This window comes from Pseudonaja textilis, chromosome 15 (genome assembly GCF_049901715.1).
Source record: "Pseudonaja textilis isolate UNSWEBS1 chromosome 15, rPseTex1.2, whole genome shotgun sequence".
Classification (NCBI taxonomy): Eukaryota; Metazoa; Chordata; class Lepidosauria; order Squamata; family Elapidae; genus Pseudonaja; species Pseudonaja textilis.
The window spans coordinates 11,234,592-11,286,511 of record NC_142004.1 but is presented as its reverse complement, the minus strand read 5'-3'; the positions used below and the strand labels follow the sequence as shown (position 1 = coordinate 11,286,511).

General features: G+C 48.5%; 1 protein-coding gene across 4 annotated transcripts; it reads left to right on the top strand.

Moving 5' to 3' along the window:
• Window positions 1-24,862: 24,862 nt before the first annotated feature.
• On the top strand, window positions 24,863-49,354 carry SMPD4 (sphingomyelin phosphodiesterase 4). 4 transcript variants are annotated; one of them, XM_026717041.2, is made up of 19 exons: window positions 24,867-24,999; window positions 28,657-28,743; window positions 31,265-31,407; window positions 31,580-31,655; window positions 32,694-32,802; window positions 33,631-33,683; window positions 34,343-34,494; window positions 35,176-35,311; window positions 35,748-35,819; window positions 37,395-37,475; window positions 39,213-39,358; window positions 42,728-42,818; window positions 44,367-44,467; window positions 44,810-44,973; window positions 45,208-45,410; window positions 46,335-46,568; window positions 47,191-47,322; window positions 48,407-48,535; window positions 48,875-49,354. In XM_026717041.2, the coding sequence occupies exons 1-19, from the start codon at window positions 24,925-24,927 to the stop codon at window positions 49,193-49,195; spliced, it is 2,505 nt and encodes an 834-aa protein (XP_026572826.2). In that variant the 5' UTR covers window positions 24,867-24,924; the 3' UTR covers window positions 49,196-49,354. The 4 variants fall into 4 exon arrangements, with proteins under 4 accessions (XP_026572827.2, XP_026572826.2, XP_026572825.2 ...); XM_026717040.2 differs by having other exon boundaries at window positions 45,205-45,410; XM_026717042.2 differs by lacking the exon at window positions 37,395-37,475 and having other exon boundaries at window positions 24,863-24,999; window positions 45,205-45,410.
• The last annotated feature ends 2,566 nt before the right edge of the window (window positions 49,355-51,920 follow it).

Sequence of the window (51,920 nt, the reverse complement as noted above, 5' to 3'; positions counted from 1 at the left end):
CCAAGGATGCTTTGCTACCTAAGCCAATTTGGCTAGCAGGCCACGTCGTGGTGGGGTCACTGGAGAAACTAGCAACCCATCTTCCCGCCCTCTCTCAGGTTTTGCGTTGTCCTCTGCAGAATATTCATTTCTGTCACGATGAAGCTCTTCGCAGCAGATCACCAGCAAAAGACTTTGGATCAGGGGACTGGAGGCTAAAACATACGAAGAACCGTTGCGGGTATGTCTAGTTTAATGAAAAGAAGGACTAGGGGAGACAGGATAGCAGTCTTCTACTATCTGAGGGGCTGCCCCAAAGAAGAGGGAGTCAAGCTATTCTCCAATGCACCTGAAGGGAGGACAGGAAGCAATAAGTGGAAACCGATCAAGGAGAGACGCAACCAAGAACTAAGAAGAAATTTCCTGACAGTGAGAATAATTGGCCAGTGGAATGAATGGCTTCCCTCCTGAAGCTGAAGGGGCTTCATCCCTGGAGGTTTCTGAGCAGAGTTTGGGCGACCCTTTGTCCAGACTGGTATCGGCTCTCCTGCTTGTGTACGGGGGTTGACTAGAAGACCTCACAGGTCTCTTCCAACCCAGTTTTTCTGATGACCTTCCACCAATTTACCATCCCGGTGCACCTTCTTTTTCAATATTTCCACAAAAGGGGCTTTGAGAATTTCTCTATTCAACCTTTCCCTTACAGGGATGCCTTTGCTTGCTCCTGTTCCAAGAAGGCAGCAAATTCGGCACTGAAAAGGGTTTCTCAACCTGCAGCTGAGGAAACTCCTCAGAGACACTGTGGGAGATAAGAAGCTATAAGAAGCCCTGCTGGGAAAGATAAGCTGCTCAGCCTTGAGAGGGCCACCTGGCTGACTCAGCGGGAACCCTGCTGGCTCATCAACCCAGAGAGCAGGGGAAGGTTTCCTCACATTAGCATGTGGGGCTGCAGAGGTACATCAACCGGCTGCATCAAAAACCTTGTGAAATATCCAGCGACTTCGATGAGCTCAGAATAACCAAGAAGATGTCACCATAGCAAAGGCTTTTTAAACCCCAGGAACTCCCAGGTTTACCAAGCAAGGAAGATCCTTCCTTGTGTTAGACGTAGACGAGACATAGATGAGAGAAAATAACAACAGAACAAAGAGTTGGAAGGAATCCTGGAGATCGTCCAGTCCAACCTCCTGTGCCATGTCAGAAAAAAAATAATTATATCAGGCAAGACCATTCTGGCAGGCAGCAGAAGGACTGATGGATCAGCAGATCCTCATGATCATCTCTTCCTGATCAGAACATGAGTCACTGCTCTTTCCTCCCTTCCAGATTCCCTGGGGAGCCATCAGTTTTGGAAGGTCGCCCCACCGATTCAAGCTTGCCAATGGCCTCAGAGCTTCCCATTGAGGAGCGTTCTGTGGCTGCCAGTGACAAAAGAGCCCTTATCAATGTCTCCCAAGCAGGAGGAGAAGATCCATCCTGCATCCAAACCCCCGGTGGAAATACTATTTCAAAGTAGGAAGAGGGAGGCTAGGAGGATGGCATGCAAGCAATTGATCCCTGCAACCCACTCCAAAAAGTCCAGCACTTTTCTGGTGCATGGTTGCATCTCATTCATGGCAGAAGCACCTCAGTTCAATTCCTGCAGCAGTTTAGGAAGAACGTGACCGGGCGTTGTCAGGGATGAACAAGCCATTGTCACATTAGATTTGGATGTGGGACCCCGGAATGAGGACATCACATCAGTCAGGAAAGGCAACCTGCAATTCTGGCTTCGTTTGTTGTTGTTGTTGTTGATTGGCTGCACCACGCGTGTTCCTAAAGTTGGGGAGAAGGATAATAATATTTCACTTTATTTCTTACTTCAATTGTCTCACCTCAACAAAGGTGAGAGAAAGCTGAACCCCTAAACCATATACCTATCAGTCTTCGGTATCAGCTGTAAGTCACATGCTGGACATCAGCATGAAGGATGATTCTGAAAACCTTCTGCCAGTGTTACAATTTGGCTTTCAAGAAGGCTTTGAATCTGGCAGAAAAACCCACCTCCAACTTAATCTACCCTCCCTTTGTGTGGCATGAGTGTTGATTTCAGAACTACGTGAGAATGGCCTGTGATCAGTAGAGACAAGGAGATTTGTTAGTTTTTGTTCTCACCTGGGAGATAGGCTCTTAGAGAGGCCAAAGGTCTGGTAAACAAAGCTTTTATGCCTCTCAAGAGTGAGTTGCTTAAAATCTCCCCCCTTTTTTTCCTTCTAAATAATCTTGGATGTTGTCTGCTATTACGCCTGTGATTAAACCTTCTAGACAATAATGCTATCGGCCTATCGTTTCCTGGTATTGTCCTTCTTGTTGGGTCTTTTTGAAACAGATAAGATTTGCCAGTTATTAACCAGTTGCTATCTCTTTTATGAATACTTCATTAAGAGGTTTAGCTATTAATTGGATGTAAGCCAGTCAGATATTTGAGCCAAAAGCCATGCTGTTGATCATTTCCAGGAAATTCCAATTTTTAATTCTTTTCACTCAATTTTTAATCATTTCTGCTGTTATTTTATTAATACCCTGTTTCTCCAACAATACGGCCTCCCCCAATAGGAAGCCCCAGCATGTTTTACAGGCATGAAATGAAATGAAGCCCCTCCCCCCCAAATTAAGGCCTATATTAAAACATGGGAAATGGGGGGGGGGGCTTGCCGTTAGGAAGTACTTTTGTTGCACACCTGGATATGGTGCTGCCTGCGTCGACCCCGATACAAAGTGCCCCACCAACGCCGAGGTCAACATCCAAGCCATCGCCGCCTGCCTGCCTGAAGATACAATGGGGGGGGGGAATTAAGTCACCCCCGAAAAGACGTCCTAGCCATTTTTTCGGGGCTCAAAAAAAAAAATAAGACCCGGCCTTATTAAATGAGAAACACGGGTATTATTAAATATTATTCTATTTGGTTTTACTAAATTCATCTTCACATTCTTTTTAATCCATCCAGTTTTTTTTCTTATAGATCTGTTTCTCATAGATCCTTCCAAAAAGGATCTGGTTCCTTTTTGTTTGACAATGGGGATTCTGTCATCCGGGTCATGGTTGTCTGACGGATGGAAGGAGAACATGAAGGTTCCGCATCTATTTCGATAGGCACATGTTTGATGTGGAAGGCCCCCCATCTCTGTACTACAGTAGTTCGGGGGGTTGAGGGAGATTGAGACATGATAGCATCTTCCAGTGTTTGAGGGGCTGTCAAAGCAAAGAGGGAGTCAAGCTATTCTCCAAAGCACCTGAAGGCACGACAAGAAGTAACGGATGGGAATTTATCCAGGAAAGATCCAACATAGAACTAAGGAGAAATTTCCTGACAGTCAGAACAATTAATCAGTGTGTCAGCTTCCCGCTGGAAGTTGTGGGTGCGGGCTTTTTACAAAGAGGTTCCACAGCCATTTGTGTGATGGTATTCTGACATTTTGGTAACGCTTAAGCAGGGGGCTGGACTGGAAGGCTGCCAAGGTCCAGTTCACCTTTGTATTCTAATTCCAGGGAAGCAAATTTATTTGGATTTTAACTTCAGACCAGTGCAGATCGTTGTATCTCACTGATAATGCAATTGGCAACCTGTGGAGAAGGTAGTTGTAGCTGTGCTGTCCAGACAGTTTAGAGTTAATGGGATTTGGATAGTTAGGCAGCAGTTGTGAGCTGTCCCCTTAAGGGAATGCATCATGGTAAATGTAGTTAAGGTATCCTGGGAAATGTAGTCCATATCACGTGACCACATCTGGAATTCTGATTGGTCACTAAATTGACCCTCGATGGGTAAGAGGAGTTTTTCCTCACTCTTGGCTGAACTCACGGACTCGTAACTGTTCTACTTCTCTTGCCACGAGATGAGAGAAAAAGGATAGAAAATAATCATCTTTTTACCTATAAGACAGATATGCAAAGGATTGGTCATTAAAGAAGAACTTCATCACAAATGTGAGTTATGAGGATACCTGATGACCCAATAAATGTACTTTGTTATGGATGTCTTGTTGAGTTTATCTATCTGCATCTGTACAGAAGACAAATCCACCACAGAATACAGAATACAGAACAGTAGCTTCACTTACTCTTCTGGGCTCTTCTTCTAGGCCTAGTAGGTGAGTATTCCTTGGTCCTTGAGGCAGCATAAAAGCATGTTGACATCAGTTGCTGTCATCCCTAAAAGGTAGGCTTGAACTCAACTTTATTGAGAAAGGTTCTAGTAAGAAAATCTTGCAAGTAAGTCTGCCTGTTTTTCCTCCCTTCCCCTCTCTCAGTGAGTCATGGAGGTGCCCATTTCACCCTTTTCCCAACACTTCCTGCCCCCCCCCAACTTTTCAAGCTGCTCCTACACCCACCTGTGGATGCCTTCTCCATGGTCACCTCCTTGCCTCTGGAGATCAGTGAGGGGCAGCTTTGATATGGACCTTTTCAAGGCAACGGTAGGAAGATTCACTTCGCACTCAGTATTGGCATCCGGTGGAAAAGCAGCACCAATTGGTCACCTTAAGGTGTGGCAAGGGGGGAGGAGTCTTGGCATCCCCCAGGTGCTTTGAGAAAGTACCCTATGGCTTGGCTATTTCTCCCAAAGCAGCTGGAGCTTCATACTGATGACCTGGCTAGAAGATAATGTATTGATTGCACATAAGAACCAACTTCCTTCCTTCCTTCCTTCCTTCCTTCCTTCCTTCCTTCCTTCCTTCCTTCCTTCCTTCCTTCCGTTGGAAGAAATATCCTTCTGGATTCGGTTCTAAGGGAGGGAAGAAAGACACACAGGAAACATGGTAACTGCTTGGAAAGATGGTTTAATGTTGGAGATCCAAAAAAGGAAGGATGATCACCTGCTTCAAGATGTTGGGTGAAGGAAAAGAAGGAAGGGCTGAGATGCTGAGAGTGCCGGGGTTTTATACGCTCTGTCGGGATTTGAATTTGAGCTTGTATTCTGATTGGTTGTCAAGACTCCCATGGGGCCATGCAGGGGCAACTCTGTAGGCTGTCCTGAGTGCCAGGCTTGGTTGAGCCTTGCTGGATGATGATGTAATGAAAGGGCTTTGGGCAATTCCTATTATAACTGTACCTGGAGTAGATCTTTGTTATGTAAAATAGGCTGACCCGGGTCAGAGTAATGGCCCATTAGCAAAGGGGTGGGGCTGAGATTCTGCTTCTGAGGTGAACTTCTGAGTTTCTACTCTTTTTAGGGGAAATATTCTGCCTTTTTAATATTTCCTAGGATATTTCATTTTTCTAGGATGGGGTGGGTGATAACTTCCTACCCTCCCTCCCTCCCTCCCTCCCTCCCTTCCTTCCTTCCTTCCTTCCTTCCTTCCTTCCTTCCTAATTTAACAGCTTAGCAAATAAACTCTCACACAGCCCATCCTACCCTCTCAATTTCTTTACTCTGCTCATAACATTGTCATTGGGAAAATAAAAACATTCTAAGTGTGTTGATGTCTCAGGACAAAACCATTTCCTTATTCACAAACATGCCCTTGTTTGTTCAACCCGAGGACATTTTTAGCCAGAATGAGATGCACCCATAGCTACTTTGACACCAAACTGAAGAGCTGGCTTCCTTCCAGCCCTTTTGCACTTGGTGCTTAACTGCCCTTGCGGAAGGCCCAGAGAGGCTGCAACTTGCACCGGTCAGCTCTCCCAATTTTTGCCCCTGGCTGGCTGGGACTCAAAGCTGGTGGGCTCCTCCTCGCCTCACCCCTAGTGGTTGCCTACTCTTGCCCAGCCCGATCCTGGGCAGTGGCGTTGGCGGGAGCTTTGTTGCCAGCAGGAGCGTCCAGGCTGTTTCCTTCGCCATGTTCCCTTGGATGACTGCTGCTGGACCCTGACTGGTTTCCTGCCCTCTTGGCATGGCTGCTTCTGGAGAGAAGAGATGATCCAAGACGTGAATCAGATGTGCCAAGAAGGCAGGAAACCATCCAGCTTCCGCATGACTTTCTCTTCTGAAGTTATTTTCGCACTGGACACACTGCCAGGACCAACGATCTGGTGAGCATATGTGTGGATAAATAGTGAGAGCCATACAGATAATCAGAGTTGGAAGGGACCTTGTAGGTCATCTAGTCCAACCCCCCGCCAAGCGGGAGACCATACACCGTTTCTGACTTTCTTTTCTTGAAAGTCTCAACTGATGGCGCTCCCACAACTTCCGAGGGAAACTTCTGTTCCATTGGTTGATTGTTCTTACTGTCAGAAAGTTTCTCCTTGTTTCCAGGTTAAATCTCTCCTTGTTCAGTTTCCATCCATTATTCATTGTCTGGCCTTCAAAGGTGTTTTAGAAGATAGCTTGACCCCCTTCCTCCTCTCTGTGGCAGCCCTTCAAATATTGGAAGACCGCTATCATGTCTCCCCTGGTCCTTCTCTTCCCTAGACTAGCCAAGCCCAGTTCCTGCAACCATGTCAGTTTTGTGTTCCTGGAAAAAAACCCACCTCCCAAATGCATTCCTCCAAATGGTGTCAGAAATCCTCGACTCTTTCTCCTAAAACATCCGACTTAGAGCTGCCTGCCAGTGGCCGCCAAAGAAGTCCGATTAGAATCTGGCATCGTGGCAGCTCCGTGCCTGGAGTGGGTAGAATTCAAGCCTTCTCTTTCTTGAAGGACAGAGCAAGATCAAAGGAGCAGGGATTCCAACACAGATAGAAACACACCAAAGCAGTTTTAGCACATGCCTTCTGATTTCCCCACTGAGTTAATCCACCCTCATTTATTTCTTGCTGGTCTCTCAGCTAAGAACAAAGTAAACCCTCTTGCAGGAACAGAAAACAACGAAGGTGCTGATGCAGGGGGTGTCTGCTGTCAGAAAAGTCCCCCCCCCCGTTTATGGGATAGATAAGAAACGGGGCTGCAAACAGAAAGGCCGGCATCACAATGCCCTGGCAGGGATCTCTGGTGCGACACCTCTGGAACACTGTGTGCCGTTGGGGTTGCCGCATCTCCGAAGGGGTCCGGCAGAGCTAGAGAAGGCCAAGAGGAGCAGAACTGTTAGGTATGGGCTAGACCAGGCTTGTCCAACCCGCGGCCCAGGGGCCGCATGCGGCCCAGGTTGCCTCGTAATGCGGCCCAGTGCCCACCCCAACCTTCGTGCCAGAGCCAGTGAGGAGGAGGAGGAGAGGCAGGCGCGAGGCGGGGCAAGGTGAGCGCCAGGCCAAGCAGCAACAGAAAAGGCGGGCGCCATCAGAGCGCCACCTCCTGCTGCTGCTTCTGCCTTCCAGTCCTGCCTCATCCAGCCGGGCCATTTGCAGGAGGAGAGGTAGGCGCGAGGTGGGCGAGCTTTCTCCCCCCCGCCCCGCAAAATTTGGCCGGAAAATAAACTGTGATAAAAAAACAAATACTTTTTAATAAATAATAAATAATAAAAACATCTCACTAACTTCATTTCCAAATAAATTTAATATGTTAACTATGTTTTCTATGTTTTTCTTGGATGATCAGGTATCGTTACTGTTATTTTATTTTATGTGCGGCCCAAACCAAATTTTCATCTTCTAATGTGGCCCAGGGAAGGTGAAAGGTTGGACACCCCTGGGCTAGACTGAAGAGGCAGGACAACGGTAGAAGGAAAGGATTTCTTTATTTAGCTCTGAACAAAAGACTCCCGCCCGGTGTGCCTGCTGTTCTTTTTACAGGGTGCTGCCCATAATTTCAGCCATTTCCCCACCTGGAAAATGAACCAATGGGGGAAGTATGACATCACTGACTTTTCCCATTGAATATCTAACAAGAAGTAAGGAGGCCAAGGGCTGGAGCAAGTTTCTCTGGGAGGAAAGCCTGCGGGATTTGGGCTTTTGAGTCCCAGAAGGCGAACAAGAGGAGACATGACGGAGGGGTACGTGGTATGGATAAAGGGGAGAAGACCTGTTCCCCTCCCAGAGGTCACCCAATGACATGGAATCCTGGAAGGAGCAGGACGGACAAGAACATTTTTAACAAAGTATTAATATTATGTGGAGAAAATACTGTTCTTATATGATCACTACTAATGAACATGATGACGACTATTGCTCAAACTAATTGTAACCAGACAACACTGTTTATATAGACATGGAAACTGTTGCTCTTTATATAGTCAAAACATTTATTTAAAGAAGACTTTTTTTACACAACGTGTCATTCAATTTGGAATTCGCTACCACGAGATGCAGTGCTGAAAACCAGCTTGGCTGCCTTCAGAGAAGGGTGAAGGGAATTCTTGGAGGCCGAAAGTTTCCTAGGGTTGGGCTATAGAGGAACAAATGGCCGGACTGGGAGGGCCAGGGGTCTGATCCAGCAGTCTACGTATCAATACGTTCTTAGTAATTGCTGTGCTGGTCCGAGGTCTGACAAATCATTCAGAAGTAAATAGTTATAAATACACTATGTCCACACAACAGGCCTTTCCTCCTAAGCTGACCTGAAGGTGGATGGTCGATCTTCCAGCCAGCAAAATTAGGCTGAGAACAAGGAGCCAAGAGAGCTGCCGGTGGGGGGTGGACTGCAGAAACACACCTGTAACCTCCAAAAGGGATATAAAATGTTTCTAACAAACTCCCCCCATCCATGCCTTTGTTTCATATCTTCACACATTTGTCTGATCATTTACAAAACAAATCTTGATGAAAGAGAAGCTGAATATTTACCTACTTACTTACTTATGTATGACCTTCTCGCGGCCATTCGGCTCTTGTTTGGATGACCGCAATGCATTGGGGGCAGTTGGGCACCCATCCTGTGTGCCAGCTGGCTTCCCAGTGTGATTCCAGGTGCTGGGTGTGTGTGTCTTTCAGGAACCCTTTGGGACTCGGGGCTGGCAACCGCCTCTCTCGGCTGCTTCTGGCCACCTGGCAGGGCCTGGCATGGTTCAGGTCCCATCAGCAAAACGGGTTGTCCTGTGCGATTTGCCCTCTCGCCGACCTTGAGTGGCCCTGCCTGGCTGCTGTTTTAGGAGAGCTTTAAACTTGGGCCAGGGTGACGCGTGAACCTGCACCGATGAGGTGATATTTCAGGTCTTTTGGGCATTTTCCTGGTCTGTGTGTGAGGGAGGGAAGAAATGGGGTGTGTTATGTTTTTTGAGTTGATTGCAATTAGGTGGGTCTGACAGGGAAGGGAGGGGGCTAACAGAGGTGGCCAGCTGGGGTGTTTCCAATTGCCTCCGTCCCCCACAGGTGGTGATCTATGATGGTCCTGCTTCACTGGGCAGCCCCTCCTGCCCTCTGCACCATTTCTCTCCCCAGCCCATGTTAGGGAGAGGATGAGGGATTCCTGTAACCCTCTGCAAAACCAGCAATTGCTTTCCTCAGCAGGACCCTCGCCAAAGCTCCGTCTTGCTGGCCTCGTTACTGCGATGGATTCGAGCTTTGCTGCTGGCACAGAGCAAATAAACTCTGGGTATGACTGGGGCCACATTGCAGAAGGCAGCTGTCTGGATGGGCTCAGTGAGATCTATAGTAATCCTTTGCAGACCCCTTTTCACCTCCCCCCATCCTTGCAGACAGCAGCTGAAAAAGACCAGGCTGCATTCGGATTATTGCAAGCTGGTTTTACAATGTAAACAAATATTTCATTCTTCCTAGAATGAGGAAAGTAGGGGAAGAGATGGTTTGGGGTTTGGGGTGGGGTGGGGTGGTGGGCAAACCACAAACCATCAGGAGATGACGAGTCAATTCCTTCTCTTGGGTTTTTGTCCCATTCTTGCCAGAATACAGAATCACAGAGTTGGAAAGGCCCTCCGGTGTCTTCCCAGTTGCACAAGTAGCAAAAGGCCTCTATCATTCTGGATGAATGGCTGTCCAGTCTTTTCTTAAAAGCCTCCAGTGTTGGAGCGCCCACAACTTCAGGGCAAGTTGTTCCACTGACGAATTGTTCTCACTATCAGGAAGTTTCTCCTTAGTTTTAGGTTGGATCTCTCCTTGATCGATTTCCATCCATTACTTCTTATCCTGCCCTGAGGTATTTTGGGGAATAGGTTGACCCCTTCTTCCTTGTAGCAGCCCTTCAAATACTGGAACGCTACGATCATGTCACCCCTAATCCTTGTCTTATTTAGATTAGACATACGGTACACAGTTACTGCAACTGTTCAATCATATTTTAGCCTCCAGCCTCTTAACTGACTTTGTTGCTCTTTTCTTCTTTGTAGAGTTTCAGTGTCTGTTTTGTACTTTGGTGACCAGAACTGGATGCGGTATTGCAAGTTTGAACTACTCAGTTCACCATGATACAAAAAAGATGTTGAGACTCTGGAAAGAGTGCAGAGATGAGCAACAAAGATGATTAACGGCCTGGAGGCTAACACATATGAAGAACAGTTGAGGGGATTAGCTATGTCCAGTCTAGTGAAAAGAGGGACTAGGGGTGACGGGATAGCAGTCTTCCAAAGATGCCAATCATCTATGCCTCACAAAACCTGCCAGTTGGCATCAAGGACAATTGTCTTTGGTCAGCTTGGTCAGCAAGGACATGAGTGCTCTCCAGAAAGGGGTGGACCTTCACCCTCTGGTCATCTTGATGGTCAAGAACTGTTGTTTCAAGGACAAGAATGGAGATCTCACAATCACGTCATTCATCTACCCCTGTGGGGACTTTTTCCTGGACAAAATCAATGCTAGTCAGACTTAATTGCAACTAAAATCCATCCTAGTATGATGGATTTGCTGGCATGAAACACCCAGATTATTTCACCATCAAATCTATGGTGAAATCCCCACTAATCCCTAGCCAGGTGCCCCTTTCCCAATCTATTTCCACAAAACAGCTAGGCTCAGACAGGTGCTCCTTCGCCAAACCCCATCTGTTCCTGGATGCTCAAGAACCACCTGAGCCAGTTGCAAGTCCTGAGAGATCCACCCAACGCAGGCAACGGGCACACCATGGCAGCTGCTGGGCGTTGCATGGGCATGAAGTGCAGCAGCCATTCCCCAGGATGATCACAAGGTGCCTTCTTTCACCAAAGAGACAACCTCTCCTTCACACTGAGGGAGAACCCAGCCCTTGGCACTTGTAAGGTCCTGCCTGGCCAGTCTTCTCCAGAAAGCAGAACTCTTGAAATGAAATCCACTTGAAAAGGAAACTTTTATTGGAAGATTGTGACATCAAGGGATCTAGGCAGGAAGTAACTTTTCCCGCTTGGCACATTAGATTAAAACAAGGGTCTTCAAACTTGGCAAGTTTAAGACTTGTGGACTTCAACTCCCAGAATTCCTGACCTAATATGACTGGAGGAGGAATTCTGGGAGTTGAAGTCCACAAGTCTTAAACTTGCCAAATTTGAAGACCCCTGGATTAAACCATTGCAGACAGAGCGGGTCCCAATGTCCAATACATCAATACATCATGGAGCCAAGCCCAGTGAGTGAAGATGTTAAGAGAAACTCAGTCCAGTAAGGTGATAGATGCTGCTGCTCTCCTCCAGAGAGGAGATAGGGCAGCTGCTCAAGGCACATTCCTTTCCCCCTCCCAAGATCCCAAAAGTGATAGCAAAGCAAGAAATAGAAACAGAAACCCCAGGCAGAGATCCCGCTAAGTCAGGGGTTGGGGGAACCTTGGCCCTTTAATGACTTGTGGACTTCAACTCCCAGAATTCTTCTTCCATGCTGGCTCAGGAATTCTGGAAGTCATAAAAGAGCCAAGGCCCCACCCATGCCCTAAGCCCCCCCCCCTCCCACCAGAATGACAGTGTCCCAATAGGAATCTATGGGGCCAGACAGCATGCTGGTGTCCTGAGTCTCATTCCCGTGACATAACACTTGCGACAAGGATGGGATACTGAGACAAAGGGGACCAGTGAGCATGTGGTGACCGACAAACACTGGCAACGCATCAAGGCGACGAGACCATCAGACCGTTCCGGAATCAACAAACAGAACTTTCAGTGCTTAAGGGGTGCGTACTATGGGGGGATTGGGGGATCATACCAGACAGATTAAGGAAACACATACTAGAATTATTACATAAGCATCATCTGGGTATTGTAAAAATGAAAGCCCTGGCAAGGAGTTATGTATGGTGGCCAGGGATGGATAAGGAAATAGGGGATTAGGTGTCAATGTGAAAAAGCTGCCAGGAATCGAGGCCAACACCCCCACAGCACCAAAACACAAATGGGAAACACCAAGGGGACCATGGTCCAGATTACACGTTGATTTTGCAGGCCCGACCAAAGGACACACATTTTTAATACTCGTAGACGCTTACTCCAAATGGCTAGAGGTAAGCATCATGCACTCCACTACAACGGAAGCCATCATTAGACAGCTCAGAAAACTTTTTGCCACACATGGATTGCCAGATTTGATTGTATCCGACAATGGGCCACAATTCACGGCAACAACATTTGAGGGATTTCTAGCACAACAGGGGCTAAGGCATGCACTAATAGTGCCGGGATACCCAGCAACGAACGGACGGGTGGAACGCATGGTACGTTACACGAAGGAAACATTACAAAAGCTGGGGCCTGGGGACACACAAGAAAAGATAGATAAGCTACTAATCATTCAACACATGACACCCAGCGCCACAACAAATAAAAGCCCAGCAGAGTTACTAATGGGGAGGAAACTAAGATCACACCTAGACAGACTACACCCAACATATAGCCCAGAAAAAGCAGCAGAGTCCTCGAGTAATTGCCTCACATTTCAAACAGGGGACCCAGTTTATGCAAAAAATCTCACAGGAGAACCACTGTGGATACCAGCAAAAGTAACCCAGATAATGGGATCCCATTTGTACAGGGTAGACACTGCGGATGGGAGAAGCTGGAGGAGGCACATTGACCAGCTCAGATCGAGATCCACGAACGGCAACCCAAGCAGAACCACAGAAGAGGGGGGAGACCCCTCAAACAGACAAAACACAAGTAGGAAGGGAGGGGGAGACCCTCCACGAACAACAGAAATAGCAAAACAAACCCTGACAACTACACAACAACCAATACTAACACTAGCCTGGTCGAGAAACGCAAACACATACCTGAGACCAGGGAAGAAGGCAGGTCGGGAAGACAGGAACAGGGCCTGAAGGATAACGGGGAAGCAGTCCCTGGGTGGGAGTGGCCGAACCAACTCAACCAGCCAGGAAATTCCTGGCGGGAGCAGTATGGCCAACTCAAACTTCCAGGACGTTCCAAGAAGGCGGACGGGAGGAACAACAGATCCACAGCTCAGGAACCAAACGGAGACTGAGTTGCACAGGTCCGGTAGAACACAAAAAAGCCCTGCCTACCTACGTGATTATGTACGGTAGGCGAGGCTCCAATTGGTTGGACTGGACAAGGTGGGGAAAGGTGTTATGTATTAGCATACTTACCTGTAATTGGTCGGTCCATGGCAGTGGAAATTCAAAGAGCCGTCACTGGTCACAGCCGCGAGCAGCCTGAGTATAAGAAGGGCTGCCGTGGTTTCTTCGTGCTGAGTCCTAGACGGAATTAAAAACAAATTGGAATCATGCTGGTGTCCTGAGTCTCATTCCTGAGACATAACAGACTCCATGAGAAGAGAGTCCAGGAGGGGGAATAAGACTGTGATGATGAAGCTGGAATGATGAATCCCAGGTCCTCCTGAGATTTGTGGAGCTCCATAGTCCAGATTAGGCAGGAGCTGTTGTACTCCTGGGGCAAAGCTCTTACAGAAGCCATTAATCTTGTGCCGCTGCACCCTTGTATTGTGACACACACACACACACACACACACACACACACCCATGAAGAAAGACTTATGAAAAGAGCTATCAGAAGGCAAACTGATGTTTCTACAGGGAGAACTGAGTTCTACCCTGGGTTAACAATTACACGGCTACACCAACATTGTGCAATGAGGGAAAGACATTGCTTGAGTTCACCTTGGAGCTGAGAAGCCCACTTTACCCTGAGCCCCTTTCTTAGTAGTGTTGGAAGTGAAAACCCACCCCTCTCCTAGAAAAATGAAATATCCTAGGAAATATTAAATATTATTAAATGTATTAAGTATTAAATATCAGGCAGAATATTTCCCCTAAAAAGAGTAGAAACTCAGAAACAGAAACTCACCTCAGAAGCAGAATCTCAGCCCCACCCCTTTGCTAATGGGCCATTACTCTGACCCGGGTCAGCCTATTTTACATAACAAAGATCTACTCCAGGTACAGTTATAATAGGAATTGCCCAAAGCCCTTTCATTACATCATCATCCAGCAAGGCTCAACCAAGCCTGGCACTCAGGACAGCCTACAGAGTTGCCCCTGCGTGGCCCCATGGGAGTCTGACAACCAATCAGAATACAATCTCAAATTCAGATCCCAACAGAGGTTATAAAACCCAGGCACTCTCAGCATCTCAGCCTTTTCTTTCTTCACCCAAGGCATGAAATATCCTAGGAAATATTAAAAAGGCAGAATATTTCCCCTAAAAAGAGTAGAAACTCAGAAGTTCACCTCAGAAGCAGAATCTCAGCCCCACCCCTTTGCTAATGGGCCATTACTCTGACCCGGGTCAGCCTATTTTACATAACAAAGATCTACTCCAGGTAAAGCTATAATAGGAATTCCCCAAAGCCCTTTCATTACATCATCATCCAGCAAGGCTCAACCAAGCCTGGCACTCAGGACAGCCTACAGAGTTGCCCCTGCGTGGCCCCATGGGAGTCTGACAACCAATCAGAATACAATCTCAAATTCAGATCCCAACAGAGGTTATAAAACCCAGGCACTCTCAGCATCTCAGCCTTTTCTTTCTTCACCCAAGGCATGTGGCCCTGTTCACCATTAAACCATCTTTCCAAACAAGCCTCCATGTTCCCAGTGTCTTTTCCCCCCACTTGGAACTGAACCCAGAAGGGTAATTCTTCCAACAGGACATCAAAGATATCAGCCAGATGAGCCAATGTTTTCATTCCCCCTCCCGGCCCTTCATCCCATTCCCCGACTCTTGATTAAAGAAAACAGTTGTGTCAAGCTGTCCAAGAATTTCTAGGATCTTTGCCAAGCAAAAACCTTGAACATCATCAGCATCCTATTCGGACATCAATGCCAGGAAGCCTAGCAGATACTTTGCTCCGGCTCTAAAGACGGGACAAGATATGGCCCTTTAGAAGGGCGCAAAGGGGAGGAACAAACCGGCCGTCCGGCCAGCCTTCGCTCTGCCCCTGAAGGAGCTGCTGACATCATAGTGGGGCACGAAGTTGAGATCTGGGGTGGATTCTAAGGTTGGGGTCGGCAGGCCCTTGCAGTGGGAAGCCAGTCAAGAGCCGGAAGAGAAGCTCTGGGGGTGGTGGAGGGCAGGATCCAAAGAGATTGGAAAGAAGGAGCAGAGCCAACTGTCTTGGTCTCCACAGGAGGCCACAGGATGTGCCCGGCCCTTGGCTGCTGAAGGGCCCAGGAGGCGATGCTGTTGCTGGCCATCCTCTCCCACCGCATTGCTAGGATGCTCTGGACTGCCCCGCGACCCCGTTCTCTTCCTTGGGCCCAGGCAGTCTCCTTCCTCAGCAGATCTTTGGCCTGCAGCCACCCCCCATTTTTATTTTTAACCAACCAGGATTTCTTGTTCAAAGGGAATGCTGGAGGCTAGATTTGGGGTTGACTTTGCTATTCCCATTGGGACAGTATTAGATTTTTCTTGTTTTTAATGAGCTTAGATCCATAATGTGCAAAACAACATGTTGTGCTAAAAAGTTGGCCCCAAGAGGTTTAACTTCCAAAAGTTCCCAGAATCAGCAGTGGAGACTCTAAAACCCTAAAAATTGGTTTGAAATTTAATTTAAAAACACACATTAGTTAAAGCAAAGGGTTCTCATGCCTTTAATGATTTTCCCCTCTTGTTGACATAAGAAGTGACTCCAAAGGAGCTTAAGGTCTCACGAAGGCTTTTGAGCACAGCAGGAAGCTTACATCCTTCTGGTTTCAGCAGCTGACCAACTGCAAAGCCACCGTTGGCCTCTTGTTAGGAATATAAGTCACCTAACAGGTATTTGGGTTAGAAATATATAAACCAGGATAAACGTTTTAGTACTGTATCTTTAAGGGAATGCAAGAGTATGCAATTGGGTGTGGTTTCTCAAACAGCCATAAGGTGAAGCCAGAAACCTGGGTTGTTTAGTCTTAGTCTCAGAAGAGAGTGTGTCTGAGTGAGTATCTCTGTTTCCTTCTGTTGGAAAGTATTGCCGTTCCTCCATTTTTCCTAATTGACTGATATTACTGAATTTGATGTAAGTCTGATACTGAACTTTTTTTGACACTGGAATTCGATATTTCGATTATCCCTGGATTGAAATCTGACTGATTTAACCTGTGAATGATTTTGGATTGCTTATTTGGACTTTGCTTAACGTTTCTGGAAGTAAAAACCTACATTTACTGTACAGTGTATCTGTGGGCTGTATGTGTACTATTCAAACACCACTCTCAGATACGTCTCCCTGTATGCGCTAACGGGGAATTATCTCAACACCTCTCCGTTCCTTCACTGCTCTGGTAATCCCTGAATTGGGCAGCTCTTACTGTGGCAGTCCTGAACAGTGAGGACTGCTCACCTGGAGAGCCTGAAGGTGCCCAGAAGCTCAGCTCACGACATCAAAGAGGTTGGCAGACAATTGTCCAAAGGAGAAGAGGCAGGAGGGACCTGCAAACATTGAGTGGTCAGGAAGGGCCTAGTTCTTTTTTTAAAAAGCTGTCAGCCTCGGAAGCCACATTTTGTTTAGAAGCTTCGAGGCTGCCACATTTAGTGCCTGGGAATTTGGGAGGGGGGATTTCCCAGAAAGGTGGAAGGTTACTCAACAACATTCTTTTCTCAGAGAGTCAAGGACATGTCGCCCTGCACCTGGAGGGGAGGGATTGGAGGGATGTCTCCAGTTGGGACAATGGTGGATTGGGCCATGTGATGGACTGGTGGGTGCAGGGGATGGACCTTTGAATTTCTATTGGGAAGGGGAAAAATAATTTTTTACTTGGAAGAACTTTGTTTCTGAGTGCTGAATGAAATGGGGAGTTTCATTGGAACGTTGACAAAAGCTGTATCAAATAGGCAGCCACAAAGCCTATAGGTACTCAAAGGGGACATGAAGTCCCTTCTGCAGTTCCCCCAGTCACAATATTATCTACTTTGTGCTGCACATTATACAGCAGACATATTGCTAAAGTCCATCCTGAACCTCCTGAGGATTTGTTGCATTTGAGGAAATGATTATTATTATTATTATTTTGTAAATTTTATTTGGGTTTTCACAAAAAGAAAAGAAATACAAGTAAAACATCTTTTTTGAAAGCTGCAAAATCCTGGGTTACATTTCTTCGTACAGAAGCAAATTCAGGTTCATGCTCATTTTTATATTCTATTCCATATCATAAGAGACAACTGGACTTTCTTGTTTATGAACAGCTGGGACTCTGTAAGAGAGGGGGATGACCCAGAGCCCCTCCGTTTCTACTGTACCTAGGCAAACCAGTAGTGAGGAATGATGACTTCACTTTTCTCTTATAAACCCAACTTATTGTCAAAGAGCACATCCAAGTCTTCCTTGCTTCTCTCAATCCTAGTTTGGGCTGCAATCTCATTCTGTCTTATGTGTTGGCCAACCCTCCCAGGTTTTGGCTGCAAGATTAATTCCCATACAACCCTTAGAATAGCTTACTGGACTCCAACTTGATGTAAAATGATTTGCGTTGATTCTGTAAGTGTTGGGAACCCAGCTTACTGTAATGTGATCCAAAATATTCTTTAATAGTTTGTTAAGGAAAATGTCATTTGGAACTTTGTCAAAACCTTTGATGAAATCAAATACATCCTTGTCCACTAGAATCAAAGGAGCAAAAATTATCGCCGTGATTTGTTTTTGGCCGAGTGAGATTGACTATCTCAAGTCAGGACATTGTTTTCAGTATCCTTACAAATGTCCTGTTTCATTATCTGCTGGAACATCTTTCCTGGGATTGAAGTTTGCCTCAAAGGTCAAGAATTACCAGGATCCTGTTTTTTCAAAGCAAGAAATTTGCCGCTTTTATTCTTCCTCATCCTTTGGCACATCTCCAGTTCTCTAGGACTCTGTGTTTCCAGGTCTTGCAATTTTCCGGAGATTTAGATTGTAATCCTAATATGTTAGACTGGGAAAAAGTGAACGGATTTAGAGATATTTAACAATGGTCTCTTTTATAACTGGCCTTTCTTTTCTGTATTTGAAACAATTGGGAAGGAAGGAAGGAAGGAAGGAAGGAAGGAAGGAAGGAAGGAAGGAAGGAAGGAAGGAAGGAAGGAAGGAAGGAAGGAAGGAAGGAAAGGAAAGGAAAGGATTTTTGGCTCCATTTCAATTCCTGTATAAAGTCATGTTTGCAGCTGGCCTCAGTGAGCCTATTTACTGATTTATCAAATTCATATAGCCTTATACATATTTTCTTTCTAAAAGTGGGAAGCATAATTGATTACAGATACAGGTCTAAGCAAAACATAGATCGGTTTTCTGGCATCTCAGTTTAATATAAAGTAGATGGCAGCAAATTGTTCAGTGTTAAATCTTTCCTAACCATAAAGGTAGAAAAAGTTCTGGACAAGCCTGTATCTTCTACAGACTCAAATATTGATTCTATACTACAAGCTTCCCAGTCTGTTCCTGAATTAGACCTTTACTAGCAAATGGGTCAAAGTTCATTGTAGAAGCAATTCAAAACCCACGTGATTTGATACCAAATACAGAGATTTGAGAAGGCATGGGAGATAACAAATTCTTTAATTCTTTCAACTACAAAGCCTTTAAACTTATAAAGACTGCAACGACGGCATCATTAAAACCAACATCTTTAACACATTCTTTGGCTCAGTATTTGTAAACAGCAATGGATCATGCCCAGTATTTCCTAGCCGAACCACCAAAAACTACAATGATCTAATACATATCGATTTTACAGAAGACAATGTTGAAAAAGCACTACACAAGCTAAAATCATCTCTATCTATTGGACCGGACGGAATATGTGCCTACTTCTTAAAAAAGCTATCCACTGCCATAGCAGAATCTCTAAGCATAATCTTTGAAAAATCTTTCAGGACTAGCTCCTTGCCTAACCTATGATCACAAGCCACGGTCATCCCCATCTTCAAAAAGGGAGACCCCAGCCTAGTTGAAAATTACAGACCAATCTCCTTATGCTGCGTAACCTGTAAAGTTATGGAATCAATTATTAAGCAATCCACTATACTCCACTTAGAGACAAACAACCTACTCTCTAATAAACAATTTGGTTTCAGGAAAAAACTATCCTGTAATCTGTAACTCTTACACTGCAAAAACATATGGACTACAGAACTCGATCAGTGCAAAGCAATAGACGCAATCTACATAGACTTCTGTAAAGCCTTTGATTCAGTGGTACACAGCAAACTACTCCTAAAACTAAAATCTTATGGTATCTCTGGACACCTGCATAACTGGATAGAAGCATTCCTGTCAAAACAGACAACAAATGGTCAAAATTGGGATCGTCCTGTCAAATTCTGTACCTGTCAACAGTGGTGTCCCCCAAGGCAGTGTTCTAGGACCAACTCTCTTCATAATCTACATAAATGATCTCTGTGATCATAGTAAGAGCAACTGCGTCCTCTTCGCAGATGATGTAAAGCTGTTCAATACTACAGACAATACTGCTACCCTTCAAAAAGACCTCGACTATGTATCAGAATGGTCAAACAAATGGCAACTTCAGATCTCAACAAATAAATGCTCTGTCTTACATACTGGCAAAAAAAATTCAGAAAATAAAATACAAGCTGAATAGTCAAGCCCTTGTTGATGATCCAAGCTCTGTAAAGGACCTTGGAATACTCATCTCTAATGATCTAGGTGCTAGAGCCCACTGTAACTACATAGACAAAAAGGCATTAAGAGTTGTTAACCTAATCCTACATAGCTTTTTCTCTGGTAATATCACACTACTAACTAGAGTAGACTCAAAATTCTAGACCTAGAAAACCTTGAATTACGCCGCCTTTGGTCCAATCTAAGTATGGTATATAAAATCATACATTGCAATGACTTACCTGTCAATGAATACTTCAGCTTCAACCATAACAACACAAGAGCACACAATAGATACAAACTCAAGGTTAACCGCACCAAACTTGATTGCAGGAAATACGACTTCAGCAACAGAGTGGTCAGTGCCTGGAATACTCTACCTGGCTCTGTGGTTTCTTCCCCAAACCCCAAAAACTTTAACCTTAGACTATCTACTATTGACCTCACCCCTTTCCTAAGAGGTCTGTAGGGGGCCTGCATAAGTGCACCAATGTGCCTACCGTGCCTGTCCTATTGTTTCTTTTATTTTTCTTATATGTACCCATTTAATGTATTCATACCTATGTATATACTTATACCTATTATCTTGTAAGCGATAATTATCTTGTAAACAAATCAAAATAAAATAAATAAATAAATAAATAAAATAAAATAAGAGTTCTAATAAAAAAACCCTGCCTATATGCAGAAAGCTGGACAGAGCAGGATTCAAAAGATAAAAAACGAACACCTTTGCGGGGGGTTAATTGAAGCTGGACTAAAATCTCCATGAAATGATCTTGAATTGTTTGTGTTGGCTGCTGCTTGGGGAGGTTTTATGCTGTTCTGGGAGAGGACACAATACAGCCATTCTTTTTGTCAGGAAAAGTTTTTTGTTGATCTGCCAAATGTCCACTTATTATTGCACAGGAAATAACATACTTAACTGAATCATTAAAATAATAGTCCAGAGAAGAGTTTATGCCCCCCAGAGCTTTTTAAAAACTATGTGGATTGATAAGTGACCAAATTGGCCATTCCATTGTAGGAAGTTAGCACCCACCCCTCTCCTAGAAAATTGAAATATCCTAGGAAATATTAAAAAGGCAGAATATTTCCCCTAAAAAGAGTAGAAACTCAGAAGCAGAAACTCACCCCCACCTTTGTTAATGGGTGGGCCATTAAGGCCTGGGCCAGAATATTTTACATAACAAAGATCTCCTGGTAAAGCTATAGCAATTGCCCAAAGCCCTTTCATTACATCCTCATCATCCAGCAAGGCTCAACCAAGCCTGGGACTCAGGACAGCCTACAAATTGCCCTTGCATGGCCCCATGGGAGTCTGACAACCGATCAGAATACAAGCTCAAATTCAAATCCCAACAAGAGGGTATATAAGGGACTCTCAGCATCTCAGCCCTCTCTTCCTTTACCAACATCTTGAAGCAGGTGATTGTCCTTTTCACTTTGGAGCTCCAGGCCACGTGGTCCTGCTGTCCACCATTAAACCATCTTTCCAAACAGCCTCCATGTTTCCAGTGTCTTTCTTCCCCACTTGGAACTGAACCGAGAAGGATAATTCTTCCAACACCATAAATGTAATCCCAAGGAATGGAAGCTTAATAGTTGCATTGTTTAAGAAAGGGAATTGGGAGGATCTTAGAAACTACTGTTAGTCCTCGCTTTACAACTGTTTGCTTAGTGACCGTTCAAAGTTACACCACTGAGAAAGTGACTTACGATCAGTTTTCACACCTATGACCATTCCAGAATCCCCATGGTCATGTAATCAAAGTTCATACGCTTGGCAACTGACTCGTATTTATGACGGTTAGTGTCCCAGAGTGACGTGATTCCCTTTTGCGTCCTTCTGACAAGCAAAGTCCACGGGGAAGCCACATTCACTTAACAGCCGTGTTACTAAGTTAAGAAGTGCAGTGATTCACTTAACAACTGTGGCAAGAAAGGTCATAAAATGGCGCAAAACTCACTTAACACTTAGTCTCACTTAGCAACAGAAATGTTGGGCTCAATTCTGGACGTTAAGTACAGGCTAATTAATTCAACTGATGCCTCAGAAGAAAATTGCAAAATTATTTCTCCAGAAATTGGAGGATTGGACAGAATGAACAACCATCTTTGCAAGACTAGTGTTGGACCTGCAAGTTCACCCCGTCAGGTGCAGCCAAGTAAAGTCTTAAAAGCAGCATTAAGAAATGGTCCTGGGATAATGACCCAAAGCGTCTCAGTAGGAAGGAAGGAAGGAAGGAAGGAAGGAAGGAAGGAAGGAAGGAAGGAAGGAAGGAAGGAAGGAAGGAAGGAAGGAAGGAAGGGAAAGGGATTTAAGATAAGAAGAAGTTCAGGTGGGCCCTGGAGAGAGGTCATTTGGGAGGGATGCTACACATCCTGAGACCACATCAGTAGAGGGGGGTGTTTTGCCAAAATGCCCATCATTGCAAGCGGCAAGCAGGAGATTGTTCCCCAGAATTGAAACTATGAGAAGCAGAAGGCAGAGATGCCCTGGTCTGTACTGGGAGAAAGTGGTGGGTGAGAGCAAGAGTCTGGAAGCAGAGGAAGTGGGGGCAGGGGGGGGGGGAATCTAGGGAGGGAAAAGCCCTCCCTCTGGACCCCCAGCAGGTGCTGAGGGACTGAGCGGGTGTGAATTTTTTTCAGTACCACACTGTTTTCTGTTTCCATGATGAATCTGTTGAGTTGTAGGGAGCAGCTGTGGAATTTCACAGGACTTTACACATGGAAATCTATTTTCACGCTGCGGTGGACTGTCTTTTATGGAAGAAGGGGATCTGCAATCCGCTGCTAGAGATCAATCAACAAAGCCACGTGGGAGATTTAAAACGGAAGAAAACAAAGGACATCATTAGTCTGTGGAAGTCATTTTCCCACAGCTTGGATGGCCTCCAAAGTGGATTGCATAGAGGCGTAGAAAAGAGGCTGAAGAACGCTTGGTGCTACAGGCTCAAAATTAGTTCCAAGTGGAGGTCGAAGGTTCTCTGGCATCCAGGTAGAATTGCCTGAAAGTTCAGTCACGGCAACTAGATCTCTTTTCTTTTTGGGTTTGAAACATTTCGCTATGGAGAAGAGCAAACATTTCAAACCCAAGAATCAGATATTTCCTGGTTGGCAAGTCTCCAAATCCCATAATGATGGCAGGCAAGAATTCCAGGGGAGTTATAGGTCTTGGCTCCTGCTTATCAGCATTCCCAAAAGCACCCGGATGGCCGACGTGGCGAACAAAACGTCAGGCTTTGGACTGAACCGCAGGCCATTGTCTCCTTGATGGTGCCGGCTGTTTTAGAAGAGATAAACATTAGACTTGTGAGAATTTTTTTTTTTGGGGGGGGGGGAAAGGAACCAGAATATGCTTCATCTCATACAGCCGTCAATGGCTTCCTTTGTACACTTTGCCCAAAGAGAGAATCACGTTGTTCAATTCATTTCCGAACAACGTTAAGCAATTTCACAATTGCAACTTATTTTTATTAGAGAATAAAATGTACAGATTACAGATGCCAAAGAGAGAAAGCTATTTCTCCAACTCATTCCAGCTGTTCTTCGTGTAAGTCTTGATTGATTGCAATCGCTGGGAGCTCTGCCAGCTCATGTTCACAGAGCACGTTTGGCACCTTTTTTGGGGGGGATGTTCTTGCCTGATTGTTGGACCAGAGTGGCATTCAGGTAGTGCTGGCATCGTGCCAGGATTTCAAGGACAACCAGGGCGCACCGTTCTATTGGGGTCCTGCTGCATCTCATCTGGCGCTTTCTATATTTACCCCAGCCTTCTTTCCTTTGTCTGCACCCAGCCAAAGAGCCAGTTTCCTCTCAGGGGGAAAACATGGGCAGCTGGCTCCTTGGAATAAACCCAGCGCAAGCTGCTGCTTGAGTGAGGCTGGGCTGGCCATTTTGAAACTACTGTACTTTTAGATGTCCTTCCTTCAGTAGCAAAACAGCATTTTCCATTTAGGTTCAGCTTCTCTCCCCTTTCAGCACCAGGACAGCCATTTTCTGGCAATATTTCAGTAGCAAAGGAGGAATATAGGAACAAGAGAGAAGAAGAGTAAGGGATTTCACAGACTGGTATCATCTCCCTAACATGGTACTCACAAAGCTCTCAGTTCCTGTTCAGTGTCTTGTGTGTGCCCATGGCTTTTCTGTCATTCCCCTGCTCCGCTCAGAGATTTTGAATGGTATTTCCATGGAACTATCACAAATATGTCCGTTACAATGGATCTCCTCTTGCTATTGTTTCTTAGCCAGATACATATAAAGTGCAAATAAAGGCAGAGGTTTGCGAAGTGGGAAATGTTTATTGGTGCTTCAAGGTCAGTTCCTTCACCTGGCTATCTTTATGTTCCCCTTCCTTTCAAGAGAAGTGTTTCCACCACTACTGGTACCACTGACTTCCTGTATATCGGGGAAGCCGGAGCAGAGAGAAACCCCCAAGAGAGAACAATAAATTTCCAGTAATTTGTGTGGTGATGGCCTGACACAACCTTTTAACAAGGAGCTTGCCCAAAATTGCCTGTACGTTTTATGCTTCTATATCTTTGCTACAAGATGCCCTCTTTTAGTCACTCCAACCCCGGCCTCTCTCAAAGGCATGGTGGCACTGAGGCTTGGGCGGCCCAAGGTTGTGTAAGGTAGGATCGATTCCCTGAATTTGGGAGAGAAAAAGGCTTCTACTCCTGCAAAGATGTTTTTTTTTCCCCCACCAACCCAAAATTAAAAAGCAAGGTAACTCGAGCAAAGCCAAAAAGCATTTATTAACGGGGATCAAGTTATTTTACAGGCTACAGAAGCAAGCGATAGAGACACCTGGTCTCCACGGTAGGTGCAAAAAACAACTCATTAAAGAATAGGACACTGGCCGCACGAGAGAAAAGGACCCGGGCAGCCGGGCACCCTCGGAATCCCCCTCCCCTCCTCCAGGCCGCCTTCGGCCCCTCGCCCAGCCTCCTTCCTCCTCCCCGCGAGGGCTGCCGAACGAGCCCCGGGCACGCGACCTCCGCCTCGCCGAAGCCGCCGCTCTAGTCGGGCGGCCTTGCAGCCACCGCGGGAGGAGGAGGAGGAGGGGGGGTGGGAACGCCCCCAGCATCGGAAGCGGCGCGCTCGAGTGACGCCACCGGCGCGTGCGGGCAGTGACGTTTCTCCCGCGCGCCGCAGCAAGAGGGCCGGGCGCCGCTGGCGGAGGCGCCATGAGGGTCGCGCCGGGCCGCGCCAAGAACCCGGAGCCGGCCGCGCCGCCTTTTCCTCTGTCCAGCTACCTGCTGGTAAGCCGCGCTCCAAGAGCCACAGGAGGCCCCGGGGAGGCTCTCGGGCCTGTTCCTCGCGGGGACCCCGGGCCCTCTTGGGTCGCTCCCGCCCGGCTGGTCCCTCCCTCCCTCCCTCGGGAGGCCCTGAGCAGAGCCCGCCTGGGAGGGCCGGGTGGGTCGGGTGGGCGCTTATGGAATGCCGGCTGGGAGCCCGGAGAGCTCCCCGGGGAAGGAGGCTGTTGGGCTGGCCGGCCGCTCTTGCCGCCCCGAGTGGCGTGTCCGCCAACCGCTGGCTTCGGCCCTGCCCTCCTGGCCAAGAGGGGCATCCTCTCTGGCGTCTCCTCTGCGAGAAGGGAGCCGCGTCCCTCCGCTGCTCTTGCCACGGCTCGGTTTTTGCTCTTTCCCCAGCACTGCCTGGCTCTCCTGCACCCCGGGAGACCCTCGCGCAGCCCGGGACCCCCCAGAAATATACTTTAAAAAATTCAGAAAGAGTAAAAAGGAAGTAGAAATGACTTGCTTTCTCCGCCTTAAAAATGTACACTTAATAGGATGAAAACACGTGAAAGAATAAAACAGACATGCTATTCGAAATAAAAGTTACCAGTTCGTCCATTTCTTCTCTCTAGAGATTTACAGCCTCTTTCCTTTTGTTTCTGATGCACCACCATAAAATACTTTTTGTGGGAAAGGCGGGATTAGTACCATCCCTACAGCTTCTGGTAACTGCCTTGTATTTTTCTTTGGTTATTCAGGCTGCCTTTTGTTGACATTTAGTTCTCGGATCTTATAAATGAAGTTGCTAGTGGGAGGGTAGAAAAATTTCTCAAAACAAATTCTCTTGGAATCAGAACTGAGAGGAACCTTTGGGCTTTCTAGTCCAACCCGCTGCTCAAGCAGGAGACCGTAGAGCAGTGGCCCCCAACCTTTTTTGTGCCGTGGCCCGGTACCGGCATCACAAAATGATCCGCGGCCCGGTACCGGCATCAGCACGCATGACAACGCAAGGTGAGCCGAGTGACTGGCCAGCCAGCCGTCCCCCGCTTCTCCCTGCCATCTTCAACTCCTCCTTTGTACCTTTGTCGATGGACTTGGCTTTGGGACGGTCGCTCGGCTCGCCTTGCCTTGGGTGCTGAAAGAATCCTTGCACCTTAGTTTTGTTCGAAGCCGCCCCCCTCTTCAATGAAACTAAAGCGCGAGGATTCCTTCAGGACCCAAACACCTCTTTCCAACCGGAAAAGCTCACCTGGAAGCACTTTCTCGTCAAACAAGATGGCGGCACCCAGCAAACCGGTGGCCCGGTAGGAAATGTTCCACGGACCGGGACCGGTCCGTGGACCAGTGGTTGGGGACCCCTGCCGTAGAGTACCATTTGGCGGAGTTGGATTCCCAGCAGATGTTAGGAATACTGCAATCTAATAATATTTGGAGAATATTTGTAGCTCATGGTTGAAATTAGAGGTCCGTGATATCCTCTGAGCTTGGTTGTTTTCTTGTAGATGTTTAATTACCTAAGCTAGATAACACCATCAGTGCTAATTCCAGAGAGCAAAACTTACTCCCTTTTACCACTGATGACATTAACCTAATTTGGGTAATGAAACGACTGCAAGAAAACAGCCAAGCTCAGAAAGCACCAAGGACCCCTTGTACTGGAATCCCCCCGTGTCTCTTTTGAAAGGCTCTTAGAAAGGCCTGGTGTGTATCTTCTGCCAGCCCAAAGGGGGCATAATATACACCTGGAGCAATGTCACCTTTTTGCTCTCCCTTTGAAGTCTTACTTAAACACTCTCCGTAGTCCAGGTTGTTAGTTGTCTGTGAGGACAAGTGCTTTTTATGGGCATTGCAACCCTGCCTCTTCCCTCTTTCTGTTGAATCTTGTTTAAAAAAAAGAATTGTAACCTTTGACGACTGTGTTCCAGTCAGGTGTGATATCAACAAGATTCGGTTAAAGCCTGCAACATATTTGTTTCCTCTGTCAGGATTTCCAGTTCTCTCTGTTCTTCATATTGTCTGTATTGCCGAAGAAACCTTTGAAATTGTGAGTAGGGGGCCGTGTGGGTTTCAGTGCCAGTTTCTTAAGGCTCCTCACACCCTCAGACTTCTCCCTTTGTCTCCTGCGTTGTTAATCTCAGAACACAACATGTTTGGCAAATAAGTTAGCCTTGGCACCACCAGAGTTGGTTCTGGGGTCTGACCCTCCTTATTCTTTTGCTCTGGTTTACTACCTATCTAATGAAATTGGGGAAGCGCTTGCTAATCCAGAAGACCTTTCTGATCTTCCTGAAGTGAGGCCTGTGTGCTTCCAGGATCCCTTCGTGTAAGTAACACCCTCCATGGCGAGGATGCAACTGTTCTTGGCTGCACTGGGAAGTAAGGCATCTGTGCAGCCAGGTGTTCACTTTCAGGATCTGGTCCTTCCTTAAGCTCTTGTATCCACAACTTGAAAGGATTCACAAAAACCGTCCTTGCCCTCTCCGTTTCCCCCTCCTTCTTGTCCAGGGCCTTGTTGTGTCTGAAGATCTGTGTGAGTCATCGGGAACGTTTGAAGAGTTGGCGCAGCCGGTCACATCCTGGATGCAGTCTTGAAAGATAGGATTTCTCCTGTAATGTCCTGTCAGGCCTACGGGCTGTGGCTTCAGTTCTTCCCAGCGGGGAATTGCCCACTGCTGCCTGTCCTTTCTCTTTCCCTTTCTGCTAATGTCCACATTGCAGTGACATTAGACATTGAATGCAGGGTAGTTGTCATGTCTTATGTTTTATTATAAACTAGCCGATAACCCGGCATTGCCCAGGTATTGATTTATCCCAATCCTGTATTACACAGGAAAATCCTGTAGTCGCGGCTCACACTGTTGTACTGTCTGCCACGCAATTCTTCTATTCCTCCATAAGAGAGCGCCCCGTGAAGCCATTACCATGGTAGAAGCCATTTTAAGGCACGCACCCCCCCCAGGGGTGTTAGGGGTGTCCTATTCCCACAGTATTTGTTTTCAGAGGGTAAGTCATCTGTCTTCTGGCAAAACTACTTTCAGGCAAGAAAGCAGCATGCTTTTCTCTGATGTAAAGTGTTTCTTTTCTACTGTGTAAAAAGGGGAGGCAGAAAGTCTATGCATTTGCTGGGCTCACAAGGAGAGTAGACATGGGTCTCGGGCAGAGGATTATTGGCAGGAAATGTTGAGGTTTCTGGTACACTGTTGTCAAGGCCAATATAACTGTAGGTATGACTGCCTTAAACCAGCCCTGGTTCAGCTGTAAGGAGCTAGAGAGAGTTATTGTAAAGAAAACGGCATTGGAAACCTCAATTAAGACTTAGGTTGTATCCCAGCAGCATATTTAGGGTTTATTTACCAGCAGCTTAAGTGGTTTCTTATAGGAAAATGAAATTAAAACATAATTTTGTATAAAATCCTGTTTCGATTAAGAGAAACAGAATTGCTGCTACAGTTCTCATCCAATTCATATTTATTGTGGTTCTAGGTTGCTTAAATGTTGAAATCAATTAATATGGTAGTTGTATTGCTATAAAGGAAACATTTGCCAGAGATTTAAATAGTTTCATTGCTTTATCTCAGAAAAGTGAATTGATAGGGTCTCCTGCTTGGACTAGAAGACCTCCAAGGCCCCTTCCAGCTCTATTCTGATTGATTGATATATATTCTTTTCTGTTTGAAACAGGCTAATTTAAAGGCTGACTGTCTGAACAAGCCTTTTGCTCAGCGGTGCCATGACCTCACGACAATCATTGAAGATTTTCCTGCCAAGGTAGGAAGCTTGCCCCTAGCCGGGGCCTCTGATAATACATTTTTCCTTCTTTCAGGGGAACAGGCCCTACTGCTTTGGGACTAAGGCAAGGTCTGAATAGGGAGAATTAAAAGGACACTGCCTGGAAAGCAGTGGTGGGCTGTGACCGGTTCTAGCGAACCGGTAGTTCCGGTGAGCAGCTAGCCCCGTCCACTCGCGCCTACTCTTTCCTGTCCTGTATTTCCCTATTTTTTAGCTCAGCTGATTCGCGCAGCACAGCGGATGACCGCAACCTCAGCTGTTTTACTCACCAGTGCTGACATACAAGGCACGTTTTTAAGCTTAAAAGGGGTGGTTTTTGAACGCTGCGCGTGCGTGCAAACCACACATAAGATGCACACGCAAAGTGCACACTCACTGAACCAGTTGTTAAACCGGTTGCAGCCCACCACTGCTGGAAAGTCCAGAGAGGTGATTCAAGAGGATCACCTTTCATATTTTACCTTGAAATCAAGATTTTTTTTAACCAGGCTAATTAGACCGAAAAAGGAGTGGAAGGAGAACCAAAATGGGGCCCTACATAGAAAAAGTGATGATGAAGAGACAGGAGGCTCTCGTGGTGACCCGCAGTGCTTGTGCCATGTTTGTTTTCCTACCTGGAAACAACCCGGCGTCTTTTTGTAACAAGCACAAACTTTCAGCAGCCCTGGAAGGAGCAGTGAGCGGCCGTGCTTCAGCCAATAGGAAAGGACAATTGTTCATTAGGTGTAAAACTATAATTGTGTGTGGAAATGACAAGACAAGCATCTCACAAGGGCCCTTCCCAGGTTCTTGGACTATAAAGACAAGAGGAGAGTAAAGTCAACACTAGTTGTTCCGGGGGTGCTTCTTGTCTGGGCGACCTCACATGGCGGACAAGAACAGAAACTGATCCTGGAAACAGTTTTCCATAAGTTAGGTGGATTGTACCCACTGGCTTCTGACGGGTGTCGTTGCCCGCAGGGAAGCAGGATCTGGGATTTGACCGACAATTTCTAGAGCTTCCCACGGATGCATGCAGAGACAAATGATACTGCAAAGAATCAGAAATAAGCTCAAGAACCTAAGTCGTATTTTCATCCATCCTTCCAAGCCATGAAAAAGAACCAGAAAGGGATTTAAAACAAAAAACAAAAACAAAACTGTTACAAGTATAATTCTGAAAATCACGTCCACTTGAATAGCTGTGGAGGAAATCACAAGGATCAACAATCCTTCAACTGATACTAATTAATGAGGGGAAAGTTTGTGGAAGTAAAAATAGCAGGAACTTTGAAGAAAAGGTCCACCGTGGTGTTTGAGATCCTGCTTGTGAGACTAATGGGAATAATAGAAGCTAAATAAATTAATTTAAATTAATTAAATTTAAATAAATTTAAATAAATAAATTGGGCTTCAAAAGAGTGGATTTTAGCAAACTCGGAGCCTTAGGATCCCCGGGGAAAAGGATCTCAGGGTAGGTGGGGTTCTCAGAGAAGGGGAGGCCAGGGAGCACCCCTGCAAGTTGGTTCAGGAAAGAAGAGGGAGGCAGCAGAAGCAGCTTAGTGAAGCTCTGAAGACCAACAGGGACACATCCAGGGAGTCCTCAAGTTATGATGCTAATTGGGACCAGGATTTCCGTCACTGAGCAACGTAAAGCATGGCATCTTGTGACCATATCGCTTAGCAACAGCAATCCCAGCAGTCGCTGTAGCTGTTAACCGAATTCTTGCGTATCATGAAGTGAGGACCCTCGCGCATGTGTGTGATTATGATTATAAATAAAAATAAAGCCAGAGTTTGAAGGGATGGTCAAAGTTTGTCTGTCTTCTGCAGCTGGTGCTCTTCTGTCCACTAGTGTTCTGACCCAAGCCTTGTTTCAAATCAAACAAACACAAATTGTTCATAAAAACAAACCTCTTTTACTGCGGCACTGAATTCTACGCATTCATAGCCAAGAGTTATTTCCAACGAATTGTCCCAGATAAGAGCCAGCCCTTTCAAGGTTGCAAAAGGCTTCCAAGAACAAAAGACTTAATTGCAGATAAATATCCCAAGCCAGAAGTTTCCAAAAACAAACTCCTGAGCATAAAGAACTTCTTTGCTTCCTGCAAAGAGCACATCCCCGAGGGCTGGCTTTTATCCCTTATGGGAGGGGCCATCACCTTGCAGCCTTACTCCTGGGTTGCCTGTGCTGCTTCAGCTGCTCTTCCCTTCAAGCAGCCCTGCGCGTGCACCCACTGGGCACAGGCTCCTCGGGGACCTCTTCATCACTGCTGCCAGCCTCCACAATCTCCAAAGGCAGCACCCCACTCCCTGATGGTCCTGGCCCCATCCCTGCCTCACACGCAGGCCCCTCGTCCGAGTCCTCGCTCTCCGAGACCTCAGCCGCCTGCACCTGCTGCCGGCGAACCACAACAACTAGCAAGGAGGGCCTGGCTCTCCCAGGAGGAGGGGAGGCGGGTCTGGGGGAAGCCATCAAGTCTTCTCCTGGCTTTTCTGACGGCTTTTCTCTCCCGCAAAGGAACTGCACGCCATCTTTCCTTGGCTGGTAGAGAACATTTTTGGCAGTTTCGATGGCATCATTTCCGGGTGGAACCTCCGCTGCCTACAAGGCAGGACAAACTACACCGAGTACAATGTCGCGCTGGACTTCCTGTCCCCCGGGTGAGTTGGCTCAGCCCCGAATCCAGGCCCCTTGGAGCCCCTTGTGGAGAATTGGGTGCTGATGTATTGCTAATCTGTGACCGCAATCCTCCCGCGGTTTTGAGTCCGTGTGGAAGCGTCGCAGCATAAAGACGAAGCTCGGGTGGCTTTTTTCTTTCCTTTCCTTTGGCAGAGGCCCGATTATGAAGTTGGTTTACAAGCTCCAAGCTGAGGAGTACAGATACGAGTTCCCCGTCTCCCACCTTCCGGTCAGTGCCTGGGAAGGAGGGCGATGTTAGAGGGACGTCAAGCTCAGTACAGGTAGTCCTCAACTTACGGCCACAATTGAGCCCAAAGTCTCTGTTGCTAAGTGGGTTTTGCCCCATGTTACGACTTTTCCTGCCACGGATGTTAAGTGAGTCTCTGTGGTTGTTAAGTGAATCAGGCTTCCCTGTGGACTCTGCTTGTCAGAAGGTTGCAAAAGGGGGAAATCACGTGACCCCGGGGCCCCGCAGCCGTCGTAAATGCGAGTCAGTTGCCAACTATCTCAATCTGGATCCCGTGACCACGGGAAGCTGCCGTGGTTGTAAGTGTGAAAAACGTGGTCACGGGCCTCTTTTTTTCAGCGATGTAACTTTGAACGCTCGCTAAATGAACTGTTGTAAGTTGAGGACTAGCTGTGCAGAAGTTTGACCTTGTCCGTCTTGGACTCCTAATTCCTTGCATGGAAATTCTATCTGTCTGTGAACTTTGTGAGCTGCCCTTCAACTCCTCCCCACCCCCTGCCCCTTTGGCCACCCTGCCCAGGGCCGCTTGGCAGCAGTGGTGATGCCAGCAGCGCTGGGGGCTGAAGCACCAGCTGGGCTCTCAGCCGCCTCTGCCAGCTGCTGCCTCTTGGGGCGCTAGTCCAGCTGCTGCCGCCGCCGAGAGACGCTGGGCAGGGCAGCCAAAAGGGCAGAGAGAAGGCAGGTAGTGGGATTCGAGAGGGGCCGGTCCCTTCCCTCCGCAAAGGCTCGGAGGGACCACCCCAGGAACGGCAGGATCAGGGCGGGTCCTCACCTAACAGCCAGCGGGATATGGTTAACAATGGCATGGGAGGTGCTGGGATTGCCGTCCTGAAGTGATGGGGGGTCACATGACATTGTGCATAGCGACGGCTTTGCTTGGCGGTAGGCAGGCTGCTCCCAACGGCCACCGGTAACTGGGGGCTACCAGTGCAAGTAAGGGCGATCCTTAGCCTGAGTTTGATGTGTTTTCATTACGTTGCATCTTAGGAGGCATGTGGTTGTTTACCTCCCCTTTCACAGGGCCCAGTGAAGACCTCGATTCAAGAGCGGATTTTACCAGAATGTTCTTTATATCACAACAAAGTCCAGTTCCCTCCCACCGGGGGCCTGAATTTGAACCTGATTCTCAGTATCCTTTGGCCGTGTGAGTGTGGGGCACAGCAGTGAGTGAGGGGAGGGGCTGGAGGGGGCCGTGGCTGCTGCCATCATGGAAGAGAGGCCACCCCCTTGGTCCCCCGACACCTAAACTTTGCTGGCGCCATCAGGTTGCGCACCATGTGGCTCCCGCTGCTGCTGCTGTTTTGACCAGGGAGCTTAGCAGCCACTTGGCTCTGGCAAGGATGTAACTTGCTGGGGAAGACAATTGGCAGCCGCTTTTAACCGCAAAGCAAGTTCCCACAGGTTCCTTAAGGGAAAAGGGATTATCCTACAGAAAACTTGGCAACTCTTTAGCACTTAATTTATCCTAAGCTTATAATGCTTACGAGTTTATCATGGGGCGCTTCCTTGATCTCCTGCTAATGCATTGGGGAGATGGTGGCCCGCTTTCCCGAAAAAGGAAGGCTGTCCTGTGGTTGCAACAACCGGCAGACCCCTCTGCGGTCCTCGCTTTAGAGAAGGCCGTTGCAGTTGAGTTGCCCTGCTGGGAGGCCACTAGCTCTCGCTCCCCAGTAAATAGGTGGAGAGCCTTCCCTGCTTTCACGGGGAGGGAGCTCTTTGGATGGGTACAGCTCGCAAGCCGTGAGCTTCCCCCGTGGGTCAAGGTGTGGCAAGCGAGATCGGCTCTCTTGGAGGTTCCTCCTGCTGCTTAAGTTGCGTGGGAATCTTTCGCGCTACGACTGAAGCCGCCGTAGTCCGAAGGACCGCGTAAAACTGGGAGTCCGTCAAATAAAATAGCAGCCGGCCTGCTTGTCCTTCTTGCTTGCAGGACGTTGCTCCCTTGACCCTCTCCTGCCAGATCCGTACGAATATTACATGTTCTGCTTTGCCATCAGCCTCCTTACCCAGAGGGTGAGTACAGATCGGCCTTCCCTGGTCAGGCCCCTCTTCTTGTTGATGTAGTAAAGGAGCGGAGAAGAAGCCGAGGCATCGTTGATTTACCTGGGGGGGCTTTTAAGCCACTTCAATATTCACTTCCTTGTGCGAAAGCCAGGGCGTCTTTTCTGAAGCAGGCCTCCCCCACGCCCAGTCTGCGGCCAGGAACTGGGTTGCGCATGTGGCGTGCGTGCACCCAAAACCATCCTTCCCCTCCCCGCCAGTCTACGGAGCTGGAAAGATTGGGGTAGTACTGTTCTAAAGTGCTGGAAATACTGCACCCATCTTCTGCGCCCCTCAGGTCGGTTACTCTTTCATGGCTCGCCCTTGGGGGTGCCTCCAGTTTGAACAAATTCTTCTGCTCATCAAAGGAAAGTTTGCGTTTCTGTCAACCTGCAGGAGTTGACCGCTTTTAGCCCTCGCCTGTTGTTTGCCAAAGTCGCCATTCGGTGGCGCGTGCCGTTTTAGGTTACCTGGAGACAAAATCGTGGCGTGTTGCTCCAGGTGGAAAGTTACCTGCCCTGTTCTAGGTGGCAAGAAAGCTCCAAAGCGCCTTGAGTTGAGGTCTTGGCCTCCTGCAGATGGGACTGTGAAGGGTCTTCAGCCCAAGGCGACTCTTTGTGTTTGTGCTTCAGGGCCTCTCCACCACCTGCCCCATCAGCATGTCCAACAGCGCTTACTTCGTCCTGGTGGACCGGTACTTGAAGTGGTTCTTGCCCACCGAAGGCAGCGTCCCACCCATCCCTTCCTCGGAGCCCGGAGGGGTGGTCCCTTCACCTGCTCCCCGGTGGGTGTTTGCTCTCCTGCTCTGCTGTAGGAAAGCCCGTTGTGGGGGTGGGGTGTGGGTGGGGGGCAATATGTGGAAGGAACTTGCAAATTAGGACTCTGCTAAAAAAAAAAAGGCCTCCGGTGGCTTTCAGGCTGCTAGGAATTTGCAAGCGGAGATGCTGGCTTTGGCAAATGACCACAGGTGTGCCAAGTGTGTTGGGTATGTCCGCTGCCTTAAGTTACCCATAAAGTAATAAAGGTGAGAGAAAAATCTAATTAAGTGGCAGCAACAGGACATGGTGCTACTGAATGGCATTTCTGAAACGGTCCCTGTTTTCATTTTTTTGCAAATTATTCCTATTTGAAGAAAATGAAAACAGGAACCGTTTCAGAAATGGCATTCACTAAATTGACTGAAACGTATTCGTGGAACAGCGGAGGTTTTGCCGCGCGGAACCCGTTCTCCTCTTTGGCCCTTTTTTCAGTAGTGCTGACTAGAATATTTGGCGAATCATTTCCAAAAACGGGAGCAAAAGTCTGACCGTTCTACAGTGGGCAAAAGTGGAGGAGGAGGGAGGGAGGTCGGGCTGTGGGTTTGAGTCTCCACCCTGAGGAACTGCTTGCCTGCCCCGGCCTTGCGTGTCCTTCTGCTGGAGCGTCTGGATGCTCTCTTTTTGACGGGCTCTTCTCCTTTGCCAAGCTCTCCCACAATGCCTTTCACCTCCTACGGGATGCACCCCACCAGTCTCCTGAAAAGGCACGTGGCTCACCAGACGTCGGTGAACGCAGCAGACCCCGCTTCCCAGGAGATCTGGAGATCGGAGACGTTGCTTCAGGTGGGTGGCCTCGGCAGCGGCTGCGCTCTTTCCTCGGCCCAGGAGAGCGTGGAGAGCCGCCCTCTTGCAGGGGCTGCGCCTTTGTGGGGAGCTGACCGTAGTCGTACAGGACCCACCAACTGAGACACGGCTATTCTTCAGTCTATGTATTTTTGGGGGAATTTGGTTCGGCTTATTAGGGCTGATAATTAGGGCGAATAATACTTAACATTGGTTTTTTAAAAAAAGGCTAAACAACGAATAGCGGCAGGTGTTGCCTACTCGCATAAGAGCTGAAGTGTACCTTAAATGGGATGATGAATAAGGAATGGAATAAAGAATCACAGCCTTGGAAAGGTTGGGGAATGATCTGGCCGAGGGTTCCCTCCTTGTCCCTCCCCAAGGGGGCTTGTTTGGGGGTTCCCTTCGGCCCCTGACTGAGTCCCTCCCTCCTCAGGTCTTTGTGGAGATGTGGCTCCACCACTATTCCCTGGACACGTATCAGAAGATGCAGTCTCCCCACATCAAGGTAAGCGGTGGGCCGGGGCTTCTTTTGGGGACCGGGAGGGAAGGGGCTGCCAGACCTGGGCAGTGGCAGCGGGTGGAGGGAGCTCCTCTCTGCAGTGGAGGGAGAAACACCTTCATGAGGCTGAGATTTTCCTGGAATTGGGACATGGTTTGGTGAGGCTGAGGGGCGTGGATTGCTCAAAGGAAGGGCTTTGGCTGCTCTAACCCCTGGAACCACTGGAAGGGCTTCAAAGGGGGCCCTACAGAGTCGGGAGGAGGCCCTGCTGGCTGGCCGCAGCCATCAGAGGGACAGGAGGCCTCTCAGCCTGTGGCTGGGAAGCCAGACGGGTCGGCTCTGGCCATCCTGCTTTCCAGCTGCTTGATGCTGGGGAAGGGGGCCAGCCGTGGGTCCGGCAGGGCTCCAGGCCGCCCGGTTGAGATACGGGCCTCCTTTCATCTCCTTGGACTTTGCACAGCCATTAGCCGCGGAAAGCGCAGCAGGGCCACTGCGGTTCCCGCTCAGCCTGTTCATGCAATCCCTGGGCTAGACAAAGGCCGGTGAAAAGGCCCACTAGTGCCAATCCAGGATTGGGGAAACTGCAAAGAGACTTGGACATCGCAAGCTGCAGGAGTTGGACCCTGTGGGGCTCCTGTAATCTTTCGGTTTAGTTTTGAGTTCAAATAGGGTTGCTCAGCGAAAGCCTGGCGAATGGAATCGCCTGGAACACAGGAACATTGGCCTCTTTCTTGCTGGTAGGAAAGAGGATTTCCCTCGCTCTTTGGGAAGGATATCAGCTCTTGTAATAACCCAAACAGCTCCATTAGCCATAACCTGCAATGGAGGCTGGGAGAATGAGTGTCTCTCTCTCGATCCATAGAACAGCATCAAAGAGCGGCGGTTCTAAAAATTTTAGATCTCAGAACGGAATTCTTTGGCGTCTCGCCTCGTTCCTCCTCGCTCCCAGGGTTTCCCAGCCAGCAGCAGCCCTCGGAAGCGCACACTTCCTGTTCTGCGTATTGTCATGCTAAGAGGATTAAGTCATTAAGGTCATTAAGTCGAGGAAAGGGCTTGTTGGGGCCGGAAGCCAAGCAGCCTCGAAAGGCGTTCGGATGTGGTCACACAGTTAACTGAAGTGAGGCTTCACATTATTGTAGATTGCATTTTCTCTTGCGAGAAGTCCTCGGGGGGGGGATCCAGTAATTTTTCCAACCCCACCAAGAAACCCATTCTCTAGAAATCTTCCTTCCTTCTCTGTAACAGTTCTGCCTCCTATCTGTTTTGAACATTCAGAGGCAAGCAAGCAAGCAAGCTAGGATTAACTTCTAGGCCAGGGTGGTGCAAATCGAACAGGTGGCCAGAACTTGGTTAGGGCCGGTTATGGTAGAAACCTGGGGGTGTGCTAGAGGGTGCCGTTTGGCAGACACCGCTGCCGCAGGGCCGTGACGTGGTGATGGTTGACTTCCTGAGACTCGTCCCTTGTCTTCCATCCCCGTTTGCCTGGGTCTGTTCTCATTGTTTTTCTTTTTCTTTTTGTTTCTTTCCTTTTTTCATCTCTCTCTCTCCCTCCCCCCCATCCCTTCTTCTGTTGTCTCTCAGCTGGAGGTTCTCCAGTACCGGCTCTCTTTATCCAGCCTCCATCCTGTCCAATCCAGCCACCAGGCCCTCCATACATACCAAGTATTTCCACCTTTTCATTTCCTTTCCTTTCCTTTGTATTTTAAACAAAACCCCTGTTGAGTCAGAGGCAGCTAACGCCTGCGAGGCCCAAAGGAAGGAGGCGGCCCATAGCTCTCCCCTTTCCCCGCGGCAGCAGCAATAACTCCCAGGAACATGAGATAGGGGCCAGGGTCTTCAGCCCCCACTGGGCTAATAGTTGCTGCTGTGGTGTTAGGGGGCCACCCAGCAAGATTAAAGGCCAGGAGAATTAGGGTGTGGTATGGAGGTAGCAGCCCAGCCACAGCAAGAAGTTTCTGGAATCCCTGCAGCTTAGCAGAAGCTCAGGCCAAGCAGTGGGCCCTGCTGGCCTTGGCGGAAGGCTCCCCGTGCCCGCATCCCTTGATGCGCCAGGAAAGAGGAAGGCGAGCACCTCTGGGCTGGAGGGATGCATCCGCGGGAGGGATACCGGTTCCCTTCTAGCCAAAGCCAGCTGCTCACAACTAAAAATCCTACCAATCAATCGGTGTGGATTCCTTGAGGAGGAGGAAGCCCCGCGAATGAGTTCTGCACAGCCGGTCCTGCTGGGATCCGATTCTCTGCATCCTTTAGCTCTTCCTTTGTAACATCTCTGGCCAAGAGGTTGACGGTGCTCTTGAGAAAGAGCATTTGACCTGCCACTCTGTACATGAGCTCTGATATGTATGGCTTGTACTAGAACGGGCTCCGTCCCCCTCCCCTGCCATGGTTTTCAAGCCACACAGCCGTTTCACTCTAATCCAAAACCAAACCAAATTCATTTGGGCCCAGCCTGGTAGCTCAGGCCAGCCGTTTTGAGGACTGGGGGCCTTTCATTCTTTATGCCGGAGTCCCGGCAGCTCAGAGGTAGGGACAGCGGCCCTCCTTGCGATGTGTCCCAATTGAGAGGTAGCAACCGGCAGTGATGGCAATAACCCTTAGACTTATATGCCGCTTCACAGTGCTTGGCAGCCCTCCCTAAGCGTTTACAGAGTCAGCCTATGGCCCCCAACGATCTGGGCCCTCATTTTATCGACATGGGAAGGACGGAAGGACGATCCAAACGGTTTAGTAGGGTCTGTTCTGTGTGATTTGAGCCAACGGAGATGGTTAGCTAGCTCAACTCAAAAGAGCCCTATTGCAGGGTTTAATAACATTTTACATCTTGGTGGTATATTTAAAAGAAAAGGTGTATCCCAAACTACCATGTATTAGGGAGTGGCTATGTGGTAGCAGTAATTTAAGTTTACCTGACCCAGAGGTCTGTTGTTGTTCTGCTTGAACTATCGTTTAGAACCTCAGCCCTTTCAGAGTCCTGTGAATTCCTCACAGGGTAAATTTCCCCTCCTAAAAATAGTTTATAGGTCCAATATTTTGATCCAGGAGGTGGTGTCCAAATGAATTCGGCCGGTTGGCTTTTGCTAATTGGCAGAATTCCAAGGGCCCAGGAAGAGGCCAAATCCATTCTCCTTTGGACAGAAATTGCTCTCTCTTCAGTAGCAACCAGTTTTTCTTTCTGAGCTCAAGTTTTTGGGTGTATTTCACTTCCGGGCCATGGAATCAGTTAGGTTTGTGTGTGTGTGTGTGTGTTGTGTGTGTGTGTGTACACGCGCATGTTCTTGGTTCGGATGCATTTTCGGTGCCTCTTCTGGACTTCCTTGGTGGTGGGGACCTAACTTTATTCCTCTCCTTCTCCTCCTTCATCTTCTTTGTCTTTGTCTTCTGCTGTTGCTTTCAACCTAGGAGTCTTTCAAACCCACCGAGGAGCACGTCTTGGTCATCCGGTTGCTTCTGAAGCACCTCCACGCCTTCAGCAACAGCGTGAAGTCAGAGCCGATTTCTCCTTCAGGGCACTCCCACACCGCCAGCCCACTAGAGGAATTCAAAAGGTCTGTACTTAACAGAGAAAATAAAACCTGGGCTTGCTGCGGGGTGGGTTGGCTAGAACCGTGTTTCTCGCTCGGCTGGCAGGGGAATTCTGGCGGTTGAAGTCTTCAGGCTGCCAAGGCTGAGAAAGGCAGGGCCAGAAACAGAGTGGATTTTCCTGAGCTTGGAATAAAAGATGTGTGAATTCAACAAAACAACAGCAGTGTTTTTTGCACTGCCAGCACCCTCTTCTTGTTCTCCTGTAGGTGCCTCTACTTCAGGGATGTGATGGCAAATGTGCTTAATGTTTGTTTATTTATGGAATTTTTATTGCCGCCTATTCGCCCATGGCCACTCAAGGCGGCTTACAGAATATAAAACCACATTTAAAACAATAAAAACTAACAAAAAAGGATCACATAAATTAATATAGTACAATATAACAAAATCACACACACCCCAACTCCCACCAACCCCGCCCCGGCGACAGCAGATCACACAAGCCATTTGATGGGCTCCCTCCCACTCTGGGTTCCCTAGGCCCGCTGGCAGAACCAGGTCTTCAGCGCCTTTCGGAAGAGAGAGAGAGTGGGGGCCACTCTAATCCCTGGGCCAATGATGTTCCAGAGAGAGGGAGCCACCACGGAGAAGGCCCTTCTTCTGGGTCCCACCAGGTGTATCTCCCTCAGGGGTGGGACCCGCAAATGTTCCTTGACTCCCCGCTCTGATGGGTCAGGTAGATGTGACCGGCAGGAGACGTTCTCTCAGATCACCTGGGCCCAAGCCATGAAGGGCTTAATGACATGGAAGCTAGAATATTCAGCTTTTTGTACTTCAGCAAGCGTAGTTTACTCCTATGCAGCCAGACTACTTGACCGATTTTGTATGCATTATTAGTTTAGCAGATTTGGAAAATGTTTTGCCTTAATTTTAGGAAATTGAACAATATAAATTTACTGCAAGCTGAACCTGCAAATTAATAACAACAACAACAATAGCTCTTAGGACCTTGATTAGAACTTGAACAGTTAAGTTTTCGCCAGTCCTAGACTTCGAATCAAATTGAAGATTAAATCAACAACAACAACAACAACAACATGTAATAGTGATACCCATTGTTGGGGTACTTGGTACCATGCTGAAGAATTTTATAAAATACATCAAGAAATTGCAGCTTCCTGCAATAATATCAGCAGAACTGCAAAAAACTGTGCTACTTGGAACATCGTACATCTTAAGTAAGTACTTGGTTGATACCTAGGGTGTTGGCAGCAACCTGTATCAACCATTAGCACCAGTCAATGGTAGTTGACTGACTTTCATATTTAATGAATAAAGATTAATAATAATAATAATAATAATAATAATAATAATAATAATAATAATAATGATGTCATCAGTAAATTGCAGAAGGCGGCTTTGCTTGGAACAGGTTCCATCCTGTGACAAGATCTCTTAACACCATCAAACATCCAAATTTGCCTATTCCAGGTTCTTGGTAAGGACTTGATAGGTAGACACAAATGCCAAACACACTCTGAACACCTGGCTGACTTTGTGAATAATAATATAATAATAATTGATTATTACTATAAGAATATTAAATCACAAAATATTGTGCCCTGGCCATCAAAACGACATGATTATGGATGAAACATGTGACAGTGATACCCATTGTCATCAGGGCAAGAAATTGCAGCTTCCTGCAATAACACCAGTGGAACTGCAAAAAAATGCACTACCCAGAACATGGTACATCTTAAGAAGATACTTGGTTGATACCTATGGTAATGGCAGCAACCCATATCAACCATTAGCACCAGTCACTGGTATTTGTGATACGTTTTTAAATGTTCAGTTGACTGAGTTTCATGTTTAATGAATAAAAGAGATAATAATATGGGAAGTGATATCACTAAAAATAAGAGGCTGGATGTATTCCTTCTATTTGACTTTCCTGTGGTCAAACGTCTAGGATGTGGTGTCCAGTTTTGGGTGCCACAGACAGATTGGAGGAAATATTTTCAGGGATTATGAAAGCTAACCCAAAATTGGAAGTTATTGGGTGTATTTTATCTGAAGCATTTAAGATGAGGAGAAGGGTACATGGGGCTACTTTACAAGAGAGAAGATCTCTGGTCTAAACCAAACTGCCTTGGCAACCAGCTTGGTTGAGGGTTTGTTGTTTTTTTCAGTCTAAGAACAGTAAAGTTAGAATGGTCTCTTGTGAAGCTCTGGAGGAACCCTCGTCCTGGTGTCATCCTGAGCCGATAGTCCAAAGTAGCAGCTCCCTGATTCAGTATTCATCAAAACTCAACTCTGCTCTTTGAAGAGAAGAAACAGGTCACACACACACACCCCAAACGTATAAAAACTCTCTCTACCCTCTGACATTTTCAGCATAAACTAAAAGATTCAGTACTTTTTGGTTTGTAATTTTTCCAGGAACTCTGGAACTGAAGCTTTCAACAAGCCTCTTAAGTTACTTTCTTGGATGCCTTGGCAGAGGGGTGTCAGACTCGATTTCACTGAGGGCTGCGTAAGGGTTGTGTTGGATCTTGTCGGCTGGGGTGGACCTGGCCAGGGTGGGTGTGGCCAGCTCAAGGTCACTTGTATCGCAGCGCCTGTAGTGGCCCGAGCGCTCTGCCAGCAAAAGCAAGCTCCCGAGCTCCGTTTTCAGCTGCGAGGGCCTCCCGCAATCCTCTGCCAGTGAAAATGGAGTTCTGGAGGGCCAAGCTTCATCTTTGCCAGCAGAGGCACCGCGGGCCGGTCCTTCGCTGTTTCTACGGTAGCCCTGCGGGCCAGATCTAAACGCCCCGTGAGCTGAATCTGTTAGACACCCCTGCCTTGGCAGGAAGCCAGAGTTGGAAGGGGGCACCGAGGCCTCGAGTCACTGGAGTAATCCAGATTAAAGCCCCTCCAGGCAGTTGACTGTCCAGCTGGAATTCCTCGGGCAAAAGAGGGCTCTCCGCCTTTTGGGGTAGTTGGTGTCTTGCCAAACCGCCTTAACACTTAAGGAAATCGTATCGTAACATTTAATCAGAATCTTCCTCCTCCTAACTGGGATGAGTGTCAGGTGCGTGGTACTCTGCTATTACAGCAGGCCTTGCCCTTTTTTTGTACGGTGTCGGTTAGGGCCGGGATCTCCAACTGTGGCAACTTTAGGACGTGGACTTCAACTCCCAGAATTCCTCAGCCTGAGGAATTCTGGGAGTTGAAGTCCACAAGTTGCCCCGGTTGGAGACCCCTGAGTTAGGGCACTTGTAGAAAGCTGTCCTGTCAGTTGAAGGGTAGCGTTTCCCTCTGGATCACATTTCATTGGGGCAAAGGGGTTGTTGTTGTTTTTTTCCTTAAAGGGGCCGGTTGGCTAATTTTGTGGGCTGTCTTTGCAGGATTGTGATCCCTCGGTTTGTTCAGCAGAAACTCTACATATTTCTCCAGCACTGCTTTGGTCACTGGCCCCTGGATGCATCTTTCAGAGCTGTAGGTACCGTTTGGATGTTGGTTGTGCTCATATTTGTCCTTTCAGGGTGAGGATTTGAGTTTCAGAGCATTGATGGAATTAGTACTGCTGATTTCTAGGAGGTCTTGGAAGTTCTGCCATGCCTTGTGAAGCAGGATGAGGTTGCACAGCCTCAGTCAGTAAAATAATAGTGGTGCTTTAAAAAAAACCCCAAGATTATTAAAAAATATCACTCTTCGCTTCTACAGCTAAATTATCCCATATAATACTAACAATAATGAGTAGTATAGTTACTGATATTTATCACATAAGGAAAAATTGCTGAATTACAAAGAAATAATATATAACAATGGCCCTTAGATTTATATACCGCTTCACACTGCTTCACAGCCCTCGCTAAGCGGTTTTACAGAGTCAGCCTCTTGCCCCCAACCCTCTGGATCCTCATTTTACCCACCTCAAAAAGGATGGAAGGATGAGCCAACCTTGAGCCTGGTGGGATTTGAACTGCCAAATTGCAGGCAGCCGGTAGGCAGTAGAAGCAGCCTGCAGTACTGCGCTCTCACCACTGCGCCACTTGGCTCATCTATATGCCATAAATATAATCGAAAGAGCCAAAAGAGGGGAAAGGAGCGAGTTTCGTTTTTCGGAGTTAAGATGAGGGAATGAGAGAAATTATTATTAAAAATGCAGTTGTGAACAAAACAAAGAGACCCGAATAAATGCAATAAAATGGCACATAAAATTTACAACCCAGATTGGAACCGTTAATTAAATCTTGGCCTTCACATTAGTAGAGTGTCCCTTAAAAGAGAGTCGACGGTGTTCATTTTCATGCGGTGCCCCAGTGTTTCCAGAGACACCTGACAACTGTTTTAGCAATTTTGTAGGCGGCATGGTAAGTCCAAATCCATTAACAGATAGATAAATGCCAACGTTGGGAATATAATTGAACAAGGCATTGGCGTATTGAAATAATTTTCAAGAGCCTGGCTTACCACGATGAGATCATCATTTGACACAAGGCAGTTGTGATGGGCTGTGAGGAATGAGGAAGAGAAGAAAGGCAACAGGCAGATAAGAGGAATCTCCGGCCGAAGCAAGGAGTTTGAGGAAGCATCTCACTGCATCCCGCTTTGTTCTCTTCGGGGCAAAGGCAGCGGAGGAAGGGAGCAAAGGCCAAGATTCTGTTACTAGATGGGCCTGGGGCAACTCACCGCGGGACAAGAGTTACACTAATATCAAAGAAACGATGGGATAGAATCATTAAAGAAAGGAGGGGCAAAATGAAACATGAATGACAAAAATTAAAATATTTTTTAAAGTATTTTAAATTAAATTGCATTGTTGAATTGTCCCGTGGTGAGGTGGCCACAGTGAGTTGTCCCGTTCCATATTACTATAACCCTACATGTAATAAAAGTAGTTTCAGTATTCGTCCCTTTTGGGGTCCACGTCTGCTCTGCCTGGTAGCCCCACCCGCATCCTTCACCAGAACTTCGCAGTGTGCTTCGTGAAGGAAGCTTTCAGGGCAGACATAAATTTTAACACCCCATTTGTTCCTGCAGGTTCTGGAGATGTGGCTGAGCTACTTACAGCCTTGGAGATACGCACCAGAGAAACAGCTGTCAAGCGCGGAGGCTCCACCCCGGAGTGTGTCGGAGAAATGGTGCGTCCTGGGCTGGGCCCCTTGGGGCCCCTGCAGATCTGGCCAGCTGCCTTTGCTCCCAGCATAAGGCAGGGTGGGGGGGGGGGTTGGGGTGCTTTTCTGGCCACCCTTCTCTCCAGCCCTGGCCGTTGCTGCTTACATGGGGCTATTGGGGTCCCTGGGAAGGTCCCTCTTGTCAGTGGCCCTGATCAGCCTCTCCGGGGCCCAGCCTTCTCTCCAGTGCCAGGAAGGGCCGCACGTGTGGCTGGGTTTGCTGGCGCTGGTTGTCCTGGGTGCCTGTGAGCTGGGCAGGGAAGCAGCTCTCCGACTGACCATGCTCTCCGCTGGCCGTGGTCCCTCAAGGGAGCCTTTTGTCCAGGAGAACCTGCTGCTCTACACGAAGCTCTTCGTCAGCTTTCTGAACCGAGCTCTCCGCACTGACCTGGTCAGCCCCAAGAACGCCCTGATGGTCTTCAGGGTGGCCAAGGTGTTGGCTCAGCCCCGCCTGGCTGAGATGATCCAGAGAGGTAGGGAGAGGCCCCCACCCCACCTTCTCTCCGCCCGCAGCCAGTGCAGCATCGGGGGAGGGGGGAGGGTGCTTTGGGGAGCCCTTCCCGATCCCCCAGAGGCGCCTGGTCGGCCATACGAGGCTTGAGCCCCTGCCAACTTCTTGGCCTTGGAAGCAGCCCCCTTTTCCGCGGTGGCCAGGAGCTGGCCCAAGCCTGAGGCCGGCCGGCCATTCCTGTCTCTCTGTGCAGCAGAGCAGCTCTTCCTGGAGGCCGACCTGAGCCTTCCCCACCGCCAGCATCGCCTCTTCCTGACTCCCTCGCTGGGAGGCAGCTTCCTGTCCGGCCGGGCCCCCACCATCACGGACGCCTCCTTCAAAGTGAAGAGCCATGTCTACAGCCTGGAAGGGCAGGACGTCCAGTACAGGCAGATGTTTGGGACGGAAGTCAGAAACCTGGTAGGTTGGTTGGCGCTGCTGAGTGGACGGGGAGGACCCTCCCTTTGGCTAAAACAGGGGTGGGCAAACTTTTTGGCTCGGGGGCCTCATTGACTTTTAAAATTTGACAGACGGGCCGCCACCTGGTGTCGAAATGCCTGTCATTACAAGTCAAAATCAAATGAATGCAATCATTCAATCATTCACATCAAACCTTAATTCTGTACCAATCTTCGGCGGGCCGGATTAAAAAGACCAACGGGCCGGATGTGGCCCCCGGGCCGTAGTTTGCCCACCCCTGGGCTAAAAGCTGGGCCTGTTCCACCAAAGCCCCCCCGCCCCCATGGCAGAGGGCCAGATTAACTGGATGAGCCCCTCGTCCGCTGAGACAAGCCCGCCCCGCTCCTGTCGGCAGAAGAAGCCGGCCAAGGACCCCGTCAGCCCAGTCACTTGGACCGGCGGGACCCAGGAGAAGAGCCTTTCCTGGGAGATCCTGCCCTCCCCCACCCTGCTGTCCTTCCACAGGAGCCCCAAGGCCTGACCCTCCCCTCTTGGCCTGGGGAGTCCCGGACTGGAGGAGGCTGCTGGCCCCGCCTCCCGCTCTCCCTCCGCCTTTAATGCCTTAATATTAGGGCGCTTCCAGGGTTCCTTGTTCTCTTCCGTTGCTGTTGCTGTTTTTACGTTTTCCCTCCTTTTATTGTTGTAAGCGGCCCAGAATAGGCCACTGGTGAGATGGGCGGCAAATCAATGTCACCATGAATAATAATAATAATAATAATAATAATAATAATAATAACAACAACGACCTACAGAAACCAGCCCTTGCCTCAGCTGGCTAGCTGGGAAGCGGAGCTGCGCCCTGGTTTCCTAGCCGACGGGGCTGCCGCCTTGCCCCGAGGCCGTTCGTCTTCTGGGCTGCCCTGACTCCGGCGTTCTCTTGTCCAGGTGCTGCGATTGGCCCAGCTGATCGGCCAGGCCCAGCAGTCGGCCAGGTCCCTCTCGGACCGCTCGGCAGAGGCCGGCCCTGGCCACTCCTTCCTCTCCTGGTTCGGGTTTGGCTCGAGCGACCTGAACGGCTCCTACCTGGGGAACGACGTGGACGAAATGGGGCAAGAGAGTATACGGAAAACAGACGAATACTTGGAGAAAGCCCTGGAATATTTGTGTCAGATATTTCGGGTAGGAATCAAGAGTCCTCTAGAGCCCCAGTCAGCGCTGCGAATGCAGCTCAGCTCCTGGCCCTGGTTAAACCAAGGTTAGCCTGCTCGGTTTGGGGGCATCCCTGGGGAGGCCTCCGACTCACGGAGCTCAGGGGACTTTCCTGTCCTGTCCTGGGAGGGGAAGGCAGCCCCTTCTCTGCGGGTGAGTGGCTGCTAAAGCCTCCCTTTGGCTGCACTTTGCTTTTCCTGCGGCTTTTTCAGTTTAATTAACAGAAGGTTTTGAGGAAGAACACCATTAAAAGTTGCCAGCCTATATTTTCTAGAGAGAGAGAGAATGGTTTGTGGTAACCTTTCAACCGAGCCAGGATCCAAATTCCCCCAAATTCTGAGACAGTCGTTGGTTTTACAGTTCGAGGAGGGCTGGTAGGAGACCCTTTAAAGCAGGGGTGTCCAACCTTGGCAACTTTAAGACTTGTGGACTTCAACTCCCAGCAAAGCTGGCTGAGGAATTCTGGGAGTTGAAGTCCACAAGTCTTAAAGTTGCCAAGGTTGGACACCCCTGCTTTAAACCTTGCCCACATTTGCTCGTGTAACAGTGTAATTACTGGGGTGTGTGTGTGTCCGTTTTTGATCCTTGCCAGGTGAACGAAGCCCAGCTGAGCCAGCTGATCCTGACCAGGGGTGGGGCTGCAGAGGAGAACGGGAAGAAGCTGCTGCCAGACTGCATTGAGGACGAGGACGGGCTAACACTCACCCCTCTTGGGAGATACCAGGTAGGCCAGTGACCCGCTCAGGACGTCGTGCCCAGGAGAACGTAAGCACAGCCCTGCTACGTGGACCCTGGCCCATTGAGAGCATCCCAGTGGCCCATCCCCTGCCCAGGGATCGACATCCTTTACCAGGCAGGAAAGACCACCAGCCTAAAAATAACACACTGTAATATTGAATGATTAAGATTGATAACTTAATAATTCTGTGTGTTAATATCAAACTTGAAAAATTGTCCAACCATATTAAGTAGGAGGAATATTGTCATATATTTGCATCAAAATGTAAGACACTATGGAACCACACTGTTCACACATTGATTTTTGTTGTAACAAAAAAATAAAAAAATATTGGGGAAAAAAAAAGAACAAACATAAGAAAGAAGAAAATGATATACATTTTGAATTGCAGCATGTCAGCCAGAAATGTGGCTACCGCCAGAACTACCAGCGGCCCAAAGTCAGATGAGAGAACGCTTGAATATACATGAGTTAAACATTCTGGTCGAAACATAAATAAATAAAAGATTGGTCTCAAATCAGTCCATAGTCCACAAACTATAAGTGTCTGTGGTTTACAATAATCATTTTGGGACTGAATATTTTCACACTTCTGCTGGTAGTAGATATCTGTGCACACAAAAAACACTGTTGAAGGTGAAGTAAACAGGGAATAGTAAAAAAAAAACACTGGGAATGGCTGCGAGTTAGACCTGGGCTGAAGAGAAGAGCAGATCAGCCCTGCAGGAGATCTAGCTGAGCTCAAAGGAAGGGTCATTATCCAGGACATTGACTGGCTGTCTTTCCCACAGTCAGGAGGCAGAGGTCAGTAACCTGTGATGCCATCTGATGTAGGGCTATTTTTAGAGGCTTGATGTTGTTTTTTGATAGGAAGTTTTGTCTGAAAGTCATTTTTTAAAAATAATTTCACTGGAAAATCCACAGGGAAACTTGTGTGAGGAGGACGGGATTAATTCACACGGTTGTCAAGCTCAGCTGGAAGGCTGGGTTGCAGACACACTCCTGCAGGTTCTCTCTGGGATGGGTGACAGACAGGTCCTGGACAGCTGGCTCTTCCTTCTTGCACTAGATCATCAACGGCCTGCGGAAGTTCCAGGTGGAGTACCAGGGAGATCCAGAGCTTCAGCCGATCCGAAGCTACGAAAGCGCCACCCTGGTCCGTCTGCTTTTCCGGCTGTCTTTGGCCATTAACGAACGCGTAAGTGAACCTCTGGCCTCCCCGGGCCATGGAGCGGCCCGGCTCCTTCCCTTGGCCTTCGCATTCCAGGCGCCCCCAGACCGGCCTCTTCCCAGCCTCCGTGCCAGAGCAGAGCTACATGAGGCTGGCATCTCATTGTGAGGACTAGAAGCCCCTGGCCCATTGGACAAGGCCACAGGGGGTGTGTGTGACTAGGACAGTGCTGTTCGTGGCAGCATATTCTGCAATTAGCCATCCCCAAAGGAGCGTTTGTCCGTCCGTTTAGCTTCCGCCCTTGAGATTAAGGGGCTCAGCCTCATTTTCCCCACCTCGACTTGATTCCATCTTGGTCTCTTTTAGTTTGGAAATCAGATGGAGAGGCTCTGTGCCAGAGAAGATTTCCTGGGCAGTTTCTGCCGCTATCACCTTACCAACCAGCCTCTGGTGGCCAGTTCCCAGCGCAGCCCACACACCAAGTGGCATTCGGGCCGGATTCAGCAGCCGAGAGTCAGGCTGAGGTTTCTGGCCAGCTACAGGACTCTCTTCTCCGTGCTGATAGTTTACTTCATGGGCTCCTGGTTCTGCCTTGGGCCAGTGGCCTGCACCTTCCTCCTCCTCGTGGGATACCTTCTCTTTGCCTGTGGGATGACCGTCTGGACTGAGAAAAGGCAGCCGCATTGAGGGCAGACGTGGCCCAAGTGAGCCCTGCCTTCAGCTGGGGGTGCAGACTCTCCTGGGTGCTGAAGAAGATTTTTAACTGCGCTTCGCAGAGGGTATAATTCTGTGCCGGTCAACTGTTGCTGTGTATACATTCTATTTTGATAAAGCTTTTTTTAAAAACACACACACACACACACCCCATGCTCCTGGGAGACTCCTGGTGGCGGGAGAAGCCAAAAGTAGCCGGAGTCCTGAGCCGCTTCGGTGTCCCGTGTCCAGTGTGACGGGGCAGCTTGGGCTGTGCCAGCTTCTGCAGCCGGGCTCCGCTCCAGTGCCCACGGCAGCCAGCTGTTGTGCCCGTCTCCTGGCAGCCTTCCAGCTCATCGGGCTTCAGTTGGCCCTTTGAGGACCCGTTCACGGGCGCAAGTGGTGCTGTCCCTTGCAATAGAAGTGAGGGGATCCTTTGCTGAGTGGTGGGGGTCCAGCTGTCAGCTGCCCCAATTTGGTCAGTTTGAAAAGAAAAACCCTTAGGCCCATCGTTAGCTACAGCTGCACTTTACTAAAGCCAAGCGGTGACGGAAGAAGCGGAGCTGGATTTGAGGTTTTCCTGCCCAACGTATATGGTTAACCTTTCCGTATCCTCCAGCCCCACCCATCAAGCTGTGATGACCCAAAGGGGCGTGGCGCAAAGGCCACACAGACAATCAGTAGGAGTCCCAACTTTGCCCCCAATGTCCTGGTTACCTTCTGGCTGGAGAAAAACTCCCAGGAACAGCCGTTGACTGCAGAGAATCAAGTCCAAAACGTGGTCAACAAAAACTGTAAGTCCAATCAAGGGAAGGTGAGGTAATTAGTCCGGCAGGGCAGAAGAAGGAATTCCAGACATGAAGGAACTATAGTAATTCAACATGGTTGGGAGGATGCCAGGAACGCAGATAACCAAAGTCAAATAAGATAAACTCATGTTTGTTCCCAGCAGTCGCTGCACTCAGCATGCCTCTTTTAAACTCCCTTCCTAGGTGTGGTTAATGAAGGGAATCAGGGCCCTTTCCTTCCCTGTAAGCCATGCAACCCATGTTGCTCTCTCCTCTGTTCCTCCCTGCGTGCCCTAGGATGAAGAGGGGGTGGGCCTGGGTCTTCCTCTGAACTCCCTCTCCCTTGTTCTATCTCTTCCCTGCTCTGCCCAGCCAGATTGCTCTTCCCCAGTTTCCTCCACAGGCAGTGGAGGAGCCACACTCCCACTCCCTGTCAACTGTCAGTAGCTGTCTTCCTCTGATTCAGACTCGACGGGCATGACAGAAGCGTTCAGTTAGGACAAGGGTGCAAACTTGATTTCATTGAGGGATGCATCAGGGTTGTGTTTGACCAGGGGTGTGTGGCCAGTGGGCATAGCCAGCTCAATGCCACTCGAGTTTGGGGTGCACCTGTAATGGCCCAAGTGCTCTGCCAGTGAAAATGGGCTCCCAAGCTCAGTTTTTGGCTGCGATGGCTTCCTGCAGCCCTCTACCAGTGAAAACAACTCAGGAGGGCCGGCCGCGGTCCATGCAAGTTCCATTTTGTGCTGTGACGGCCTCCTGCAGCCCTCTGCCAAGCTCCGTTTCCACTGGCAGAGGCACCAGGGACCAATCCTTTGCTGTTTCCAGAGTGGCCCTGTGGGCTAGATCTAAACATTCTGTGGGGGGCATCTGGCCCCTGGACCTTGAGTTTGACACCCCAATTAGGGGCTAACAAATTGTTTTGGGAAACAGTCTTGGCCTCTGCAGCTGGCATTCCTCTCATCCTTGAAGCAGCCAGGGTTTCTCTTGGAACAGTCTGAGGCTTGGTTTCGTTTCCTCATGGTATCCCCTGGCAACCCTCACTCTCATCCACCTAGTGCCCTCCCTCCCCCTTTCAATGGCAGGCTGCAAACCATGGAGTGTAGCTGCCCTCATCATAAGGGGAGGGGGCTGAATGAACAGAAAAGTGACTCCGGAAGTGGCAAACCATGGTTCTGAGGACCAGGGGGATACCAAATAGTGACCCCAAAGGCTTCTGTTTGTAGAACAAGCATAGAAACACGACTTTTTTAAAAAGGCTACGGCCAGCAGGCAAGGTGTGGCAACAGCATTCCCTCCCTTCACAGAGAAATTTAAGTTCTGACTCCCTGGTGGGAAAGTTTTGTTCTCTTGTCCAAAGGCTATGAGGGAGAAAGTCCCCCACCCTGTTAGTTCCATGGAAGTTACACAAGGTGCCCTTTGCAAAGTGAGGGTGCAAATACTTCTACCTGGAGCAGGTTGCCTCAGAGGGCTAAGCAGGAGGGGCCGTGGAGGCTCCACAGAAGCAACCAATGCCAAACTGCAAGCCTCGAGGAGGTGCGACTGCTGAGTTGGCCTTCCCCTGTCTTTGGCACCTGGCCTCACACCTGTGGGTCTCTAAAGGAGCTACTCCGTCTATTGCGCGCTGGTCCAGCCATGAAATGAGGGTGTGGCGGCAGGTTGAGCATCTTGGCTGGAGGAGCCCAGCAGGAGACTCGGGAGGTGGGAGGACAACCGGAGCCAGGTGGCTTCGGAGCAGCCCTCTTTGGCTTCGTGGGGCTCAGTGGAGACCAGGGAGGCACCTGGGGCCCTCGGCCCATCCGGCAGTCCTGCCTGAAGTTTCCAGCCCAGGGAACGGTGGGCGGGCAAAGGGAAGGCCGGGGCGTTGGGCCCAGTTGGCAGGAGGGGAGAAGCGGCTCAGGTGCGGCGGCTCTTTGCGGGGGATCCGCCTC

Excerpts from the sequence above, each read along its gene's own strand:
- SMPD4 (XM_026717040.2), top strand. The coding sequence starts at position 24,925 with ATGAGGGTCGCGCCGGGCCGCGCCAAGAACCCGGAGCCGGCCGCGCCG. Across the intron at positions 44,974-45,204 it reads GGCTGAGATGATCCAGAGAG|CAGAGCAGCTCTTCCTGGAG; the intron begins GTAGGGAGAGGC and ends CTCTCTGTGCAG. Across the intron at positions 48,536-48,874 it reads CTTTGGCCATTAACGAACGC|TTTGGAAATCAGATGGAGAG; the intron begins GTAAGTGAACCT and ends GGTCTCTTTTAG.